Source organism: Magnolia sinica, chromosome 8 (assembly GCF_029962835.1).
Source record: "Magnolia sinica isolate HGM2019 chromosome 8, MsV1, whole genome shotgun sequence".
NCBI lineage: Eukaryota > Viridiplantae > Streptophyta > Magnoliopsida > Magnoliales > Magnoliaceae > Magnolia > Magnolia sinica.
The window spans coordinates 44,635,828-44,707,916 of NC_080580.1; the positions used below are offsets into that span (position 1 = coordinate 44,635,828).

General features: G+C 40.3%; 2 protein-coding genes and 1 long non-coding RNA gene across 3 annotated transcripts; 2 read left to right on the forward strand and 1 right to left on the reverse strand.

Moving 5' to 3' along the window:
- Window positions 1–16,282: 16,282 nt before the first annotated feature.
- LOC131253283 (general transcription and DNA repair factor IIH subunit TFB1-3-like) lies at window positions 16,283–26,840 on the reverse strand. The gene is made up of 3 exons (XM_058254232.1): window positions 26,479–26,840; window positions 16,827–16,883; window positions 16,283–16,651 (listed from the first exon to the last, which is right to left on the reverse strand). Exons 1-3 carry the CDS (start codon window positions 26,584–26,586, stop codon window positions 16,469–16,471), a joined length of 348 nt encoding a protein of 115 aa, XP_058110215.1. The 5' UTR covers window positions 26,587–26,840; the 3' UTR covers window positions 16,283–16,468.
- Window positions 21,007–25,461, forward strand: LOC131253284 (uncharacterized). The gene is made up of 9 exons (XR_009175074.1): window positions 21,007–21,554; window positions 21,679–21,753; window positions 22,073–22,162; window positions 23,161–23,240; window positions 23,362–23,442; window positions 23,700–23,760; window positions 23,866–23,939; window positions 24,670–25,134; window positions 25,244–25,461. It is a non-coding gene; the product is annotated as an uncharacterized LOC131253284 (long non-coding RNA).
- Window positions 26,841–66,085: 39,245 nt separating the features above from the next.
- LOC131253285 (vicilin-like seed storage protein At2g28490) lies at window positions 66,086–69,200 on the forward strand. The gene is made up of 5 exons (XM_058254234.1): window positions 66,086–66,435; window positions 67,668–67,849; window positions 67,963–68,043; window positions 68,115–68,513; window positions 68,702–69,200. The coding sequence occupies exons 1-5, from the start codon at window positions 66,129–66,131 to the stop codon at window positions 69,131–69,133; spliced, it is 1,401 nt and encodes a 466-aa protein (XP_058110217.1). The 5' UTR covers window positions 66,086–66,128; the 3' UTR covers window positions 69,134–69,200.
- The last annotated feature ends 2,889 nt before the right edge of the window (window positions 69,201–72,089 follow it).

The following is a 72,089-nucleotide window of genomic DNA, read 5'->3' on the forward strand; positions in this document are numbered from 1 at the left end:
AGGAGCTTTAAAGTTTAACTCATAGGTTTGTAAAGAACCATCTAACTCTTCTACCCTTATATTATCCGTATCACGAAGTTCCTGGATCATGGTCACCATTGAATTGAACCGTTCAGGCAGTGAACGCAGTATCTTTGCACAAACTTTACTTTCTAGGATTTTATCACCAAGACCCCATATAGAGTTAACAATGTCATTTAATCTAATATAAAAGTCCATGAATGTTTACTTTCCTCCATACGTATTTTCTCAAATTGGGTTGTGAGGATTTAGACTTTAGATTTCTTGACAATTGTTGTTCCCTCGTGTGTCATTTGTAAAATATCACAAGCTTGCTTTGCAATATCACATGATATAATTATTTTGAATTTATCTAGTGATAGTGTGCAAGTTATGACATTTAAAGCTTTTGCATTGACACTACTTTCATTTTTCTAAAGAGTGGTCCAAGAGAAGTAAGGTGTAACTCTCATAGATTTGGATCCATCGATACTAATTACTTCAGTGGTAGGAGAGGTCCATTTAGTCACTGTGGCTTGTCATACGCTCTCATCCATGGATTTTAGAAAAATCCTCATTTTAGCTTTCCAATAGGCATAATTGGAGCCATCAAATGGTGAAGGCCTAGTGACTGAAAAACTATCAAAATTTGACATCTTAAATGGCTTAGATCGATTAGCTCAGGAAATAAATCCAAATAGAATAATTAAAAACGAGCTATCAGGCTTTGATACCACTTAAAAAGGCTGAGTTATATGTCCTAGAGGGGGGGGGGTGAATAGGACAATGCCAAATAAAAAATTAACAACAGAATTAAACAATAAGATAGCAAAATGAATTGTAAATAATCAAAGGAAGCAACAACCTCAAAATTTTAGTATTGAGAGGTTGATACAAATGTTGTTCTAAGGACAACCTTACACCATAAAAACTAAGGGTTTATGGCAGGACAACCTTATTAGAATGATTTGTATATCAAAAACTCAAATTGAAGAGGAATAAAAAGGAAATAGTATGAAAGGAAATCTAAACTATTACAACATTCCCCACAATGCTGAAATGTAAAGATTACAACATTTACATCCACAAATACATTCCATAATCTTGAACCAAAAAGAATAAAGAAAGGAAACCACAATACACAAAGAATTATAGTGGTTCGCCTGTGTGTACACCAATTGTTAAACAACAGCCACACAACTACTCCACTCCTAATATCCTCAAATAATAGATATTGGCATTCACTATGAAAATAGATTTTTCCAGGTTCACCTAAAACCTTCACAATTACGTCTTTCAAGTGGGCTTACACCAAAAAAGAAAAAAAAAACTCACACTCTAAGTTTTTTGAATCACCTCAGATAACCAAAACTGAGAGATTTTTTTGGCTTAATCTCAAAGAAATCAAAACATAGAAAATTACAAAACTGTAAAATACCTGGATATTCTCTTTGATGCAGCTCGGCAGAACCAAATCGGAGTAGAAGTTCAATGTCCAATACTCACATATGAAATGGTTCTAGGTTCTAAATTGATTTTAGATTTAAAGTAACTTGGGCTAACTTGATTTGATTTTCATTCCAAGAAATGGGAATACCTCGATCCCTCTTTCAAATAAAATTAGAATGCAGAAATTCAAATACAAAGAAAGCTAATAAAAGAGAATATTGAATGAGCACAATATAGCTTAAAATAATGACTAACTTATCTCTCAGAGTATCGTATTAATTTAGCTTGAATTGAATGAAAAACTCTGAAATTTGTCATCTATTTATAAGTGAAGAAATCACGTTCATACTGGTCCTGTGGATACTACGACTGGTCATAGGAGTAATTGATTTTTGAAATTTTGAGTGCGATCGAATAAAGTCATTCCATGACTGGTTATAGGACCTTCACGACTGGTCGTGAGACCTCCATGACTGGTCGTGACCTGTTCACGACTAGTCATGTGGAACCAGAAACAGTTGCTGGACTTTGAGTCATAGCTGCAGGACTGGTCGTGAACGAGTCGTGCACTGTTCACACGATTGGTCGACTGGTCTCCAGGACTGGTCGTGGCTTAACCAAAAATTTTGAAAATCTGCAACAAACTTAGGACTTGTCGTGGAATTTCTTGGACTAGTCATCGAGAAATAGACCATTCACTTATAAAATGATATAATTGAATTATGTATTCAAAATGACCTACCCTAAGGTCAATCTAAGGTCATTCATACCTTTAGTCAAGAAGTATGAACATTGAAACTTCTTTTCTTCAGATGATAGACGTTCTTTGAAGTTCACGAAGCTTGAGATCTTGTCAAAGGATAAAGCTTGAACTTGAGACTCTTGAAGCTTGAGAACGACTAATAATAAAGCTTGAGTATCTTGAACTTTCAAAGTCTAGGAACATTGTCTTGACTTGTATGAAGCTTTGACGTTCTTGAATCCTTCTTGAAAGCTTTTAAATTCACAATTGATGTTGCACACGAATATGAACAAGTACACTTGCCCTTGAAGTTCTTGTACAAAAGACCCTTGTTCTGAAGAGATGCACAGACTTCATTATGAGCTGGATAAGATATAGATTCCAAGAGAGATTTTGGCACTACAAACTGAGAGGTTTTGACACTCCAAAATTTGACAATAATCGGAGCTAGAAAATCATAGCACTTATAGATACATCTTCGTGGAGCCCGGGTGAATAGTAAGTCTCGATCGGTGTGCCTCAGTCATCAGATCATGACGCAAATCTGGTACGTCCTGGACACACAATCGGCCTCTTAAGCGTAATCCACCATTAGAACCAATCTGTCAGTCCGACTGCTGCCCGAATGCGGCGTCTGCTCGGTACTCCTGAAGTAACTCGTCTTTCTGCTGAGCCTTAATCACCCTAGCCACCAAAGAGGGTTGAATCAATAAGCTCGAAAGCTGAACAATGAAAGACTGTAGACCGAACTTAAAGTCAAACTCTAAAACATCTTCGAGCATCTGGCACTCACACACCATCATTTGTGCCACTAGGCCTTGTGGCTGATGGCTGAGTGCATCCGCCACCACTTTTGCCTTGCCCGGGTGGTACTCAAGGTCGAAACCATAGTCTTTCAACAGCACCATCCATCACCTCTGCCACAGGTTCAACTCGAACTGTAAAAATAAATACTTCAAGCTCTTATGATCCAAGAAGGGCTCGAACCTAACCCCATATAGATAATGCCCCCACACCTTTAGTGCGAAGACAACCGCTACAAGCTCCAAGTCATGGGTGGGGTAGTTCAACTTATGGAACTTGAGCTGGCACGAGGCATACGCCACTGGCTTCCCGTGCTGCATCAGGACAGCACCCAAGCCAACTTTGGAGGCATCGGTGAAAACAACAAAACCCTCTCTCCCATCAGGAAGAGTGAGAATAGGAGCGAACTTGAGACGGTCCTTCAACTCTGTAAATGCCTCCTCGCAGGTGTCACTCCAGATGAACTCGACACCCTTCCATGTCAACCGGGTCAGTAGTGCAGCAATACGGGAGAAACCCTCGATAAACCAACGATAATACCCCACTAGACCAAGGAAGCTACGGATCTCAGACGCATTTGTGGGCTAGCCCCACTGACATACTACATCAACCTTTAAGGGGTCCACAGTGACACCCTCCCTCATCACCATGTGACCAAGGAACTTCACCTCCTCCTCTCAAAACTTGCACTTCTCCAGCTTTGCATACAATTGGTGGGCACGGAGGGTCTCCAGTGCAATCTGCAAGTGCTCAACATGGTCCTCTCAGGTCCTCGAGTATATAAGAATATCATCAATGAATACCACCACAAACTGATCAAGGAACGGCCGGAAGACCCCGTTCATCAGCTGCATGAATATGGCGGGCGCATTGGTCAGTCCAAACGACATGACCAAGAACTCAAAGTGACCATAGCGTGTTCAAAAAGTCATCTTTGGAATGTCCTCTCAGACCTGAATCTGATGGTAACCGGAGCGCAAGTCTATCTTAGAAAAAAATACTGTGCACCCTGCAACTGGTCGAACATATCATTAATATGGGGAAGCGGGTATCAGTTCTTGATGGTGACTTTGTTGAACTCACGATAATTCACACAAAGCCTCAACGAGCCATCCTTCTTCTTCATAAACAATACCGGGGCTCCCCAAAGCGAATTGCTGAGATGAATGAAACCTAACTCACAGAGCTCATCTAACTACTCCTACAGTTCCCTCAACTCTAACGGTGCCATCCGGTAGGGGGCCTTCGAGATAGGTTCAGTATCGGGCACCAGATCAATCTAAAACTCCACCTGCCAATGCGGTGGCAAACCCGGGATCTCCTAAAACACATCCAGGTACTCGCAAACAACTGGCAGCTGCTTAATACACTCTACCACTGAATCCTCGTAGATAGATGCCAAGAAACTAGATAACGACTCTCCCCTGGGCTCGATGACAAACAGGAATACTGGCAAGCCTGGAATGTTGAACGTGACTGTCCTTACGGCACAGTCCAAGATGGCACGATACTCCGCAAGCTAGTCCATGCCCAGAATAACATCAAAGCCTATCAGCGGCATCATGAGTAGATCAGTGGGAAGAAACATCTCACTCAATAACACCAGCAAGAAGGGCAGCGACGGGTCAACACAACGGACTTCCCCATGGGAGTCGAGACTGCCAATTCCTCAGACACAAACTCCGATGGAATATCGGTTGATCGACAAAACTGCTCAGTCACAAAAGAAAAGGAGGCACCAGAATCAAATAAAACATGAGCAACGTAAGCAGAAACAAGAAGAATACCCTCGACGACTCCACCGATCGAAGAGTGCGGGTCCTGCCCTAGTGCTTGCTGCGCAGAATAAAAGCGGCCTTGAGCTAGTAAGGGAAGTAAACCGGATGACTGGGGGTCCTAAGTTTGTGCCTGTTGAGCTGTGATACACACTCGACCTAGGGATTGAACGTATGGGTATCCCCTCTGCTGGTGCTGGTGCTGGTGCTGTTACTGTCTCTACTGAGGAGGTCTGCCTGGCTGCCTCTGCTGCTGAGGAGGAGCCCTAAGAGCAGGGGCTGGAAGCTACACTCTCTACTGCTGCTGCTGTTGAGGAGGACGAGGAGGAGGTAATTGTGGTGGCCTTTCCTACCATATAGGGAGAGGGCACTCACACCTTCGATGCCCGGCCTGTTTACAACCAAAGCAAACACCAAAAAAGGGGCCGAAAGATGAAGCGGCCGGTGATGCTGATGATGATGATGAAGTTATTGTCTGAGTTGCGAGCTACCGAAACTCTGATCTACCCCTCTGTCTCTGCTAACGGTGCTGCCTGGAACTGCCGGCTGGAGGTCTCTTCTTCCATCCTCCATCGAAACTCTGCTCTCTCGATCTCTGGGTCATAGCCCATTCCTCCTCATAAACCAGTGCTCGATGAATGACCTGGTCGAACAATTCCAAATAATGCCCTACCACGTGGCTACAAAGGGCAGGACACAAGCCAGTCACAAAATGACGAGCCCTCATTTTCTCATCACCGGTGAGATGAGGAGTAAATCTAAACAAGGCCAAGAAACGGGCCTCATACTGAGATACTGACAAATCTCCTTGAACCAGGGTCTCAAACTCGATCGCCTTCTGTATATGAACATGCTCAGGGAAGAATTTCTGGTCGAAACGGACCACGAACTCCTCCCACGTCTAAACAAAATCTAGCCCGGTCATCCTGGATACAGACGACCACCAATGATGGGCCTCACCCTGAAGAAGATAGGTCATAAGGGATACCCTCTAATTGGCTGGACACTGCATAGTGTCAAAAATCCTTGCAATCTTAGTGCTCCATGCCTCCGGCAGAAGGGTAAGGCTCATCACTAAACCTCGACGGATCATGCTGTCGGAAGTCTCGAGATATCGCGCTCACACACGGTAAGTCAGACTACTCAAAAACCTCGACGGTAGCAGGCTAAAGGGTCTGCAATGCAGTGGCAACAAGCTGCATCAGCTGCTGAAAATGCTCGGCTCCTATAGGCACTGTCGGAAAAGCAGGAGTGACACTCACCTCAGGCGGAGGTACGGGTGTGGCTGGTGGAGCAAGAGCCTCTGTAACTGGAATAACAGACTGAGGAGGGGGAACCGGCGGGGGAACTAGAGCAACTCGAGGAATAGGTGCTACAGGAGGAATAGGCTGGATCGGGACCTTAGGAATCAAATCCTCAACAAAGAGATCAGGATGTGCTCGAGTAAAGTAGGTATCTTGGGCGCCTCGTCCACAGGCACCACGACCACGGGTGCCATGTCTAGGTGGCATCGTTTATAAAATAACGATGACGCAAGGAATTAAGACAATTACAGGATCAATACGGAGAGAAAGGAAGGGTCTCGAGGCACTACTTGTCCTATGCTCTTAGCTGGCATGCGATGTTATCCCGAGTTACTCCAGAATTACTTGCTATACTCTGATACCAACTCCTATCACGCCCCAGACTCGGTAATCGGACTCACAAGGAACCTGATGGCCGGTTCTAGCCGCAATAGTCTCAGTAGTACCTCATTCTCCGCTCCTAAGTTAGGTTCCGATCCTATGATCCTACAAGGAGGATTTTCATAACAATATAATTATTTTCGATATGAACATACCTAAGATCATAGCGTATATTTGAGAATAACAAGGCACACATCACAAAATCCACTAAGAATTTGAACTTTTATAGGCTTTCATAAGGTCCAAACGGACATACAAAGGAGAGAAAATTTTACAACACCGGGGTCCTCAAGCTCAACTCTACTCCAAGCTTTGCCGCTATGACGCCTGCTTAGAATCTCCTGCATGCATTAATCGTGCATAAGCTTATAGAAGCTTAGAGGGTGGTGACAGTGTTTGACAATGGTGTATTGAAGAATAGCAGGAGGTACAGGAAGGGAAACATGCTCCATGACAATATCACTAGCCTTACCAAGGCTTATCATGAATAAGATGCAATAAGTACTGGGCGCCTTACCAAGGCAATGCATGAAGGGGCTTATACAGCCGATGCGAATGTGATGTGAAATAATGTCAGTGCTCACAACCAATCTACATATCAAGTATGTTTCCAATTATAAGGAAATCACCGGGGTCCATTACTCTGCTAGATGACTACCGCTCTACAGACCTCGCACAGTTAAACGAGTGTAAGAGAGCTCACTACCTGCCGGGGACAACCAATCACCAGCAAGGCCTAATAGTAGTGGATCCATTTCACGAGCTGGTCAGACTCAGCCTAGTAATGCCCTCTTACATCAGGTGAGTAAGGTCACACCCCTATCCAACCGACTACACGACAGTGGGTGTCGTGGCCTAACGGTATAAGGCCCTCGTGTGCTCATATATTCCAATCGATCACGGTGCTGAAGAAGATCCTTGGTACCATGGAAGTTCTGAGAATTTCACCCATGAGCATCCTATGGACCCGGTATACTCAACTAATATTTTCAGTGTCCACACAGATGGCCATCCACAAATTTCCCTATGGAGGCAAGGCCCTGATGAAGCAAGGGCGGTATAATCATGAAATACGATATCAATGCATGAGTCACACATACAGATCATGCATAAGCCTTAAGCACTGAATGTGCACAAGGGGAGAAACTCCATCCCTCTATAACCACCACACAATGCAATCAATTCACACAGATGATGCATATGGTTCACAATGACGTAAGCGCGCTACCTATAGAATAATATATTCCTTCTTCCCAAGAGGGGACAAGGTCTAGGTACATAGACAAATACTCTAAGGAGAAGGGAAGTCTTCTAGTGGGGGCCCAGTACTTTGGGATGACCCACAAGTTAAGAGAGTCATAATCCCAATGAGGAGACGGTCCTAATCAAGGGCCCAAGGTGGACCTTCAACCACCTATAGGAGCCCTATGGGCCTACCTTAGGGCCACCAAGGAGGACATCCAACCTCAACTGGGTCCCAAAAGGTAGCCCGCTATTCATATAAAGTAAAATCCAAAGCCCAAGCAATCTATGGTCTAGTGGGCCATATACTAAGCCCAATACATGGGCAACATAATGGGCCCTTAAACAAGGTTTGGGCCCAACTATAAGGGTCATGAATCCACTCATTGTAGTGGGCCTAATGGGCAGCCCATTATTTCAAACATATGGGTAATCCTTACATTTAAAACAAGTAAGTTGGGCCTCACATCTCGGCCCAAACATGGATTCATTTTAGATGGGCAAGTAAGAGCCCAACTACTTGAATATTTGGCCCATAAAACCCATCACAATGGGATGATAATATAGGCCTCAAAGGTCCAATGGGCCTATCAAAAAATTTCAAGACAATGGGCCTAGGAAAAACCAACAAATAACTAAGAAGACTAGTCCAATAAAACCCAATTGGAATGGGCCTTAAATATGCACTAATTAAGCCCAAAATATAACTAAAAATAGGGCAAAATATGTGTAATAATATCTCCAAATTTAGTGAACCATGCTGCCCCAAAACGTCCATTTATACGCAACAACCATGGGCTTATTGCTGAAATTCCAGCCCTCCCACAATCTGGCATTACTGAAAATTCAAAGATTAATTAGATTATATGTTTATTTTTGTTCCTGGTGGCCCATACATGTCACAAGGGGGGTCCACCAGATGAAGGGAGTGGATTTAACAAATAAATCAGATGGGCCATGCTATTGGACTGGACGTCCACCATCAGCCCAATGGGCCGGGTGTCCCATGTGCAGGCAATTCTATGGGCCTGGATATTTGGCCCAGAAACTCATTTAATGGGCTCTAATAGGAATTTAATGAAGGAGAGGATGATCAAGTCCCCTATGTACCCCACATGGATGAATGGTTGGATAAAAAGTACATCGAGGTGGGCCCACAAAGTGGCCTGAACAGCCAGCCAAGGCAGGACGCCCTAGCCTAGGGGACCACTCCAGGACATACCACGGATAGTACAGGGTCCCGTTGGCCCTAAAATTTTGTAGGTTAGTAATTCCATAGGTGGGACATAACTCCACAAAACTTCATGATTTTTGGATACTCTTTGATTTATTTAAAGAAAACAATCTATCTAGAAAAAATCTGGTTGTCCTGGACTTCCCAACGTAGTGGGACGGTGCAGCCCTTTCCACGGTGTGTACAGGGTCCATTGGCCCCAATAATTTGTAGGTGGATCGTAACAAGGGTAGGAGACCTCCTTGTAAAGGTTCATAATTTTTAGATACCCATAAGTATTTAAATTAAATTCGGAATTATAGTCTGTCTTGGGTGAAATGTTGTTGGAATTATAACTGTCCCTATGTTTGGGACCACATGGAGTGGGCCTAGACTTGTCCAAACCCTTAAAAAATTGGTGGGAAGGGTGGTCTTACTCATTGAAAGAAAGTGGGGTCCACTGGGGTGGCCCACTTATTCCATAAACTCAGGTAAAAATGCTCATTTCCAACTTACAGTGTTGCTGAACTATCCAGAAATTTCTAGACAGTTGTCCCACTTTGGCCCATCCCATGGGTCTCAATCATGGGAGAAATGGTGTGGGCCCCATTCCACATCAAAATGGGGTCCATGCACTACAAAATTTCCAAAGAAATTTGGAAGAAAATGGCATGCAAACAGATCCAAACATTAACTCAAAAGTCATGCTCAAACTGGGCCTGAAATCTGGACAGCAACACATGCTGTCCATATTTCAGCCCATATAAATTAATCCAAGGGCTTATTGCCCTCATTCATCAAGTGGGTTCCACCTTCATAGTTTGGAAAATTTTCATATCTATTAGTGCATTAAAATCTCCATGAAAAATTAAGTTTGTAGGCCACCTAACCCATGCATGCAGGGCGGGCTTGAACATCCAACAAGGTGGGCTTGGACGTCCCATCTCCCTGATGGATCTGAGATGTTACTGACCTTCTTGGTGGGCCACACATCATCAGAAATAAATAGAAGAAAAAGGAGAGAAAGGGAGAGAGAAGGAGAGTGATCCGGCCATTGGTGGAAGATTCGGCCATTGAATGTTACATGCAAGCTACTGTACATCAAGAAAAGTTATTGGAGGGTGAGGACACATTTCCCCACTATACATGCAAAGGCCTAAATGGCTTAGGAGATTTTAGAATGAAGAGAAAGTACATCATGGTGGGTCCATGGAGAATGGTCCACCATGGAAGAAAAGAGTAAGATCTAGGCCCATAGCCTTCATCCTAGGAGCCATGTAGGACCTTGTAACGCCCTGAAATTCGGGGGTCGAGCATAACTCAGCTCCCGAGTTCCAAAACATCACTTATGCAACATAATTAATGAATGATGTATGTTGACTGTATTAGCACATAAACATGGGATAGATTAAGCCAAAATGCAGATATGATTCAGGGATAAGTGAATAAAGCAAGCGGAAGACTTATAGTAAAATATGTGTACAAGTGTAAGTCCCTGAATTACATATACAACCAGATCGTGTAAAAGTGTTATTTATCAAAATTATAAGTACAAGTTACATCATTTCAGTCCCCAAAATAGTAATCCCATAGATCCCGCGCAACAGACCGAGGCTCGCTAGAACCCGTCTGAAAACTGCATATACGAGAAGGCAGCCTGGTCGTCATCCAGCTCCCGCTCTGCCTCAGACGTCGCATCCACATCTGCAACATCAGGGCCTAAGACAGAGTCTGGTGGGTGTGTAACACCGCCTCAGAAACGTGGGAGTGAGTGATCAACTCAGTGGAACAATAAGGCACTGGTTAACATGTTATCAGTTCAATCAAACAGTAATGATAAAGTAGGACAATTAAATAAATCCTAAGTACTCTTGTTAATGCAAGTATGAATGCAATATGATGCGTGCCCTCACGCGTACACCCTCAGCGTCTTCATCTTACGTTACGCATGACATCGCCTCAAAGTGCGCCACATCTACAAAGCACATGCAAATGCGGTGCATGGATATGATTACCAAGTTGTTATTAGTCCGTTTCACACAACAGGATTGGGAAGCTAAGATACCTTCCTCATATCACCATCCAAACAGTGATCCATACTAGGGTCGTCAATCCTAGATATCTCATACGATCATATAGTTGAGGTCGTAGCAAAGGGCTCGTCACCAATCAATGCACGCCTTTCATGCCTTTACTACCACAGATCAGCTCGTCACCTCCTTGCGGTATCCAGGTATGCTCGAGGTCACTACAAAGGGCTCGTCACCAATCAATGTAGGCCGACAGTGTGAATATAGTGTCCCATACCACCATAATCGGCTCACGAGTGCTCACTGGTCACTACGGGGAGGCTCGTCACCCCAGCGTAGGCCGACGGCTCGACCACGGTGTCCCATACCACCATGTCCGGCTCATGAGTCTTAGCGGATCAGTACCATAGTTAATAGGATTTCACTGGTAAGTTCGGTACCCTAGATTCAAGCGTAGCGTCCATACATGGTTAACATACACCGGACAATCGGGTTAGTTGACGAACTCGACTAGCACGAGCGCACGTTGAATTGAACGACATGGAGTGCGCAAACACTCGCGTGGTCGAACCACTGCCGACAACTCTAATACGACTCGGGTTCGTCTAATGCGTCTCACGTGGCGAAAGCAATCTCAACCACGACCATAGGGTCAATTACCGATTTCCTGGACTAAGGCATAGTCCCAAATACATTACACTACTACAGATATTCATATGGAATGTAAAACAGTAATGGAACAACCACTCAATTCATGGTGCATACACATCTGAAGAATATCAACTTAACATAAATGTAAGCATAGGAATGCTTGAATTTAAATAACTTGGAATGTAAATGCATAAAGGAAATCATGCGCATCCATAGAAGTATTGAGAACCACTTCTCAACGCCTGCATTTAGTGTAATCAGTTACACGTAGATCATTCATGCATTTCTACAAACACTTAGCATTCATGGAACAACATACATGACGTATGTTGAAACACATGCACTTAGACATTTCCTTTTCCCAAGGAGTTGTCATACATGCATCCAGCATACATACATGACAATTAATCATGGCAAACATAAGTGCATATTCTATACGTATACGGTACTTTATAAATACACATAGAATACACAAATCTCAACATATCACATGCATATCAGGAAAGCAACGTAAGCTCAACATTTGGCATGTGAAATCTCATCCATAACAAGAATAAATCACTAACTGGGATTGAAAGCCTTGAAAACCATAACCTATACACTTAAAGTCCTCACCTTAAGCGAAGAAAGAACCGCCGAACTGATTTAGACGAGTTGTCTTCGTCAACGGCGCAAGAATACCCTAAAATAAGGATAGAAATGAGATACAACAACACCAAGTCTAATCTAAGCTCTAACACAGATTAGGGTTAGTTTAACTTACCCCAAAAGAACTCAGAATCGCCAAAGGAACGATTCAAAGTGAAGATTCAAAGGTGAAGAAGAACAAGGAAGAATCAAGATGATTCACCAACCAATCTCTCTCACTAACTCTCTCTTTTCCACTCTCTCTCTAAGCTAGGGTTAGAGAAAATTCGTATGGAAATGAGAGCTAGGGTTTAAGGACTATATATAGACCTTAAAATGATGGAAATAACCCCAGGGTCAAGGTATACTTAGGTTATAACCAAAGTACGCCTTTCTCGATCCAACGAAGCACTTCTGGTGGGCCTATAACCACGAAAGGTAGGACTTAAGCTCATTGACCATGGATCTAGGTCAGGCTGAGTTTTCGTACCGACCGGCTCTTCAGATCAGCAGTGGCGGACCACACTCAATTCAACGGTCATGGAATCTCGACCAGGTCCACAAGCACTAGGATATGCCTGGGCCAACCATCCTAATCAGAGGGTGAAATTGGGTCAGAATCCAACGGTCAGATAGCTTAAAATTGTCGCGCAAGCAACACGACTCAGATTTCATAAAAAGCTTATTAAATTCCAACCGTTCTCACACTCTTCACTCCGAACTCAACCAAATCGACCCAGAACATCAGATCGACTTGATTTTTGAGGTGAAGATCAAGCCCAACTCGGTGACCGCAACAGCCTAAGATCATCGCCATCGGACTTTCGACGCGCGGTCTAGGTCCGATCCAGATCTTCCAAAAATTCCCCAGAACAACTGGATTTAGCGATGGATCCCAGATTTCAGAGTAACGTAGCGCTCACTAATCTGCACGTTTAGAGCCATGCAGATACAATTTAAAGTGATTGATGCGAATTTCACAAGCAATCAAGTAAAGCGCTAATTACCCCAAAAACAACTACTTAAGGAAAGATTAGCACAAAAATTCCAAGGTCGTTACAATCTACCCCCCTTAAAGAAAATTTCGTCCTCGAAATTCATACCTTCGTATAATCCTCAAGGATCAGAGGGTAGGTCTTCCTGACCTCAGCTTCAGATTCCCAAGTAGCCTCTTCCACACCATGATGCGTCCATAGCACCTTCACGAGAGGGATAACCTTGCTACGCAATACCTACTCCTTTCTATCCAGAATACGCGTCGGTTGCAGTACATAAGTGGCATCCTCACTTAACTGCACTTGCTCCCAACTGATAATATGCGAAGGATCAGGAACGTACTTCTTCAGCATAGAGATATGAAATACGTTATGCACGCCCGCAAGAGGTGTGGGCAAAGCAAGGCGGTAAGCTACCGCTCCCACTCGATCCAGAACTTGAAATGGACCAATAAATCTCGGCGTCAGCTTCCCCTTCTTACCGAACCGCAGAACTCCCTTCATAGGAGAGACCTTCAGAAAAACATGATCTCCCACTACGAACTCAAGCAGTCGACGCCTCGTATCAGCATAACTCTTCTGCCTGCTCTGCGCTGCTAGAAGTCGACGTCGAATGATGTCAACCTTCTCTGAAGTCACCTGCACCAACTCTGGGCCAAGCAAACTACGCTCACCAATTTCTGCCCAACAATGTGGTGCTCTGCACGGGCGACCATACAACGCCTCGAAGGGAGCCATACCGATACTCGCCTGGAAACTATTATTATACGCGAACTCTGCGTAAGGGAGATCATCCCAACTGTCTTTGAAAACCAAAACACAAGCTCGCAAAATATCTTCCAGGGCTTGATTCACGCGCTCCGTCTCGCCCATCGGTTTGCGGATGAAACGCGGTCTTGAACTTCGATTTCACACCCATTGCTTCCTGGATATGAGTCCAGAAGATAGATGTAAAACGCGTGTCTCTATCAGACACAATCTCCAGGGGAACTCCATGCAGACGCACTATCTCCTTGATATACAACCTAGCCAACTCGTCTGCAGAGTAAGTGACTCTGATCGGTAAGAAATGCGCCGACTTCGTTAATCGATCGACGATCACCTAAATAGAGTCAAATCCCTTTCTCGTCCTCGGCAACCCAGAAATAAAATCCATAGAGATGAAATCCCACTTCCATCCAGCTATGGGCATGGGCTGCAACAGCCCAGGAGGTCGGCGATGCTCTGCCTTGACCTGCTGGCACGTGAGACAATGAGAAACAAATTCAGCAATCTGGACCTTCATATTGTCCCACCAATAAGACCTCTTCATATCCTGATACATCTTCGTGCTACCTGGATGCATCGCAAGCTTAGAACTATGGGCTAACTCGAGAACCTCACGTCTCAAGTCAGGGATGTCAGGAACGCATAACCGGCCACGAAAACGTAGGCCCCCATCAGAACTAACACTCCAGTCGGAGTTCCCATCTGTACCAACCCGCTGCCTCATCTTCATCAAAAGCTCATCATCACAAAACACTCCTGGGTTTGAAGAGAGAGAGAGAGAGAGAGAGAGAGAGAGAGAGAGAGAGAGATGTGAGACAGGAGAGACGGGAGATTGAAGAAAAGGGGAAGCAAATACACTCCTGGGTTTTGAAAAATGAGCCTAAACTTGAAAACGGTTTAGAACCATGTGCACTTAGAAACGGTTTAAAATTGTACCTGAACCAAAGCACCAGCCGTTCCTGATAAATGATTTTAGTGTAGTGAAATAAACCCCTATACATGTAGTGCGGCTATTATATGAAATTCACATGTATTTCACGCTTACCATTTTCTGAAATTGTTTGGTGTCAGAAGATTGTGAGTTTGGGCATATGAAAACCCCAAAGTAACCCTTGTTGATAAGAAATATTTACTGGTCAAAAATTAAATCAAGTACTGAAACAAACAACCAATGTCAAAATCCACATAAAAAAAAGAAGACTGCACCATAATCCTTTTTATACTTGAAAATGGATTAATTGCTTTAGAGTTTCAAGTCAACTCTAAGGCCTCATTGAGTTCAATTCGAGTTTTAAGTTTTTAAATTGAAACATGGCCAATGAACTCTGTTGATTCCTTAAAGTAGATGATGGAGCTAATAATTCAAATTAAGTTTAAAGCCAAGGGTTAAATGCCTGAAAGTAAATGATCAAGCACATAATACATTTGTAAGTCCATCGCTGCATCACTGAGTTCTGAAACTATTGGTGGAAAATTTGTTACCTAACATGGAAAGTTAGGGAAACTCTCTAGGAGTGAGATGAGCAAGAGCAAATACCGCAGCACTTACAAGCACAAAAGCTGGTGTTGGAAACCTGCAGGAAGAAAACGAAAAGAAATAGGAAACACATGAACATGTACGTAATGATCACAAATGATCCACAAGTAATTAGCCTTAAACAAAAGTAATTTAAGCTAGAATACAACCATTTCAACCCTGAAAGTTAAACAACTAGCTTGGACCATCATAATTAAGCTACAGAACTAGCATTGTAATAGAAAGAGACTCTAATTAATGCCATTGTCCATGGGAAGTGGCTATTCTTACTGAGGTGTCAGATTTGTACGCATCTCTTCTGGTGTCTTTTTTGCACTAACACGAGGCTAATTAATTGGCCAAGGTAGGCGCTTCAAGAGATTCTATTGCTATTACAGAAAGCTTCTAACAATTTTATTATTTTTTATTATTATTTTATTTTTTTATGGTTAGAGTTTGTTTTTTCTCTGGCTTTAAGCCAGTTTATTAATCAGGTCAGGCTTGGGTTGCATCTAATAGCCCATCAGCCCCACCCATTTAATTGGGTATGTCAAATGACCAGCCTACATCTTGAACAAAAGAGGGTGGCAGGGCTCTGGCCTAGGACAGACTTAGACCCACACCATTTATAATCACCATAGGAAAGGCTCAGACATGTTTGTTTTGGCCCATCACTAACCTGGGTCTGCATTTTACTTTTGTAGGCCAAACTTGGACATACCTCAACCCTGCCCGTTGACAGCCGTAGATATAACTCCATTTTGCCTCAAGCTCCTTCACACCTATGAAAAAATGTGAGAAAGTGAACTGATTCTCTATCTTATCCCATTATGTAAAGAAGTATATATGCCAAAATATGATCATACATTTAGACAATAGACTATCAGCTTCATATTTATCAGATCACCTTGCTTGCACCAAGAAATGAGAAACTGCAGTAGAGATTTCTTTTCTTTTTAGTTATTAAGCCATCACGGCTGAATATCCTTTATTACGAGAAAGAGCACCTTGCGACGAGCTTCACTGGCCAAAATATCATCATGCTTTAAGAAAACAACAAGCTCCTCATCTTTGGCTACTTCTACTACAGCTGCCACAGTTTCTTGTCCTGTGGAGGTACTCTGCTCTACAATATTTTTTCCAGAAATCTTTTTCTATCATTTGACAGCCACAAGAGGTCACAATAGACCAGATCATTTAAATAAGCAAGAAATAATAAGTTAAGAAAATATACATCCACTGAATAAGTTGATTTTCCCACATATTTAAAGTAAAATGGTTGAAGATGGAAGTTAACTACATGGTAGAACTTCCACATACCGTTCTTACCTTGCTAGGAACAAAGTTCAGAAATGCCTGATGCATGGCTGGTTTTTCTGTAAAAATCTGAAATGAAATTTCACCATCACAAAACAAGAACACTTAAAGAAAAATCTTCCGTGGTAGAGAACATCCTAAAACCACTGAGGAAGAAAGCAAGCTAATGACTGTAACTAGTTAGGAATAAAATACTTCACTGGTATCAAGAATTAATTTTATTTTATTTTATTATTATTATTATTTTTTAAAAAGTTAATTCAGAACCATTAATGTTCATTGCACAAGGTATCACATATATAACTAAAGATTACACAATATAGCAGAAACCCAATTCGGCTTATGTCCTTTGTGTCTAATATTCGTCACTGAAAAGCATGCAAACAGAATCGTATCAGTGACTTCAGGACTTAGGTTGCCAACAAAGATATTGGCCTGAAGTCAAGGACTCAGATTGTTCATTCGACTTGATTGGATTCCAGCAAGGAGTCAAATTTTACACTGGATTCTAACAAGTTTGCTTTACTCATCAAGTAAACTCAATTCGTTCCACTTCTTTTTGTCAAATAATAGTTCAGTTTGTTGTCTGCAAATAGAAGGTTGAGATGAAAAATACATAAATGGACTACATTTAACTGAGAGAAGTCCCAAGATTGGTGGCTAGGGTCTTTCCTTCTGGAAGGGGCAAGCTCCATCCTTATTGGGCACAAACTGCACATTAACCAGTGGTGTAGATTTAACAAACCATCAACCCACTAGTCAGAGCTGAAAATGTGAGTACACTATGCAAAGCCTTTGGTTGAGTATCCTATATAGTTCTTCTTAGATTAAACAAATTGACAGTGAAATGTTTCTTGAGTAATTGCATATGGAGAAGTCACTCTCTAACCTTAAATTCCATGTGTTTGTTGGCTTGGAGAAGTCACTCTCTATTGAAAAAACAATGAGAGCTGAGAGCTATCATTGTTTTTACAATAGATCGTTTATATGGATTCTAGGTAATATATAGTTAGATACACTACACCAAAATCGTCGAACTGGTACGGTTGAAATTTTGGTTCAGAAACGGCTTTAAGCCATTTCTGATTTGAAACGGTAGTCAACCGTACTAGAGTCATTGTGTTATATGTTGTTCTTTCCATGGTTTTGTTGGTGTGTCCCAATTGAGTGTTGGATCTTCGTATTTTTTCTTTTTATGTTTTATTGTTTTATTTTAAAACAGATGGACAGAATGAATTCGATTAAAAACCTCTGAGTGGACCCCACAAGTCCCAAAAGGCACATTGCTCAATCTGCCGCAGACTACCTATGGGTTTTTAACCCTTTTCTTCCGCCAGAAGCCCTAAAATCCCTCTATTCGTCTCCGTCTCCCTCTCCCTCTCCCTCTCTCAATCTCCCTCTCTTTCGATCTTCTGATCTCAACCCTCTCTCTCGATCTCCCTCTCACTCTCCCTCCCTCTCTCTCGATCTCCCTCTCCCTCGATCTCCCTCTCCCGATCTGAACCCTCTCTCTCGATCTCCCTCTCCTGATCTCAACCCTCTCTTTCGTTCTCCCTCTCCCGATCTCAACCTTTCAATCAGATTCAGTAGTCCATTTTGCTAAACAAATTTGTAATAAAATCTTAGGCTGTATTTGAAATTACTACATCAGCATTGAGTGGAATGGTCATTGGTCCATTGGCCATTGTCTTATTTCTTCTATTTGAAGAAATGAGACCACTTTCAATCAAGACCTGGTTTGATCAGTGCTCTCCATCGTGCTCAATGAAGAATGGGGTTTCTAGACTTTCCAAACGAAGCACCCTTTTAAATTAAAAGTGGCCGCAGATGCCTTTTGCACCCTCTAGCAAACTGTTTATTAATTATCATTGCATTTGTTTTCCTAAAACCATAAGTATGCCATGAGATCATTTTAGTTATTAAGCTATATTTGTGTGTTGGTTTTGTAGGCAAGGTTGGTACACCCTAATAAAAATCCTGGAGATCCCAAGGCTGCTCATAATTTTCAGGCATTATATTTACTTTAATTTACTTGAGCATCGCTAGCGAGAATCTTAGTGTATCCAAGGAATGCGAATTTTTATTCTGTGGGTTCTCAAATAGTCTTATTGTAGGAAATGTTCAGTGTTTGTAATACACCATCAGTTAGATTAGATTCCAAGCCTCATGTAGATGATCAAGATGCCATTTAGGGGTGAAATTTGAAAGCAGGCCAGCTGACCTAGCATGGGCCCATGTCCTGTCAGTTGTGAGCTGCGCTGGGACTGTGGATAACGGCTGTTAGTTATCAGGTGAGGCCTGCTTTTAGATATGTGTAAGTCCTGACATGACAACCTCGTCTGGTCTGACTTGTTTAACATCATTAGAATGGATACTTGGCAAGTGGGTTGGGTGGGGACCTAGATGCTTATCTGCTATTTTCATTCATGTGGCTACAATAATTGTTTGATCTAATTTTTTGGCCTCTAGTGTCTAGATCAGAATTCTAGCTTCTAGATTAAACATTCCATTTACTCTTGCTAGGAGAGGGTCCAATGATGTTGCTGTAGCTTTGGCCTCTAGTGTCTAGATCAGAATTCTAGCTTCTAGATTAAACATTCCATTTACTCTTGCTAGGAGAGGGTCCAATGATGTTGCTGTAGCTGTGGTGATCAAAGGTTCTAGCCATTCAACCTTGGCATAATGGTTAATAAGTTCTTTAAAAAAAAAAAAATCTGCTCTGTATTTGATTTTCCAGATCTGCTATTACCATCTGCTTGTTTTGCTTCGATCCATCTCGTTTCATTTAGAAAAAATAGATTTTTTCCATTATTTTAATTGATTCATGTTAATTTCACTTCCGTTAATTTTCACCATACAACCTTTTTACTATTGATGCATTTTCTGATTTGGTGTTTCGTTTTGTTTTTTTTTTTTTTTTTTGTGGCCTTAAAAGAATTTCGCTTCCGTTAATTTTCACCATACAACCTTTTGTGAGAAGAACAAGTAATTCTTTTATTAGACATGGGTACCAACGAGTCACTGAGCGATTCATTCGATGGGGCCTGCTTGGGGTAAGTGTGTCATCCAAAGAGCCATTGGCTAGTGACTAATGGTAATTTAATATTATTTTTATTGGAAAAAGGTGTCAGTGCCAACACAGCCAATTCAGTCATCACTTTTTTCTTTGCATAGAATGGATTGATAGAAGTCACTTTTTCTTATTAGTTACTTAGATATCTATTTTTTACAAAGATAATGTCACTGCTAATGTCAGAACATTCTCACCTTTTCTTCATCATATAGATATCTTTCTCAGGTTGCTGAATCATTTTACTTCTATAAACATGACCTTGCATGTAGCAGGGTCTAAAATCCCAGACTCACTTGGTCACTGGTCAGTCATAGTCATATTGCAGAAACTGGTATGATTCAGGCAAGCCACACTAAATCTGTTCAAAACTTTGGTTTGAATGATCCATGTTTGGCTTCTTTAACATGGACCAGTTGCCTGTATGACTTTGCTGATATGCATGAGTCCTTGGTACATGCCTGAATTGGCCATGGATTCGTCGCTTCTAGGGCCAGTACTGATTACAACTAGGCAAGTCTACTCGATATTGCATGATATTTAAGCTATTCATCTCATCTACTTATTTGCATAGCTGTTGATACAGAATGTACATGTTTCATGTATTAATTTTCCCTTTAGACCTTGATAGAGATGTTTTTGCTGCTGATCTTCTTTTATCTGGTATACTCGTGTTGTGAATTACTTGGAGTGGTGCATATGCAGTATTCTATCAAGTTCTGTTGACATATTTGCATTCCGTTTTTAATTGTGATCCAATCTAGCTAACATATGCTCATTTGAATTCTTTATCTGCCATTTTTGCAGGATTAAGAAACACATCATTTCAGGTTAGTTCTCATTACACAAATTGTATATGAAAGGTAGTAAATTTTGTTAACTTGACATGTTTGACAAAATGCTAGTCTTCTACTAGTTGTAATAAATAAAGGAAGCTTGATTGTGAACATTGTATAGTTATTCGTCTATAGACATGAACACATAGTTATATAAAGTTTGCTACTAGTATGCTTATCTATGTCCTTTTTTCTTTTTTCTTTTTTCCTTCCACAAACAGGCACACAAATACAACACTGGTATAGTTTGGATTCATGCCGACTTTTAGCAGCTGTTATTTTTCTTTTTTAAATCAAGTTTTTCACAGTTGCATGTACTACAGAATTCAAAACTATTAGTGATCCTTCAAAGTATGATAGTTGAGGAGTAACTTCTATTTCCTGATTTGATATACATGAATGCTAAATGCACTGTAGGAGATCTGGATGGTCTTGACTGATATACATGAATGCTAAATGCACCATTTAAGAAACAGTGGATAGCATATGTACAACTATGCTATTTTGAAGGATAGCAAAAGTCACATCCTTTATTTATTTTTTTATTTGAATTCAATAGTTGTGATTTTTTACATTCACTTGATTGAATCTGAAATGGATTTTTGTCTTTTTCAGTCTTGATGCACATGGTGTTTCAAAAGGTTGTGCTGTTAACAATTACAATCAATTTACTTATTTTCATTTCCTTGTTTCATAGATTGTTGTTCACAAGAGTAGCCGAAGAGGGACACACTTTCGTCGTGCCAGGCCTCGCCAAAAGGTGTTGTTTATCCCAACATGCATGCAGTTGGAAACCCTGAAACATCATATAAACGTTACTCACTTCGCCAAAAGGTGTATTTTGAGTCAGATGAAGTGCATGCATGTATCGTAACATGTGGTGGGGAGGCACAATGTTATACCCAATGGGTATAACATATTATTCATATTTATCTCACTGTACAGTTGTATCCTGTAGCTTCGCTCAATTTCACTCTCATTGGATGCGCTCCTAGATTATAATGACAAGGATATTGAGGAACCAACATTTGAGGTTTGCATTTTTCTTTTTATTTTATTTATTTTTTATTTTTTATAAAGAAAAAAAGGAAAATAAAAAACAAAAAACAAAGTTATGGATGAAAAAGCTGTGCAGTGCTTGGTTTCTGGCAAAGCCAAGTAATTCAGCTTCGAACTGAGTCAATGAAGTGTAGGTTTTGTTATGGATGAAAAAGCTATGCAGTGTAGGTTTTGTTTGGTGATCTTTTACGACGGAAGAGGTCTAACATTGTGCTCATTTCCATGCTATTAGAAGTTTATTTAGATTGTCAATGGTCAATGTCCAGTGCTGATGATAAGCTTACATTATGCAGGTCGAAACATCACTTTTTGCAATGAGTATGAGGAGACCTCCTGCTTCCCTATTACCCGAACTTGATACCTCCTCTTGCAAATTAGATCTAGTAATTTTCAACATGTTAAAACATGATTATCTATTCCTATTAGTTCTCAGTGTCTTGAGGATGACGAAATCCCTGCAATAATACTCTGTTGAAATCAAATACACTTCGTATTCGTTGGCAGACAATAAAATCATTAGTATTCATCATGCATAAGAATGTGCTTGATTTTCTATTATGGTTTGGAGGAACTTAAATTTTTGCGAGGGATATGTGCTTCAGATAGCATCTTATGCTAATACTGTGACTATGGCCGCAACTTGGGTTTGGGTTGACCTGAATTGGGTCGGTTGGTCAATTTGTCAAGGTCCTTGGGTCGGGTTGGGAATAATCACATGCATTTAGTTTAGGTTGGGAATAAATAATCACATGTATTTGGTTCAGGTTGGGTTGGGTCATGTCAGGTTACTAGTTTGGGAGTTATCACAAGAATTCTGGCTATATTCCAGCCAGCATGATCAGTGATAATGAAGCACAAAAGCAACCTGTTTAAAATGGGTAACCACCATGATGAATTTTGATATGCCCCTGTTTTTGAGATTTATTTATTTATTTTTGTGAAATTCTTCATCATTAATGCAAGAAACTAGACGAGTCATCCTTGTATTTTGTCAAGACTGAAAAGAGTTCAAAATTTGTAAAAAAAAAAAACAAACCCTTAGCAGATGAAACTAAAAGAAGTAAAAAAGTTGCAAAGAAAAGCAACTTAAGTGCAGAGGGAACAACATGTATGTAAAATATAATCTTTTCTACCTACCAATGAAACTACCATGTAGATCTGTATTGTTCATCCAGTGGTTTGTGCCGTAACCCAAGTTTGTTCTCATTCTGTGATGGTCCATCATCAATTCATCTCTATAAACCACTTGCACTAAAGGCGTGTTTGGTTTTCCAATTTCCAGTGTAATTTAATGTAAATGGCCCACCATTATCATTTCAGGGTTCAAATATAAAGTAAACAGGTAAATGAAATTGTAATCATTCCATTTTCATTTTCATAGGTAAATGAAATTGTAAACAGGTCCTCGCCCCATGCCTCCACATGATGCCAAGGCAGAAAGCTAGTCCTGATAATATGAAGGTGAGAAAGCATCTGAAGAAAATCATTTCTCCTTCTTAGCCCGTTACTTTTTCTTTGCAAATTATTGTATGCTAGGTGGATAGTTCTTATTGACATGAACAGTTTCTTTGTTGATTTGCAGAAAAATGAAGGGAGGGTAACTACTAATGTATGGGTTCCAGGGAATACCAGGAATCCTGAAACATATGTTTTAAAAGACCAGGTACATAAAATATCTGTTTCTGTTCTGAAGGTGCTCCTTCACAAATCTGATTACTAAACTTGTTTATTGGGAATGAATTTTGCATGAGCAATTCTAAATAAACAATTCCAGACAAGTGTTTAATGGAATCATTTTTTCCATTGCTAGAAGCAACACCAAACAGGACCTATGCTTGTACATTTTGGTGGAGCAAAACAGAAGACATGTTCAGTGTTTCTACTGATAATGGTGGATTGAGACATTATCGTGACTTGCAGGAGTCGCTACAACGTGTTTGTCGATTTACTGGATGTCTTTCTACTGTAGCTATTCTCCCAAGTGAGACCCTTTTTTTTCTGCTGTTTGTCGATTTACTGCACCTACCAAGTCAGTTTGCTTTGCCCCCAAACTTTGTAATGCCATTTTGTTAGATCTATCTTATAGGTGAAACTACGAAAAAGATTGTGCTGAGGCTACAATGCCAGAGCTGCAAACATGTCTCCCAACACCCAATTTAGGTTGGTTTCTCAAATATATATATATATATATATATATATATATATATATACATATATATTGTTTCATGCAAGCATTCAACATTCCATGCTAGGTGTCACTTTAGGTGGTCCCCACATTGTAAAGATTTTATTAGACTTGTGGCATGCAACTGGATGATTAAAAAGGATTTAATCTCTTCATGGTATTTCATTAGCTCACAATTCTTGGTTGATACCCATGCTCAAAAAGGTTTGAAAAATGGAATGCTTAACTAGGCCGAGCCAACTTTGAACTCTGCAAGTCAATTAATTTAATTTTTAAATTTCCAAGAAGAATATAAGCGATAGGAAGTGTAGAAAAAAAATAATAAAAAGAAGTAAAAAATAAAAAGAATATGTGCTTAGCTTCTACAAGTTGAGTTCTTCGACTCACCTAAGTTTTAAGACTCCATTCAGTTACCATGAACCTGAGAAAGTTTCTCATTGAACCCACAACTTCATGAACCTGGTTGAATTGGCTGAGTTTTTATTTATTTATGTATTTTTTTCTTGAGACAACTTTTCTTGAAAAATCCACTTATTTTAATGCTGTTCTTGTTGTTGATATTTTTCTCTTGGGTGTCTTGTTCTTTTATGTATGATGCTTCCAATGATACATTTTTATTTTCCTGTGGGTTGCTCCCATTTCTATTTTGTTTTCATTGCTTTCTATTTTGCTTATAATAAGGCTATTTGGTTTTATTTATATCAGGCATAGGTGGACTGGTAGATATGAAGCCCATGTGTGGGACAACAGCTGCAAGAAGGAAGGCCAAACTCGAAAAGGAAAGCAAGGTCAGTAAAACAATAGGGGGATAACCATTTTCAGCATTGTTGGTTTTTCCCTTTCGCTTTTCCCTTCTTTTTTTTTCTTTTGGTCGAGTTTTTTGAATTGTTGGCCTGACTGCTAAGATACGTGGTTTGTCTGGTTTTTTACATCTACAATTGCAATCCAATCGAATGCCTAGCAGTTTATTTGGGTGAGCCTTCTCTTTCATTCCTTCCCAAGTTTTTGAAATTTTCTTTAATCATCCAATACAACATCCTGTTTATTTATTGTACCTTTTATTGCCATTTGTGGATTTTAGGAGGGTATGATAATGAAGAGAAAGCTGCAAGAGCTTACGACTTAGCGGTGCTCAAGTATTGGGGACCTTCAACTCATATCAACTTCTCGGTATATGATTCATAGCAAGCGAAATGGATTAATCTTGTCAATCTCTCTCTTTACCGAAACTGTGGTTCTCATGCTTTCTGATGTTGGCCACAAAATGGATTCTTTGCAGTTAGATAACTACCATGGAGAACTTGAAGAAATGAAGAACATGAGCAAGGAATTGTTGGATTATAGAAGCCTGGAAATGAAATGTTGTATTGAAATTGAAATTAAAATTGAAATGTATACTAGAAAAGAAGGAAAAGATTATTGTGTGAATCATTCTATTATCTTTTTCTTCTATTTGTGTAATTAATTATTTGGCATATAATACAAGTAGATTACATACCCCACTTTCTCTCTCATACAATGAACAAAGGGGTTTAAAATTGTTTATAAAATTCTGTGCTAGAATCTGATGGTTGGCAACATTAATAAGCATTCAAAACTGTTTTTAAAGTAGTGCCTAAAATGTGACCGATGGCACCAGAACGGTTTAAAACCGTTCCTAAAATAAAAATTGAAATGGTACCCAAAATGGTTCTAAACCGTTCTTGTTTTTCTGCGATGCCTCATTTAGGAACAGTTTGAAACCGTTCCTGAAGAAGAATTTAGGAACGGTTTTAAACCGTTCCTGAATGACGATTTTGGTGTAGTGATAGTATTAAAGGATCTCTTGACGGAGTCATGAAAGCCCAATAAAATATGAAATGAGTGAGTTATGACCATGCTTTTATCAATATATTGCTTGTTTGACCAGTAAATTCTTTTTGAGGAAAACTTTGATACCTATGGAGATTGTGATGGATGATACACAAGAATTAATAAAGCTTACATGTGGAATAAAAGTAGTTCAAATTGAACTGTCCAAATTATGGGTCCTAGTTTAGATACATCTTAAATAAAAAATTTGCTAATTTAATTATCTATAGGATCAGTGGACATTTATGAAACGGTTGAAATGAAAAATATCCAATTGTTCTATTTCAACAGATAAGTATCCACAGAGGTTAGGGTTGTAGAACCAATCTGATTTTGGATTGTGGTTTGGTTACAATGGGTTCTGTAAGATGCAGAATTTTCAGGTCTATCCAAAAACACACTAAAAACTTATGCAGAAAAGAAATATGGAACTAAGGCAATCGAGCTGACTGACATCTAGCCCTAGGTTGCAATCGCCAATGTTTGACGAGGGCAAATGGACCCAAATATGTTTAAGACCGCCTCATGGGTATAGAGTATTAGTGGATTCAAGCTTACTACAACGCAACTGAGAAAATGTATGAAATAGATTGACCATAATATATATATATATATATAGAGAGAGAGAGAGAGTTACATTGCACTTTCAAAGCCGCTACCCACCTGCATTTGCAGCCATTCTAGTGTTAGTCCCTGGCCATACTCCCTTGTTGATTGTGAGGTGAGTGCCATGCCAGCAGTATCGAACATCTGCATCCCAAACTGAAACATTGAAAAAAAAAATCATTACTCGTCAAGTAGCATACAAATAGATGGTTAGGAAGGCAAGTACAACAACAGTTCATATTCAACCAAAAAAGCTAAATATTTTATAGAAAATATGGGGGACTCTCACTACATAGGCCATCCACGGTGAGACCCATCATATCAAATTCCTCTTAGGAATTTCATCAAGCACCCCATATGTACACCCAATCACTTTGCATTTTTCATATAAATTCAAAGGCCCAATCTGCACAAATGGGGCTCAAGAGATTATACAGCAACATGTTCTGTAACGGCCAACTTTCTGTCCTGGCATAGGAATCCGATTCCTCATCAGATCCATCAATTCCTAAGGGGAATGAAAAAAAAAGAAAGAAAAATCAATTTCAAACACCTGTACATGTGAAATCATCATTTCACAAGATTTTCTATATCAAGAAAGGAGGAGCTGGGTGCGAATGTTGATGGGGTTTTAACAGGGAAGGGTTTGAGGTTTTGGAAGGAGATGGGAGGGAGATTAGGATTTTGATAGGGGTTGGGTGGGAGGCGTGCTTGGTGAGTTCGCCAGGGAGGACGAGACGAATGGACGTTTATATCTCCCTCGACGTGATGGTGGTTTCTTGTTGTAGCAGGCCAGCCTCGAAGATTCTCCGGTCAATCCTCCTTCCTTTGAAGCCTCTTCTCTGCTTTTGGCCACTTTTCTGTAGGAGCTTTCTCCGCCTTTTTCTCTTCCATCGGCTTCTCTGTGGCGAGCTTCTTCTCCCCTAGCTCCATTGGGGGAGAAAATTAAGATCGTGAGTGTAACGTCTCAAAAAAATCCGTACAAAGACCCAAGTACCACCTTAGGCAGAAATCCCTAAGGGCCATATTCTGTAGAAATTAGACGAAGATTAATTAAGTACTAAACCAAATTAATTGGTGGATTTATCTTTAACCATCATTTACACAGATGGCAAGACCCAAAACCATTAATATCACTGACTCAACACTATATAAAAACCTAAGAGCAACCCCAAGAGCCTGTCGCTCTCGGGAGCACATTGAAACTCCGTATCGGACTTGGACCGCACGTCGAAATTTCGATGACCACGAAACTATAGGGCTATATCCGCCTTACTAGGCTTGACAACCATTACAGAAATCGAGCCTAGATGGTGTCTAGAAACTTTTAATTTGAATGCTGAGTGAAGTATGTGAGAAATGAGAATATCCTTAGAAAAGGTGTTGAAACTTAAGTGAATTGGGCCATTCGTTCACATGTGAAATTGAGGATTTCGGACCATCAGTTTCTGACCGAACTTCACCCATAGATCAAGGAAATTTTCCTGCACAAATCCGTTTACTTATGGCTCCGATCGAATGACTACGACCGTTGATCTGACATAGGTCCTTCACGATCGATCCACTTATCCGATCACACCAAAAACACATCCTGGCATAGATCCATTGTCGAGGAACTTACCCTACGTCATAAGTGGGTAGTGGACCTCCAGATTAGCCCAGTCTACCCAAAATAGATGCCCTTTGGATACAAACTAGGTATACCATGGCCCAAAGGCCATTTGCATCAGTTCTGGGCCTATATAAAGCCCTTAAACCACCTCATTCCCATTCCATACGAATTTCTCTAACCCTAGGAGAGAGAAGAGAGAAAAGAAGAGAAAATATTGAGGAGAGAAGTGAGGGATGGAGTCTATGCAGCTGAATTGGACTTCATAAATAAGGAGGAGGAATTCTCCCATGTTCAGCTATTAGGCGGGTTTACGTAGACCTTGTTCTGATTCGATGGGATTACAGGGACACACGGATTACTTGGACACCCTGCATTTTGACATTTTGTATATTTTGAAACAACCCTTGTATATATCAAACCCTGTTACATCATCATACTCTGGAGGTTGTAAAACATTTACCGTTCTGTTATATATGTGTTTTCAGTCTTTCGCTTGCTAAATTTAATTATATCTGGAGTATGATATGCTATTTTAGTATAATCCCACTCATGTTTAATACATTGATATGGACAACATTTAAACATCATTATCCATGTTGCATAAGTGATGTGCTGGATCTTAGGAGTTGAGCTTTGCTCGACCCTCGAAATCCGGGGCATTACAGTGAGTTTGAAGAAGGGTTTGGGAGAGTAGAGATGAGCGATTGGAATGAGAAGAAAAGGGAGAGATAATAGGGTCACGTGGACTTAAAGGAGTAGCCAGTCCATAATTCCTTCTACGATCTTCTGCAGCTACAGAGATCAAGATGGACAGAGATCGGGAGTAAGGGAGCGGGAGAGAGAGAGAGAGAGAGAGAGAGAGAGAGAGAGAGAGAGAGAAAGGGAGAGATCGAGAGGGAGGGAGTGAGGGAGAGAGGGATCAGGAGAGAGAGGGAGAGAGATCGAGAGGGATGGAGTGAGGGAACGGAGAGAGAGAGAGAGAGGGATTGAAGGAGTGAGGGAGCGGGAGAGAGAGATTGGGTGCAGTTGCGGTGGAAATGAGGTTTTTTCCTGTTTTGAAATGGCTTAAAAGTTTAGAACCGTTCTGGAACCAAAATACAATGTTGTTCCTAAATGGTATTTTTGGTGCAGTGTGTATGAACGGTGAACTTCCGAATTCAATTTGGATTGCACACTTCAATATCATTGAAACACCTGGCTGATGATATCGACAATGCATGAATTGCATAAATTTGAGGCGATTTCCAAAGTTGGCTGAACAAGGCCTATATATTTAGGTTCTACAAGGAGTTATAGACATGAATTAGGGTTCAAGGAGCAGAGCCAAGAGTGGAGTTGCTGCCAAGGAGTTTCTTCTTCTTCCTTAGTTTTTTATGTTTTTCTTTGAGAGTTTTAGTTTAATCATGTCAATGGTTAACTAATATCTTAGCTAGAGCTATATTTTGATGTTTATTTTACTTTGATTCAAATTCATGTTAAACTTTCATTGATTTCTAGTTTGAATGAAGGAATATTTCTAGTTTTCTATGATTTACTGTGACCTAAATTCAGAAGATGCTCAGAAATCTCTTGATATCTTTGTCTATATTTTTGTGATCAAGCGATCTATAAAATTCGTGATCCACCATTGTCCATAGGCATGGTTGATGCATGATTCTTTATGATCATGAGATCGGTGCTTCATGTGTGAACTAGTTCATTGAAGTTCAGCAACACTATGATTTAACTATTTCATCTTCCAACTAGTAGAACATAACTTTGATTCTAGTTGTGTTTTTATTGAATCAAATAAAGTAGCATAATTATAGCCACAAGTGGATCCTTAGCGCTTTAGTTTCTCTTACTTTGATTACTTCAATTTACATAAATTATTCTCAATTATTCTAGATTTTAGATCACTAGAACTAATTCTTGCTATTTTCAGAATATGTACAGGTTAAGTCCCTGTGGATACGATCTCGGTCTCACCGAGTTATTACTACAGCTCAGCCCTACACTTGGGGTTGTGAACAAGGGTCAGCTCAGACGAGAACCAGGGTTTGAGCTTCATGAGCTGGACTGATAGGAGGGCTTAAGTCGACAATCCTTGCGGGAGCATGAGAAGATTGGAGGGCTGTAGATTGTTGGGGAACAAGTCCTTTATCCATAAAAATTGTGTTCCAGTTTATGAGATGTTTCAATCGCTAGATTTATTGTTATTCTTGTTATTTTGGTCGATTTATCTCTGGACCTTCTTTTTTAAAAAGGAAAGGCGAAGCCTAGAATAATTTATCTCTTGACTTAGTTGTTTGTCGGCCAAAAGTTACGACCGATTGGGGTGCAATTCTTCTATTTCCTTGTTAGTCCATCGAGGAGTAAAGATGAGCAGTGATAAGCTCGACTGAAGTAGAGACCAATTGTTTATAATGTCCCCCTTCCCTGTGAAAAGGCTGAGCTCTAAGTCCTAGAGGGGAGGTGAATAGGACTATGCCAAATAAAAAATAAATGCGGAATACAAAGATAGATAGCACAAATAAATAACAACCTCAAATGCACTAGTCTTGAGAGGTTAATACAAACTAAGTTCTAAGGACAACCTTTCACCAAAAACTAAGGTTTATGGTAGGACAACCTGATGTCTAGAACTTTTGTAAGTATCAAAAACTCAAACTGAGAATGAGGCGAAGAAAATAAACTAAATTATTACAACATTCACCACAAGTGCATAAAGAAAATTACAACATTCATCATCACACATACATCACAATCATCATCCAAACTTCGAGAATTATAGTGGTTCGTGTGTGTACACTAACTGTTCGCAAACAGCCACACAGCTACTCCACTCCCAATATCCACACTCATGGGATATTGGCTTTCACTAAGAAATAAGGTTTTCCAAGGTTTACCTTAAAACCTTCACAATTGTGTCTTTCAATTGGGCTTACACAATTAAAAAAAACCCCACAATGAGTTTTTCCTGGCTGAATCTCACAAACTAAAAATGCAGAAAATTGAAACACTTATCTGAAGATTCCGATGTAGCCCGGTAGAACCTATTCGATGTAGACGTAGATACTCAATGTCCAATCTCACAAATGAAAGGGTTCTAATCTAAATGATTTTTAAATTAAATTAACTTGGGGCTAGCTTGATTTGATTTTGATCTCAAAAGGGTAAATCATAATTTTCATTTTTAATACAATAGAGTTGAATAAAGAGATCACAAAATCAAATACAAAAAGCTATAAAAAGAATCTAAAATGAATAAGTAATAGCTTCACAATTACAGAGACTTATCTCTTTAAGTGATGGCTTGATTAAGCTTAGAATTGATGAAAAACTTTGAGATTCGTCCTCTCTTTATAGGTTAAAATTCTGTTCCCTCGACTGGTCTAAGGGTCGGTCCGACTGATCGAAGCGCCAACCAATTTTCAAAATTTCTAGCGCGATAAGATAAACCTATTACTCGACTAGTCAAGTGGCTTGCTCAACTGGTCGAGTGGCCTGCTTGACTGGTCGAGTGAATAAAAATTAAGTGTAACGCCTCGAAAATTGGGGGTTGAGCGAAGCTCAACTCTCGAGTTCTAACGCATCACTTATGCAATATAGATAATGATGTTTAAATGTTGTTCATATTAGTGCATTAAACATGAGTGGGATTACACTAAATCAGCATATCATACTTGAGAGTTAATGTAAATAAGCAAGCGGAAGATTGAACTAAATATATAAAGTATATACGTGTTTCATAACCTCCAGAGTATGAATGTGCTACCAGGCTAAATATATACATAATTTGTTTCAAATTATACAAAATGAAAAAATGTGAATGTTCCACTAATCCAATATCCCTGTAATCCCGACAACGCTGCTCTCGGTCTACACAGACCTGCCTGAGAGCTGAACGTAGGAGAACTCCTCCTCCTTGTCAAAGAAGTCCGGCTCCATCACGTAAGCCTCATCGCAACCTGCATCTAAATCAGAGTCTGGTTGGTGTTTTAAAACACCGTCCCAGAGTGGGAGTGAGTGATCAACTCAGTGGTACTATAAGGCAAAGGTTAACATGTTATCAATTCAGTCAAGCAATAATGATAAATCAGTACAACAATCATATCTTAAGTACTCTTATTAATGCAGAGATGGTATGCTGTAATGATGCATGCCCTCGCCTGCACTCCCTCAGCGACTTCATCTAATGATCGCGCATGGCAAACTCCCTAAAGTGCACTTCCTCGCCAAAGCACATGCAATACGGTGTATGGTCGTGTTAGCCAAGTAATGTATTAGGCTTATTCATACAACATATTTGGGAAGCTAAGGTACCTCCCTTTTTATCATTTACCCAAGAAAGGATCCATCTAGGGTTGTCAATCCTAATTAATCATATACGATAGGCAAGTTGTAGGGCATCACCCTTGATGAAAATAGTGGATAGGCAAGTTCAAGAGTTTACACTCGAGGTCGCTACGGGGAGGCTCGTCACCTCAGCATAGGCCTAATTTATACTCAAGGTCACTATGGGAGGCTCATCAGCTGAATGTAGGCCGACAGCTCGAATATAGTGTCCCATATACCACCATATTAGGCTCACAAGTTTGGGTTGCTCACTAGTCACTCTGAGGAGGCTCATCACCCCAGTGTATGCCGACAGCTCGATCACAATGTCCCATACACCACCATGTCCGGCTCATGAGTCTTAGTGGATCTTGGTACCATGGTTAAACAGGCTTTACACTGGTAGGTGGTATCTTATATTCAAGCAGTAGTGTCCATACATGGTAAACACACAATAGGCTAATCGGGTTATTTGACAAGTGCGATTGGTAGGAGCGCACATCGAATTGATCGACATAGAGCGCGTAAGCACTCTGCATGGCCTAACCACTAACGACAGTCACCGTACGGCTCGGATTCATTGAACGTATCTAATGTGGCGAAACTAGTTTGGCCACTCAATCGGGAACCGTTACCAATTGCCTGGACTGTGTAGTAGTCCCAATCATATTTAAATGCAAGAGGTAATCACATATGTTAATCATAATAGTATTTAATGAACAATCCAAGCATAATTTCCATTTGAGCATTTTATCAAACACATTGGACAAGTTATTATATATATGCATTCATCCATAAATCACATAGTAGCAATTTATATTATATGAAGGAAACTACAAATATGGATAAGGTAGTTGAGACTCCCATCTCAACACCCTTGTTGGAAGTGATTTATCAAACAATTTCTCATTCGGACATTTTATCAAACACTTAGGTTACATAATACTATATACATAAATTAAATTAGTTATAGCATATATCATGGCAGGTCCTTTCATAAAGGAGTTGTCACACATACAACAAACATGTATTCTAGATTAATAGTTATGGCAAGCATAAATCATAATTTCACCTTTATTCAAACATTTCAACAAACACATGAAATGCATTTTATATTCACATAGTTCACACACAAGTATAGTTTATCGAATACATCGTAACTAAGATCATATGGCAGCAATCAAGTCAGACATAAATCATTGTTGACATTGAAAGCCTTGAAAACCATAACCTAAATGTTTATAGTCTACACCTTCCGTCGGATTCCTCGTTTCGAACTTGGTTTGAATCCTATGTCCTCGTATACAGAACAACAGTACCAAAACATTAGCTATTTCACTGATTCCTCTATTTGGATTTCTAAAACAAGATTAGGGTTAGGATTTCTTACCCAAATCGGAGTTAGAATCGATGGTGCAGCGATGGTGGGGTGGTGATTCAGTACGTGGTGTAGTGGGAGTGATTCCCAGTAACGATATGCTGATCTCTCTCTTCTCCTCACTCTTTTCTCCTTTTTTCTCTCTTCTCTTTCCTAGGGTTAGACAAATTCGTATGGAATGAGAGAGGGGTGGTTTAAGGTCTTTAAATAGGCCCAAAAGTGATGTCAATGGCCCCATGGCCATGATATACTTAGGTTATAGCTAAAGGGTGCCTGTTTTTGACAAATAGGGCCCTTAGAAAGGTCCATTTCTCACCTAAGTCATGGAATAGTTCCCTGACAATGGATCTATGCCAGGACTACGTTTATGGTGTGATCTGACAAACTGATCGGCCGTGAAGGACCTACATCAGATCAGCGGTCGTCGTTATTCGATCAGGGCCACAAGTATACTAATAGGTGCAGGAAAATTTCCCTGATCCATGGGTGTGGTTGGGTCAGAAACTGATGGTTTGAAGTCTTCAATTTCACTCGCAAGTGAATGGCCCAAATCACTTTAGTTTCATGTCAATTTCTAAAAATATTCGCATTTCTCACACACACCGCTCAAGGCTCAAGTTGTGCTTTTCTAGATATTATATGGGCTCGATTCCCATGATGGTTGTCAAGCCCAGTAAGGCAACAATAACCTTATAGTTTCGCGATAATCGGACTTTCAACACGTAGTCCAGGTCTGATACAGAGTTTCAATGTGCTCCCGAGAGCAATTGGGTTTTGGGATTTCTCGTAGGGTTTTAAGTAATGTTGAGTTAGTGATTTTAATGGTTTTGGGTCTTACAGTTCGTATAGATAGTGGTTCGAGCTAATCCACTGATTAGTTTAGTTTAATACTTAATTAATTTTCGTCTAATTTTCACAGTATACGGTCTTTAAGGATTTTTGTCTGAGGTGGTACTTGGGTCTTTGTATGAATTTTTCTGAGACGTTACATTAAGTCGCTGGAGTTCTAGTCAAGCATTGTTCGACTGGTCGAGACTGTACACTCGACTGGTCGAGCAATGTGCATGATTGTAAGACCTGTATCCTAGCTCGTACTGTTCCTTAGGCTTCCGCGGTCATCCCGGTCGAATTCCGGTGAACCACGATCGGTCATCGGTGTTTGCACGTGACCCTGAGATGTGTCCCGTATATCTGAGTCAGCTCGACCCGAGACTTATACCAGTGCGACCGTGCTGTCGCCGTAGTTCTGATGCCGCATCTTGTACGCCGATGCGGTACCCTGGCCAGGAGATGTGGACCCGTGTTCAGTTCGAGGAAAAAGCTACATGTTGCAAATCCCGAGAGAATCCATCACATCAATCACCTCACTTGTCAAAAGTACACCCATCACTCAACCTATTACTCTCCTCATTTCCAAGTACAAAAGCAATCTTAAAAGTCAACTTTTCCATCACCTTACCATCCTCTCTCCCATCACTTCTCTTACACCTCTCTCTCATTTTTCAAACTCCATCTCTCTCCAAGCAACCCACGTCCATGGCTTCCAAGGGGAGAAGCTAGTGTGGCCCACCTTCCTAACTCTCATCTCCACCATCCATGATCCATGTCAACCGTTGAAGTCCATCCATTGGGGTTCTAGCATGCATTGGCGGAAGAAGGGAAGATCTAATGGTGGGTGTATTTTTTTTCTAAGGTTTGAGTTGTGTGATTATGATGGTTTAAGGGCCCACTTATGGTGGGACCCATCTTGATGCATGCATTGTATAGGGAGGGCCCATAATGGCGGGGTCCCTCCCTCTACCTCACCGATCTCTCTCTCTCTCTCTCTCTCTCTCTCTCTCTCTCTCTATCCCTATATCTCTCTTCCATAGTTGTAGCCCATCATGATGGATGTATTTTATCCACAGTCCAGATGGTGGGACCCACTTAGATGGATGTATACTCACCGTCCATTTGCTTGGACAGTGGGAACACCACCCATACATGGTGGGACCCACTTAGATGGATGTATACTCACCGTCCATTTCCTTGGACAGTGGGAACACCACCCATGCATGGAGCCTACCCTGATGAGAAGAGGACTGGCGGGTGTACCTCACACCAGCTATAACTGACACAGTGACGTTAGCAAATTCCATGGGACCCATCAGATGTGTGGGATTCATCCACGCTAACCGCCCCTCCTGATGGTGTAAGTCCACACCGTCCATTAGTATGTGGGCCACGCGTGTGGCCCCCATCATGATGCATATGTTATATCTATACTATCCATCCATTTTTGGCAGTCGTGGGACCCACTCCACACGTGCTGAACGTGTGGAGGTGGGGCCCATATTGATGTACGCATTTTGTGTCTACGTTGACCGTTGGAGGGACAATGGACCTAGCAGCATTACTGTTGTCCTAAAGACAGTTCTGTGGGTCCCACCTGTTGACGTTAGTAAAGAACTTTACGGGGCTCGCGTTGATGTATGGGTCTCATCCACACCGTCTAGATGGCTGGACGGTGGGGCCCAAGCCTTGATGTATTTGTTTTATTTATGCATTCCATCTGGACAGTTGGTATGGGACCCACCATGATGTAATTGTTCTATACCCACTCCGTCCTTGTCCAAGATGGTGGACCCCTCGATGATGTATGTGTCTTATGCATTCCGTCCATCTGTTGGGAGGCCACCCACACATGTGACACGTGTGGGGTGGGTCCCACCTTATGGCATGTATAGTATAACTATTCCCTCCATCTATCCAGATGGCGTGGACCCCACTACAATGTATGTGCTTCACGTCCAGCACATCCCAGCCATCCGTCTATTGGTGGAAACCACCATGATGATGTGAGTGTTTTATTTTCACCATTCATCTGACGGTATACTTCATCAAGACCGTCCATCACGTGGGACCCACTAGATGTGCCATCAGATTGCCCAGATCAGGCATCCACGATGATGTATATTTGGTACTTCCATGTCCAAACGCTGGACGTGTGGGGACCACCGTGTGTGTGTGTATATATATATATATATATATATATATATATATATATATATATATATATATATATATATATTCTATATATCTGGTGGGCCATGTACGTGGGACCCACCAGATGAAGCGGATTGGCTGGTTCTCCACACACCAGCTATATGGCTGAGTGATCAGCAAATCTATGTGGGGCCCATATATGAGTATGTGTTGTATCCTTAACGTCCATCCAGTTAGGGACGTGGACCCCACCTAGATGTATTTATTCTATATCCATTTTATCCATTTGGCCAGGGTGGTGTGGGGCCACGTTGATGTATGTATTTTACGTCCACACCACCTATTTGCCAGGCCACAATATGATGTATGTGTTTTATTTATACCGTCTATAGGGCAGTGGCCCCTACTATGGCGTATGTATTTTATCGGCACCGTCCAATTGGGACGGGACCCACTTGAAGTATGTTTTGTATGCATGTCATCCATGGGCTGCGGTTCGCCATGGTATATATGTTTTATCCTTGCCATTCATTAGCTTTCGGGCCTATGGTATATGACTCATTGCGATGTTTGAGGCCCATGTGATGGGGCCCACCTGATGTGTATTTGATCCATGTGATGGGGCCCACCTGTTGTGTTTGGGTGGCCTATTGTGATATATATATGGCCCATATGATGTGGCCCATTGTGATATATTTGAGGCCCATGGGACGTAGCCCATTGTGATGTATCTCTGACGCATACGATTAGGCTCATTGTGATGTATTCCAGCCCATATGATGCAGTCTACGTAATGTACATTGGCCCATTAGTGCGGTCCATATGACACGACCCACTTGATGTATATTGACCCATTGGTGTGGACCAGGTGATGCGGCCCATATAGTGAGGCCCATTTGATGTATATGAGATCCATGTATTGTGGCTCATTGTGATATATGTGAGGCCCATATGACGAGGCTTGATGTGATACAATCATGGCCCATGTGCTGAGGCCCACTGTGATGAGTATTTGGCCCATGAGTGAGACCTATAATGATGTGTATTAGATCCTTGTATGAGGCCATGGGCCTACGATACGTTTGATTTATGTGGGCCACTCCTTGGGAGCAATGATGGTTAAATGTCCACATTGATGGGCAATGATGGTTGGATGTCCACATTGTGACCTTCCCTTAGGCCTTATTAGGCCACTCTCATTAATGCTGGTTGCCGATTTCGATTGTCGATTACCGATTTTGATTATCGAGGTCAAGGCCGATTCCGATTGCCGATTACCGATTTCGATATTGGGGTCGAGGCCAATTCCGATTGCCGATTACCAATTTTGATATCGGGGTTGTAGCCGATTCCGACTACGGATTATCGATTTTGATTATCGAGGTCGAGGCCAATTCTGACTGCCGATTACCGATTTTGATTATCGAGGTCGAGGCCGATTCCGACTGCTGATTACCGATTTTGATTATTGAGGTCGAGGCTAATTACGATTGCCGATTACCGATTCGATATTGGGGTCGAGGCCAATTCCGACTGCCAATTATCAATTTCGATATCGGGGTCAAGGCCGATTTCGACTGTTGATTATCGATTTTGATTATCGAGGTCGAGGCCAATTTCGAATGCCGATTACCGATATCGGGATCGAGGCTGATTCCGACTGTCGATTATCGATTTCGATATCGGGGTCGAGGTCGATTCTGATTACCAATTACCAATTTCGATTATCGGGGTTGAGGTCAATTTCCATTGCCGATTACCGATTACTGATTCCGATTATCGAAGGTTGAGGCCGATTCTGATTGTTGAGGCCAATCTTTGAGGCCAATTTTGATTACCGATTACTGATTTCGATTATCGAGGCCCAATGTGATATATATGAGGCCCATATTTGAGGCGCATTGTGATGTACATTCGGCCTGTGTTTGAGGCACAATGTGATATATATGCGGCCCATATGTGAGGCCTGTTATGATATGTATTTTACCCATGTTTAAGGCCCAGTGTGATGTATTTGAGGCATATGTGATGAGGCCCATTGTGATGCATTTGAGGGCCAGGCGCTGGAGCCCATTGGGATGTATGTTAGGCCCATGTGATAGGCCCATCATGACGTATATTAAACTCTTAAGTGAGGCCCATGGTGTTGTATATTTGGCCCTTGTGTGAGGTCATGGGTCCACTATATGTTAGGATCCATGAGGGCGATTCCTTGGGGGCAATGTTGGTTAAATGTCCACATTGTCGAGGTCAATTGTTGATGCCGATTGTTAATACCAATTATGAGTATGTGACAGCATAGCATCACGATACATGCCCGTACGAATCATCTGCATGTTTGCTATGAGATGTGGTTGATCATTGCATATGTCATTGAGCATGTTGTTAAGAGACTCCCTGATAGGCAAAGTTTATCTCACATGAGCGTACGGTATGCGCAGGATTGATGCATGACTGGATTGTATGACTCATGCATCTTGTATTATGATTACTGTACGCCCTAACTACATCATGGTTGTAGCCTCCACATGCATATCTTGGATGGCCATATGGGACACCGAAAATTTTTCTAGCATCGGGCTACCACAGATGGCCCTGGGTGAAAATCCTTAAACCTTCTTGGTACCAGAGGACATCCCAACGTCGAGACCGAGTGGATACATGAGCGTCCGAGTGCTGAATACTAGGAGGTCGCTTCTCCCACTGTGTTGTGGTCGGTTGGGAGGGGGTGTGGCCTTACCTGCCCGAGCGTAGGGGACAATACTAGGTTGAGTTTGACCATCTCATGAATGGGTCCACTATCGACGTGTCGGATAGGTATTGGCAGACTATTGGGCAGGTGGATAGTGAGGTTTCTTACGCTCACTTAGACTGTATGGCTGGGAGAGCGGCGGTGCCATTTGGAGTGTACTAAACCCTAGTGATGATCCCAGAGATGGATTCTACTGATATGTGGACTTATTGAGCAAGAGTTGCATACTCATTCATTCATACATACATTCACTATCCACTCGGGTTGGTGGTGCACAACTATTTGTTACGTGTACCTTCGTAATGGCTAGGATTTCGGTTGGGGCGCGCGACTAACCTGAGATCAAGAGTTTACCATATTGAGTCTGACTATCCAAATTAGGTATGAGACTAGTTTGGATAGAAGTCCCTTGTGATGGACCTCATTGCTTGCGATACTATGTACTATCATCCCGACTTTACACTCCAACATGGTCATTCCATTCGCACCGCATATTGCATTACATTCACGGCATATGGCATTTTAGGTTACCTGTGTTTCTGCATTTATATGGTTTAGATACGGCATATGATATTTAACTCTTTATGACTCCTCATTTGTATAGTTGATCTGTATCGCGTATTATGATATTGTTCCTCATTTATATAGTTAATCTGTCTTGTGTATTCTAATAACTGTTTGACTCATGGACTTGTCAGTATTTTCACTTACTCTGATAACATATGATTCATAACCTTGCGCCTATTTCAACATTGTATGATTATGACATTGCGTTGAATACTTGGCACCTACCTTGTGCACACACTTACACCACCCTATAAGCTTTCTATGAGCTTATGCATGATAGATGCATGCAGGTAATGTTAGGTTGTAGTTGTGTTGAGCTTGGAGCGTGCAGCGGCCTTCTGGAGCTTGATTTTCCATTTATGTATTTTCCTTTCAGCATTATACTCTAATGATTATTAGTGGATATGTGATGATGATGATGTTGCCTTTGTGAATTGAGTAATCATGTGGTTATGCTTATTAAGAGTTAAATGTAAAATAATAATAATAATAATCCTCCTTGTAGGATCCCAAGATCGGAATCTGACGTATGGATCCGAGAATAGGGTACTACAGAGGCTGTCGGCACTAGATTCGGCAATTGGGATTCCTGTGAATCTGATTTTCGGATTTGGGGCGTGATAATGACCGGTCGAGCCATAACAAAAAATTCTCAAAATTTCTCAGCAAATCTTGGACTGGTCGAGCCAGTGCCGGGACTAGTCGAATAATAACTAGGACTGGTCGAAGAAAAGCCTATAAACTTATACATTGACCCAAATTTAATATGTAATTAATGTGACCTAACCTATGGTTAATCTAGGGTCATTCATACCTTTAATGTAAGTATGAAACATTGGAACATCGATCGCTTCAGTAGATCGTTTATATTGAAGCCCATGAAGCTTGACCTCGCAGTCTTGAACTTGAGTTTGAGCTAGAGCTTGTGTTCATGAGACTTTAGGCTTGAGTTAGTAATCTTGTAATATGAGCTTAAGTACTTAAAACTTGAGCTAGAGGTAATGAACTTGAAATTAAGCTTTGAGCTTGAGAGAGACGTTATGTTCTTGTACTTAAGCTTGTGTTCAATCTTTGGCAATGATCTTCAACTTGAAAATGTAGAAGTGTTGACGATGACTTGAAGGTAAACTTTTCATCTTATCATAACAAGATATTGGCTCCAAGTGGTTTGACATAACAAAATTTGACAATACCAGGTGCTCAAATTATAACATAGCACTTACAATCTCCCCCTTTGTCAAATTTGTGACAAAACTGACTAAAGAATCATGCACCGGTTCACAAGACAATGTTACTACTACTCCCCCTCAATCTAGGCAAGGTGATTTGTAGAGTACCTGTATTAAACAAATACATATCCAAAGAAAAAATATGCACTTCTATATTTCTCTACAACCACATACAAATCCAGTAATCATCATACCATTCAAATCATACCACATTTCTCCCCCTTTTTGTCACAAAATGACAAAGGAAAAATGATATAAACAGATGATTGTGGTAACATAACAATGTAAGAGAATAATATGAGAAAGAGAGTTAACAAGAAATGATACCATCATGTTCAAGCATCAATAAGCATAGACCAACAATCATAAACATGTCCATAGATGCCCTACTTAAAAACATGTCCAAGTATCACCCAAGGAAAAGTAAAGATTAAGATTTAGTACATGCCCAATATAACTAAAAAGACTAATCAGAACCAGAAGACGGAGCAGGAATAGATGGGTCAATTTGATATAATCCCTTGTGAATGCGACGAAGGTATTTGCGCATATATTTGAAATGCGTTTCATGGGATATAAGGAGACCATTCACCTTCTCTTCTAAGGTTCTAAGTCTCTCATCAAAATCAGAAGGCTGAAAATTAGAATCAGCCTCGGAATCAGATTCTAACTCATTAAATAGATCATTCACATCCACGTCGTCAGTAGGTAGAGCTTCTTCCTCTCCAACTTCTTCACTAGCTCCTCTAGCATCCCTATCAACTTGACCAAGAGCCAACTTCAAATTCATCCTGTTAATATTTGAGTTGTTGAAGGGAAGATGAGAAATAGGCACCTCTCCATTTGGCATGACCACAAGATAATGAGTAGTAAGGGTGGTCATCAAATAAGCGAAAGGATTATCTCTGTGCCCCGGATGGGGACGAAATTGGATTATAATATAGCAAATTATAAAGGAAGACACACTTGAATACCAGAAACAATAGAATGAAGAATACACACCATGAAAGAGGTTAATTCAGACTTGTTACTAGATCTAGGGTATACATTGGAAATGAAGATACGATGAAGTACTCTGTATCTGGGTAACATATGATTGGCATGGAGCACAATCCTGAAATTCCATTCCGAGTTCATGTTGCACAAATCTCTAGTTAAAGACGTTTTTCAGATTCATTCAATTTTGCAACCAATGTGGATATTGGAATCCCTTCATCATTAACTGGAATATACATCAAGTTAAAAATTACGTGACGATCTACTGGAAATGTACCTTCTCTAAACATCACAGTGAAGTTAAATTTTCAATAGAAAAATCACTGATACATGCATACATGTCTTGTGCAATGGACTGATATGTGGGTCCGCTCCAATTCAGTATGCTATCCCATCTTATAGCCACAAGGAGGGGAATGATGTTGAAAGGAACCAGATGGTTTGAATTAACGGTTCGTTCAACAATGACCTTGCGGAGACGAATATCCCTCACATATTCCGGGTCCTCTTCAAGTGGACAAATCAAGCAAATAGAGATGCAAGGAACTTAAATCCGAAAGAAAAATGAAAAATAAAAATGAAAACCACAGTGTTGACTCAAAAATCCTCAATTTTATTAATTTTTAAAATTTAAAATTTTGTAAAAATAAAAATAAACAAAATATAGTACAAGTAGACACAGTAATCTCAGATCAAATTACACATACCAATATCCAGTTTTAATTTAGAGAACTTGTTTTTGTCAATTGGTTTGGTGAAAATGTCTGGAAGTGGATTTTCAATTTGAATATAATCCAATGAAATAATTTTATCTTCCACTAATTCACGAATGTAATGATATCTAATGTCAATATGCTTAGTTTGTGAATGCTGGATGGGATTTTTAGAGATGTTGGCGCTAGAGTTATCATAATAAAGACCTATAGTATCTTATGCAAATCCATAGTCATTTAACATCCTTTTCATCCACACAAGTTGAGTACATGCATTTCCAGCTGTAATATATTCAGCCTCAGCTACGGATAGCGAAATAAAACTTTATTTCTTGCTATGCCATGAAACTAAACAGTTCCCGAAATAAAAACATCCGCCGCTGGTAGATTTTCGGTCATCTATATTCCCAGCCCAGTCAGTATCCGTATAACCAGCTAACTAAACATTAGTATCATATGGATACCAAAGGCCAAGATTGGCCGAACTTGTGACATATCTCATAATTCGCTTGACAGCAATCAGGTGAGATTCTTTAGGATCTGATTGATATCTAGCATAGATACCTACACTGAATGCTATATCAGGTCGGCTCGCAGTTAAATATAATAAGCTACTAATCACACTATGATATAACCTAGGATTTACACTTTTACCTGTTGCATCCTTAAAGAGCTTAAGAGTTGTACTCATAGGAGTATCGAAGTTTTTGCCACTCTCAAAACCAAACTTCTTCACCAAGTTTAGAGCATACTTGGTTTGAGAAATAAAAATCCCGTCTTTAAGTTGTTTCACTTGCAGAGCTCATTTCAAACTTAGACTTCATCAATTTTGCAAACTCAGTAGACAGGTTAGAACATGTAGAACCATAAATAATATCATCAACATATATTTGTACTATGAGTACGTGATCATTTGTTTCTTTACAAATAGTGTCTTATCAACACTCCTCATTATAAAGTTATGACTTAATAAAAACTTAGTCAACTTCTTATACCATGCCCTGGGAGTGTGTTTTAAACCATAGAGTGCCTTTTTCAGGTGATAAAAATGATCAGTGTATTTAGGGTCTTCAAAACCCTTAGGTTGTTCTACATATACTTCCTCATGTAAATCACCATTCAAGAAAGCACTCTTGACATTCATTTGATAGATTTTGAACTTTTTGAAACAAGCAATGGATATAAATAATCTAATAGATTTAAGACGAGTTACTGAGGTAAAGGTTTCATCATAATCGATGCCTTCTATCTGAGTGTACCCTGTACAACCAGTCTTGCCTTATTTCTTATAATATTTCCTAATTCATCAGATTTATTTTTAAAGATCCACTTAGATCCAATTATATGTTTATCATAGGTCTAAGAACCAAATGCTACACATCATTTCTTACAAATTGATTTAGTTCATCTTACATGGCTACTATCTGGTTTTCATCAGTAAGCTCTTCTTTTACATTGGTCGGCTCAATTTGGGAAGTGAAGCACACATAATTACATATGGTTTCTAATTCTCTTTGAGTGCACACACCAATTAGAGGGTTCCCAAGAATTTGATCAGTTAGATGGTCTTTAACTGACTGTAGTTTAGTGTTGACTTGACTGGATGAAGAGTCTAGTTTATCAAATAAAGAGACTTCATCATCTTCTGAACTAGAGATAGGCTTATTTAGGTGATCATCTATAACCACATTAATGTACTCTTGAATAAGACCGGTTCTCTTGTTGAGAACTCGATACGCTCGACTATTTAGATCATACCCTAGAAAAATCCCTTCGTCACGTTTAGTGTCAAACTTTCCTAAATTTTCATGGTCACGCAAAATATAGACTTGCTACCAAAAACTTGAAAGTACTTGACTGTGGGTTTCTTATTGAACCATAGTTCATATGCAGTCTTATCATTTGATTTTTTTAATATAAACACGATTTATTATATAGCATGCAGTGTTCACAGCTTCAAGCCATAGATTTTTAGGTAATTTTATGCTATTTAACATAACATTGGCTATTTCTTGAAGCACACGGTTTTTCCTTTCAACAACCCCATTTTTTTGAGGTGTCTTAGGTGTAGAAAATTCATGCGATATCCCTTGATCACTACAAAACTTCTCAAAATTGCTATTATTAAATTTCTATCCATGATCACTTCTGATTTTTGAAACATTTGATTCCTTCTCAATTTGGATACGCTTGAGTATCATTTTCACTTCATCGAGAGTTTCAGACTTCTCTCTCATGAAAGCTACCTATGTATATCTGGTAAAGTCATCCACAATTACCAGAAAATATTTCTTTTCACCTCACTCTCCGTTCTGGTAGGTCTAACGAGATCCATGTGGAGGAGTTCAAGGGGTTTAGATGTGGCACTGGAGTTCACTTTCTTGTGACTACTCCTAGTTTATTTTTCGATTTGACAATCACCACAAAATTTATCCATTTTCTTTAATTTGGGTAGACCTCTTATTAACTCACTTTTGCTCAGTCTATATAGATTTCGGTAGTGTACATGTCCAAGATGTTTATGCCATAATTTAATCTCATTGGTTTGGACCATGTAGCACGATACTTTAGACAAGCTAAAGTCATTAACTATATAGAAAATCTCAGATGTTCTGCAACTAGTCAATATCATAGAACCCTTCTCATTAGAAATCTCACATCCTTTATTAGTAAATTTTACACTACGTTTATTATCGCATATTTGAGAAATGCTTAAGAGATTATGTTTAAGACCTTCTAAAAATAAAACATTCTCAAAAGGAGGAAGATTAAAGAGTTGAACCGTACCTTGGCCAATTATTCTGCAGTTGCTACCACCACCAAATGTTACTGAACCATCAGTCATATCTTTGAAATTGGTGAACAAATCTTTGTCACCTGTCATGTGTCTAGAACAACCATTGTCTAGGTACCACTTTGATTGACTCGAAGCCTTGAAAGCAGTGTGGGCAACCAAATAAATAACTTAGGGACCCATTTCATTACCATTTTGGGTTTTGGAACACTATTGGTTTTACTACGCGTGTAGTTGTTATAAGTTCTACCATTCGAGCACGTGTTGTTATAAGTTCTACCATTCGAGTTGGATTTCAAAAGCTCCTTGAGTAAGTCCACAATCTTCTCGGCTAAGGGATTATAATTCTGATTTCTAAAATTGATATGGTTTTTTTTTTAGATTTTGTAGCTTGAAAAGTTTTATCATTTTTAAAACCATTTTGATTCAAACTTTTCCCTTTTCATAGCCTAGACCAGATCTATCTCCACATTTCCTTGATTCGGTTAGCAATTTTTCTAGTTTAAGATCACCCTGGGCATACCTCCAAGTATCCTTTGAAATCAAGAAAGAAGAGACTTCTAATTTTAGTTTTTCATTTTTTGATTTTAGATTTTCAACTTGGAACGTTTTGAAATCTAAATCACATTTAGTCTTTTCAAAACAATCAGAAATATGTGATTTTTCTAAAAATAGGTTTTCAAAATTTTCTTTTAACTTTAAAAACTTTTCTTTTTGAAGTTTAAGTTTTATAGCTATCTTACAACTTTCCTTGTATAGGGCATTATAGGCATCTTGTAAATCTACATCATTTTCAGGGTCACTCCTTAGATTTTCATCATAAGTTAAATCACAACTCTCTGAGGAAGTAACTCTGGCTAGAGTAATTAACGCCTTGACCTCATTAGAAGATTCGAGTTCAAAATAATCTGACTCAGAAGAAGCTTCAGAGTAAGACGATTCATCCCATTTGGCCAACATGCCTTTTCTCTTTGGCTCATCCCTTTTTGGACACTTATTTGTAAAATGCCAGTATTCATGGTAGTTGAAACATTGACTGTCATTAAGTGATTTCCAATTTTTAGATCTACCCTTTTTCTTCTTAAAGGGTTTTTGAAAATCAACTCTCTTTTTATTTTTGAAAATTTTATAAAACTTCTTGGCTAATAGTGTCATATCATCCTCTGAATTTTCACAATTAGAATTACTAGAATTATTTTGAGAAATACATTTCAATGACTTAAGGGCTATGGACTTACCTTTAGGAGCCTTGAAATTTAACTCGTAGGTTTGTAAAGAACTAACAAGCTCTTCAACCCTCATATTATCCATGTCACGAAATTCTTGAATGGCAGTCACCTTAGAATTGAACCTTTCAGGCAATGAGTGCAGTATCTTTGCACAAAATTTACTTTCTGGGATTCTATCTCTAAGACCCCACATTGAGTTGATTATGTCATTCAATTTAGTATAAAAGTCCATGAATGTTTCACTTTCTTCCATACAAATTTTCCCAAACCTAATGGTAAGGATTTGAAGTTTTGACTTTTTAACGATAGTCATACCCTTGTGTGTCATTTTTAAGATATCCTAGGCTTGTTTTGCAGTATCACAAGATATAGTTCTTTTAAATTCATTTGGTGATAGTGTGCAACTGATTGCATTTAAAGCTTTGGCATTGACACTACTCTCATTTTTCTAAAGAGTGGTCCATGAATAATAAGGTGTAACTTTAACAAATTTAGTTCCATCAGTGCCTAGAACTTCAAATGTGGGCGGGTTCCATCTAGTCACTGCGGCTTGCCATACGCTCGCATCGATAGACCTCAAAAAGATCCTCATTCTGGCTTTCCAATAAGCATAATTGGAGCCATCAAAAGGTGGAGGCCTAGTAATAGAGAGGCTATCAAAATTTGACATATTAAAAGCTCGAGATCGCTTAGCTCAGGAAATAAATCCAAATGAATGAGCTATTAGGCTCTGATACCACTTGAAAAAGCCGAGCTCTAAGTCCTAAGGGGGGGGGGGGGGTGAATAGGAGTATGCCAGATAAAAAATAAATGTGGAATACAAAGATAGATAGCACAAATAAACAACAACCTCAAATGCACTAGTCTTGAGAGGTTGATACAAACCGAGTTCTAAGGACAACCTTTCACCAAATACTAAGGTTTATGGTAGGACAGCCTGATGTCTAGAAATTTTGTAAGTATCAAAAACTCAAACTGAGAATGAGACGAAGGAAATAAACTAAATTATTACAACATTCACCACAAGTGCATAAAGAAAATTACAACATTCATCATCACACATACATCACAATCATAATCAAAACTCTGAGAATTATAGTGGTTCATGTGTGTACACCAGCTGTTCGCAAACAGCCACATAGCTACTCCACTCCCAATATCCACACCTAAGGGATATTGGCTTTCACTAAGAAATAAGGTTTTCTAAGGTTCACCTTAAAACCTTCACAATTGTATCTTTCAAATGGGCTTACACGATTACAAAAACCCCACAATGAGTTTTTCCTGGCTGAATCTAACAAACTAAAAATGAAAAAACTTGAAATACTTATCTGAAGATTCTGATGTAGCCCGGTAGAACCAATTCGATGTAGACATAGATATTCAATGTCCAATCTCACAACTGAAAGGGTTCTAAGTCTAAATGATTTTTAAATTAAATTAACTTGGGGCTACCTTGATTTGATTTTGATCTCAAAAGGGTAAATCACAATTTCCCTTTTTAATACAATAGATTTGAATAAAGAGATCACAAAATCAAATACAAAAGGTTATAAAAAGAATCTAAAATAAGTAATAGCTTTACAATTGTAGGGACTTATCTCTCAGAGTGATGGCTTGATTAGGCTTGGAATTGATGAAAAACTCTGAGATTTGTTCTTTATTTATAGGCTAAAATTTTGTTCCCTTGACTGGTCTAAGGGTCGGTTTGACTGGTCGAAGCATCAACCAATTTTTAAAATTTCTGGCGCGAGATGATAAACCCGTTACGCGACTGGTCGAGTGGCCTACTCGATTGGTCGAGCATTGCACTTGACTAGTCGAGTGAATAAAAATTAAGCCGTTGGATTTCTTGTCGAGCACTGTTCGACTAGTTGAGACTATACACTCGACTGGTCAAGCAGTGTGCACAACTGGTCCAGCCATAACAAAAAATTCTTGAAATTTCTCAACAAATCTTAGACTGGTCGAGCTAGTGCCTGGACTAGTCGAACAATAACTAGGAGTGGTCGAAAAAATGCCTATAAACTTATACATTGACCCAAATTCAATATGCAATTAATGTGACCTAACCTATGGTCAATCTAGGGTCATTCATACCTTAAATGTGAGTATGAAACATTGGAACATCGATCGTTTCGGTAGATCATTTATATTGAAGCCCATGAAGCTTGACCTCACAGTCTTAAACTTGAGTTTAAACTAGAGCTTGTGTTCATGAGACTTTAAGCTTAAGGTAGTAATCTTGTAATATGGGCTCGAGTACTTAAAACTTGAGCTAGAGGTAATGAACTTGAACTTGAACTTGAGCTTTGAGCTTAAGATAGACTTTGTGTTCTTGTACTTGAGCTTGTGTTCGATCTGACAATATTCTTCAACTTGAAAATGTAGAAGTGTTGACGCTAACTTGAAGGTGAACTTTCCATCTTATCATAACAAGATACTGACCCCAAGTGGTTTGACACAATGAAATTTGATAATACTGGGTGCTCAAATTACAACATAGCACTTACACCCCACCACTATTCTAAAAAGGTGTCCATCACTAGGGGATGATTTAAAATTTTGGGTAGTTCAAAAGTCATACTGGCTAATTAGAAAGTAAAATGAATGAAGTGGTAAACTTCGACCTAATCAACGATTGATCGAGAGTTAGGAGGTTTATTGCAAGCCTTTTGGGTGAAGGGATAAGGAATACATTGGACCATGCTGAATTGTTAAGTAACCAAATTCAGACAATACTGATTGATTCTAGCATTGGTGTTCTTTCCAATTTCCGTTGTGCTGCTATAGGAGAGGTCTCGACTAATGAGGTAACTCTGAAGCTTAAGCATCAGAGAAATCGATTTCTCTTCAGTTTCTTCAAAATTGCCTATGAACCAGGCTGGGCCAAACTCTTTCAGTGAAAAAGGGGGTAAAAGTCTGGTTATGCTTGCCAATGTTGAGAGGGAAAAAAGAGTGTCCATATAGGTGGAAAAGTACAGACCTCTTAAGGAAAATGAATATTACGATGACCGTAAGAAGTGTAAAATATATATTCAGGGGAAGGAGAAGATATAAGATAAGAATGAAAATACTCATACAACCACATTCGGAGAAGCCATAACGATCGTCCACAGTGAAAAAGATCCTTAGTGGTTAGCTCGTATATGCCTATGTACAAGTGGTCGAGCATAAAGGGTGTTAGCGATAGTTTCTGCCTTGTGCGAGTGCCTCGACCAGTTAAACATATTCATTAGTGATTTAGAATGCATTCACACTTAGTAGATGTCAATAGATCCATAGTAACAAGAAGGCCATGTGTTCTTCCTACTCGACTGGGCCTTTATGTTTTTGATAGGCAAGCATGAAATGTGAATAGGCTTTGTCGGCTTTATTGCTGAAATATCTCTTTTCATTGTGAGCGAAACTTAAAAAAAAAAAACTATTCCGCCAAAAGGAAGAAGCTATGTGAGAGCACAAAGTCCAAGATTGTTGGACTCACAAGGTCACAACCAAAGAAGAAGATATTGGTGGATGAGTTTCAGAAGGTGGATGCTACAGTGAGACGAGGAGGATCTGATGTGTAATCATGCAACGATAACTTGATGTACTCATAGATGTCGGATTCTCTCCAAGAAGTTTCATGCTATGTAGTTTCACACTTAAACTAGTTATGCCATCCTAGCAAAGGTTTCGCCCAAATTTGTGGAGTGTTCATGGCATTGGAATGATTGAGGATTGACTAAGATTAAATCAGCATGTTCTTACCTTGGCAGATTGGGAAGAAACGATCCACGGAGTGGGTTTCATCATCCTCAATTTTAGGAGAGAAAGCAGGGCCGATGCAGAAATAATCACCAAGTGGTGTTTTGAACATTATCTCGTTGGTGAATTTCTTGGAAAGACCTTGTAGTACATATATCTAGTCATCTTGTTTGAAGGTTGGAGAAACAAAGGATGATGAAACAACTATTGCTAATATAAGAAGGCGTTAGGGTTTCGAGAGTAAAGAAACAGGGAAGAAAGCTCGAGGGACAGGGAAACGTGTTAAAATGCGATATATATCGACCGAAATCGAGTGCAGTAATGAGTATGTAATCATGATCTTGTATGGTACGATACTCATATATCCGTCGCCGCGAGAATAACTATCTATCTAAAAAAGTAAAGCACGACCGTCAGTTGAAAATGTCCTGGTCATGCATGGTAACCGAGGCATCGCCATGTGCCTTACAAAACAACTGCATTTATGAGAGGTCACACATCGCTTTAACCTTTTTTCAAAGACGAAGCGATGTAGGGGGCAATGTTGTACCCTATTTCTGTCCGTTCCTACGAGAGCCAATTAAAGAGAGACATGTGTAATATTACATGAGATGCGTAGTGTATCTAAAATCTGTTGAGATACCTAGATAGGATTTTTCAGGTATATAACTGGTGTCTATCAAGCGATGCCATGTCATCCATAAAGCACTAGTAACCAATCAAAATGTGGTCGAGTCATCATGGAGGCTTAGAGCGGTTATCTATATAGGTGGAAAGTTAAGAAGCAAAAGGTTTTAGGGAGGTAGTGATGGGGACATCTCGCGCAGATGCACACCCCCCCCCCCCCCCCCACACACAGGTACGCAAGAAGACGGAGGGCCCCACCATCGATCTGGATCGATGATGATGTTTAGGTAGGGCCTCCTAGTTAGAAGATTGAGTTTTGACTTGTTGGAGTGGGCTCAGTAGTCAAGTAAAGCCCATCATGGGATCTCATGATCATGGCCCACTAGTCTGATTAATCTCATATTTTGGATTTTTCTTATTAATGTTATTTAGAATATCATGGATGTTTTAGAAATCTTTGATTAGTTTTTATTTTGGTTTACTTCATCGCCAAGTAATAGGTTGCGCACATGGCGCGAGTTTTGGGATACAGGGTTTTCTTATAAATAGGCACCCCTTGCAGTTTTTTTATTCAATGAAGATTAATAAAAATTGTTGCATTTTTCTGCTCCTTTCCGAGTTATAAAAAAACTAATTGGGTGCGAAGCCCTCCCTTCTTTGAATGGCTAACTACCGTGGTGCGAAGCCACATTTATCCCGATTCACTCCCATCTTCTACCATCCACCCTTCTCATCTCCTACAATCATCTGCGCTACAAATCCATCCTTTATTGCATCGATTTTCCTCTCTTCAACAGGATTCCAAAATCTGGCCCTGCAGTAGGGCTGAAACTTTGGCGGAGCACTACACACAGCTCGTAGCTTAGATCGACTTGAAACTTAGGGGTTTTGGAGTCCACCCCTGGCCGACCAGACTCAAGGAATCGGTTTCCAGGTGTGGGACTCTCTCGCACGTGCGATAGGCCTGGCCCGCTGTCAGCATGCGGGGATTATTTCCAGGTTCAGATTTCTCGTCTATTTTACCCTTCTTACACCTCTTTCCCCTAACCCTAACTCTAGATTTCAATACTTCCAGTTTATTTGCCCCTTTTCTAATCCTTGGGTTTTCTGAATTGAAATCGATGAATCCCTTGGATTAGGGACTGATTGCTACACATATATGGATGATTTTCACTTTCCTTTGAATTTCGTTTGGTTAATAATTTTTATTGATTCAGCCCTAACATGTGTAGGCCCGGACCCACATAGATTCTCCTTGTTTGAATGTTTGAACTTTCTTGTGGGATGTGGAAATCTTATGTGCATGTTTTTGAATTAGTTTGATTTAAAGCCTAAAATTTTGCATGTCATATTTCATTTTCATGTCCTGCATCAAATTTGGTATCAAAGCTTAGGGTTCTTATAGGGGAATGTGTTATATGTTTAGGGTTTAGTTGTTTATGTCCATTACGCATCAATTCTCATCATATATGGCTGTTTAAAGGTCGATAAACCCTGACGTAAGTTGCTAAAATTTCTGTTATCCCCTTATTTGAATTATTTTAGAAATTAGCTTTCTATTTCTCAGTTTAGAAACTTTCTTTTTATGTTTTTAGAAACCAATTTTTTAGAAACTTTCTTAATCTGTTTTTAGCAACTAATTTCCTTTCCTTTTTATTTTTTAGAAACTAGTTTAGTTTCCTTTTTCTTTTCTAGAAACTAACTTACTTTCTATTTTTAGAAAGTTTTCCTTTTTCTTCTTTTTTTAGAAACCAGGTTTTTTTTTTTAGAAACTTTCCTAATTTGTTTTTTTTTTTTTTTAGAAACTTTCCTAATTTATTTATAGAAACTTTCTTTTTTCGTTTTTAGAAACTAAGCTATTTTTTCTTTTTTATATAGAAACTTTCCTAATTTGTTTTTAGAAACTTTCTTTTTTTGTTTTTAGAAACTAGGTTGTTTCTTTTTTTAAAAAAAAAAAAAAAAACCTTCTTATATTTTGGCAACCATATTCCTGAATTTTGGTAACACTGCGTAGTTCCCTCATATAGAGTCTCATCGGATCATTTAGTCCCATTTAGTTGCATATAGTTGTAGTAGAAAGTCCTTAGGTGGACTTAGCAGTTGTATGCCCACACGTATGGGTCGTGGTTTTGGTTTTCACCCTACACTAAACATGGTACAATTGTAAGAGTCACTAAACAAGTTGTCTTAGCAGTTTGAGTCTTTGGGTAAGTACTAGGAACAACATATAGACTAATGCTTTGAACAACTTGATGTGCGCATTACCCAACTATAGACCTCTGCCAGGACAAACCCCACCATTGGGGAAGATGCCCAATCTCAAGCAGGTAGCCAAGAGGATATACTAATGAATGGAGGTGGCCAAGGAATCAGTTATTGGCATGCACCCGTACACCTACCCCATGAGGGACATCAAGACCACTATTTTGAGTTGTACAACATGTACGACCTTGTGGCTAGAAAGAGTGCACCAGAGGCTAGTGTAGAGTTACCCACTGAGGTTATTCTGGTAGTGGATGAGTTTCGTGATATCTTTCCTGATGATTTACCAGATAAGTTTCCCCCAATGAGGGATATAGGGCACACCAGAACAGGAGACACCATACTACCTATAGCCAAGTTTGCATTTAATAGTTCTGTCGGTAGGTCCACAGGTCTAAGTTCTTGTGAAGTCGTTACTGGTTATAAACCTAAGAAACCTATTAATCTTGTCGCTATCTCATAGGTCATCAGAGTTTGCAGAGTCTTTTGCATATCACATTCATTCAAGGCATCAAGAAATCAAGCAAAAGATCATGACTAGTAATGAATATTACACACTTTCTGTAGACCAATATAAATACTTCAAGGAATTCAACGTAAGGGACTCTGTGATGGTCTGCATCAGGCCAAAGCAGTACCCTCAGGGAACCATTCATAAATTATACGCACGTAAAAATGGACCATTCAAAATTATAAAATGAAATAGTCTCAATGGATATGTGGTAGATCTTTCACTTTTCATGGAAATTAGTTCCACATTCAATGTGGAAGATCTAGTTGCATTTCAGGGGACCACTGATACATTGAATAGCCTATCACCTAACCATCCTGATTCCCCAGACCTTTCCCTTGATCCATGCCCCCCTCCCGATCCATTTTCTCAGCTTCTACCTCTCATACCTACCCGTCCTGACCCATCTTCTCAGCCTCTACCTCCCACACCTACCTGTCCCGACCCATCTTCCCAGCCTCTATGTCATGCCCCAAACTCGGAAACCGGGCTCACAAAAATCTCGATCGCTGAATCTGGTGCCGACAGCCTCCGTAGTACCCCATTCTCGGCTCCTAGCGTCCATACGCCAGATTCCGATCTTAGGATTCTACAAGGAAGACTTTTCAATGTACATTTAACTCGTAATAAGCATAACCACAAGTTTACCCAAATTACAAAGGCAACATCATTATCACATATCCACTAATATAAAAATTTGAATACAATGCTGAAAGGAAAATATATATGACAAAAATCAATGCCCCAGAAGACCGCTGCACGCTTCAAGCTCAATGCTGCTGCAACCTAACATCACCTGTACGCATCTATCTTGCATAAGCTTATAGAAAGCTTAGAGGGTGGTCTAAGTGTATGCACAAGATAAGTGTCAAGTATTTAATGCAATGCCATAATCATACAATGTCAGAAATATTGGCAAGATCATGAATCATATGATAACAGAGTAAGTGGAAATATGACAAGTCCATGAGTCATATAATATCAGAGTACGCAATACAGATCAGCTTATGCAAATGAGGAGTCATAGAGAGCCAAATATTAGATGTCGAGGGTACAATACAATATGTAAATCCTGTTAAGTCTGTCTAGGCCATACAAGTACAGAAAACATAACAACCTAAAATGTCATATGCAAGTGGATGTAATATGCGATGCGAATGAAATGACCAAGCTGGAGTGTGAGGTCGGGATGATAGTACATAATATCATAGGCTACGGGGTCCATCACAAGGGACTTATATCCAAAACAGTCCCATACCTAAATTTGGATAGTTAGACTCAATGTGGTAAACTCCCGATCTCAGGTTAATCGTGCACCCAACCGAAATCCTAGTCATGTGAAGGTACATGTAACAAATAGTTGCGCACCACTAGCCCAAGTGGATAGTGAATAAATGAATGAGTATGCAATTCCTGCTCAATAAGTCCACATATCAATACAGTTCCTCTCTAGGAAATCATCAGGGTCTATTACACTCCAAATTAGATTGCCACCCATCGCACGCAACAAGGTGAGTGAAAGAGTCCTCACTATCTGCCTACAAATATCGGGTTCTACTCATCGATAGCGGACCCATTCCTCGAGCTGGTCAGACTCAGCCTAGCATTGCCCCCTCCTCTCGGGCAGGTAAGGCAGTATCCCCTTCCAACCGACCATGACATAGTGGGAGACAATCTAATAGTATACGGCCCTCATGTGCTCATGCATCCACTCGGTCTAAACGTTGGAGCAACCTTTGGAACCAAGAGGGTTTTGGGACTTTCACCCATGGATATCTATAGCACCCTATATAGAACAAATTTCCAGTGTCCCATCTGGCCATCCACGATATGCTTGTGGAGGCTACGGTCCTAATGTCGCTAGGGCGTACAGTAATCACAGCACACAATGCAAGATGCATGAGTCATACAATCCAGTCATGCATCAATCCTGCGCATACCGTGCGCTTGTGTGAGATAATCCCCGCCTATCAGGGAGTCTCATAACAACAGACACTATGATATATGCAATGGCCAATCATATCTCATAACAAATATAAAGATGATGCATATGGGCATGTATCATGATGTTATGCTGCCACATACTCATAATCGGTATCAATAACTGGCATCGACAATTGACCTCGACAATGTGGACATTTAACCAACATTACCCCTAAGGAATGACCCACATAGAGCCTAACATATAGTGTACCCATGACCTCACATAAGGGCCAAATATACAACACCATGGGCCTCACTCCAGAGCTTAATACACATCACAATGGGCCTTTCACATGGGCTTAACATACATCACAATGGGCTCCATCGCCTGGCCCTCAAATGCATCACAATAGGCCTCATATACATCACATTGGGCCTTAAACACTGGCCGAATACGCATCACAACGGTCCTCAAATACGGGTCGCATATACATCACATTGGGCCTTAAACACGGGCTGAATGCACATCACAATGGGCCTCAAATACGGGTCACATATGCATCTCATTGGACCTCGACAATCAGAATCGACCTCGACAATCGGAATCGATATCGACAATCGAAATCGGCCTCGACAATCGGAATCGGAATTGACAATTGAAATCGGCTTCGATAATCAGCCTCGCAATCGGAATCAGAGTTGTCCTCGACAATCAGAATCGGAATCAACAATCGAAATCGACCTCGATAATTGGCCTCGGTATTGACAATCGGAATCAGCCTTAACAATCGGAATTAGAATCAGAATCGGCCTCGATAATCGGAATCGGAATCGGCCTCAACAATCGGCCTCGACAATCAGAATCGACCTCGATAATCGAACTCGACAATCGGAATCAGAATAGAAATCGACAATCGAAATCGGCTTCGACAATTAAAATCGGTATCGACAATTAAAATCGGCCTCGATAATCGGCCTCGACAATTAGAATCAGAATCGGCCTCAACAATCGGCCTTGACAATCGGAATCAGAATCGGCCTAACAAAAGGGCTTATGAGAAGGTCACAATGAGGACATTCAACCATCATTGCTCAACAATGTGGACGTTTAACCAGCATTGCTCCCAAGGAGTGGCCCACATAGTTCTAAACATAAAGTAGGCCCATGACCCCATACAGAGGCCTAATATACACCACAATAGGCCATAAATACATCACATTGGTCCTCACTCATGGGCCGCATATACATCACAATAGGCCTTGCCAAATGGACCAAAAAAAATTCATAATGGGCCTCATCATTTGGGCCAGAAATACATTGCAATGGGCCACGACATATGAACTGAAAATACATCTCAATGGGCCACGACCCATGGACCGTAGTACATCATAATGGGCCTCACCAAATGGGCCACATAAACATCACATTAGACTACACATATGGGCCATACAAATATCATATTGGGTCTCAGCATGCGGGTGTAAGTCTCAGAAAAATCTATATAAAGACCCGAGTACCACCTCAGGCAGAAATCCTTAAAGACCATATACTATGGAAATTAGACGAAAATTAATTAAGTACTAAACTAAACTAATCAGTGGATTAACTTGAACCACTATCTATACGAACTACAAGACCCAAAACCATTAAAATCACTAACTCAACATTACATAAAAACCTAGGAGATCCTAAAACCCAGTTGCTCTCGGGAGCACATTGAAACTCCGTATCGGACTTGGATTGTGTGTCAAAATTCTGATTACCGCGAAACTATAAGGTTATGACCACCTTACTGAGCTTGACAACCATCACGGGAATCGAGCCCAAATAGTATCCATAAACGCACAACTTGAGCCTTGAGCGAAGTGTGTGAGAAACGCGAATATCTTTAAGAAATGAACCAGAACTTAAGTGAATTGGACCATTCGCTTGTGGGTGAAATTAAAGACTTCAGACTATCAGATTCTAACCTAACTACACCCATGGATCAGGGAAATTTCCCTACTCTTATCGGTATACTTATGGCCCTAATTGAGTAACGACGACCGTTGATCTGATACAGGTCCTTCATGGCCGATTAGTTTATCAGGTCACACCATAAACACAGTCCTGGCATAGATCTATTGTCAGGGAAATTGCTCCATGACTTAGGTGAGAAATGGACCTTCCTAAGGGCCCCATTCGTCAAAAACAGGCACCCTTTGGCTATAACCTACATATACCATAGCCCTGGGGCCATTAACATCACTTTTGGGCCTATTTGAAGACCTTAAACCACCCCTCTCTCATTCCATACAAATTTCTCTAACCCTAAGAGAGAGAAGAGAGAAAAGAGGAGAAAAGAGTGAGGAGTAGAGAGTGAGATAGGGAGATCGTTGTTGGGATTCTTTCCCACGACTCCACGCCTCGATTTATCACCCCGCCTCGTTACACGTTCGTCTTCGACTACGATTTGGGGAAGAAATTCTAATCCTAATCTCGTTTTAGGAATCCAAATAGAAGAATTGATGAAATAACTAAACTATTTCCATGTTTAGGTACCGTTGTTCTGTATACGGGAACGTAGGATTCGAATTGAGTTCGAAACGAGGAATCCGATGGAAGATGCGGACTATAAACATTTAGGTTATGGTTTTCAAGGCTTTCAATATCAGCAATAATTTATGTCTGACTTGATTGTTGCTATATGATCTTAGTTACGATGTATTTGATAAACTATACATGTGTGTGAACTATCTGAATATAAAATGCATTTCATGTATTTGTTGAAATGTTTGAATAAAGATGAAATTATGATTTATGCTTGCCATGACTATTAATCTAGAATACATGTTTGTAGTCTGTATGACAATTCCTTTATGAAAGGACCTGTCATGATATATGCTATAACTAATTTAATTTATGTATATAGTATTATGTAACCTAAGTGTTTGATAAAATGTCTGAATGAGAAATTGTTTAATAAATCACTTCCAACAAGGGTGTTGAGATGGGAGTCTCAACTACCTTATCCATATTTGTAGTTTCCTTCATATAATATAAATTGCTGCTATGTGATTTATGGATGAAATGCATATGTATAATAACTTGTCCAATGTATTTGATAAAATGCTCGAATGGAAATTGTGCTTGGATTGTTTATTAAATGCTGTTATGATTAACATATGTGATTACCTCTTACATTTGAATATGATTGGGACTACTACGTAGTCCAAGCAATTAGTAACGGTTCCCGATTGAGTGGCCGAACTAGTTTCACCACATTAGATACATTCGATGAATCCGAGCCATATGGTGATTTTCGACAGTGGTTAGGCCATGTGGAGTGCTTACGCGCCCTGTGTCAATCAATTCAACGTATGCTCGTACTAATCATACTTATCAAATAACCCGATTGACCTATTGTATATTTACCATGTATAGACACTAGTACTTGAATCTAAGGTACCACCTAGCAATGTAAAGCCCGTTTAACCATGGTACTAAGATCCACTAAAACTTATGAGCTATGCATGGTAGTGTATGGGACACCGTGATCGAGTTGTCGGCCTATGCTGAGGTGACAAGTATCCCCGTGGTGACCAATGAGCAACCCAAACTCATGAGCCGGATATGGTGGTGTATGGGACACCATATTCAAGCTGTCGGCCTACGTTCAGGTGACGAGCCTCCTGTAGTGACCTCGAGTATAAATTAGGCCTACGCTGAGGTGAGGAGCCTCCCCGTAGCGACCTCGAGTGAAAACTCTTGAACTTGCCTATCCACTATTTTCATCATGGGTGATGCCCTACAATTTGCCTATCATATGTGATTAACTAGGATTGACGACCTTAGATAGATCCTTGCTTGGGTAAATGATAAAAAGGGAGGTATCTTAGCATCCTGAATCTGCTGAATGAATAAGCCTAATAAATTACTTGGCTAACACAATCATGCACCGCATTACATGTGCTTTGGCGATGAAGCGCATTTTTAGGGAGTTTGTCATGCGCGATCGTTAGATGAAGTCGCTGAGGGAGTGTAGGCGAGGGCATGAATCATTACATCATACCATCCCTACATTAATAAGAGTACTTAGGATATGATTGTTATACTGCTTTATTATTACTACTTGACTGAATTGATAACATGTTAACCTTTGCCTTATAGTACCACTGAGTTGATCACTCATTCACGCTCTGGGATGGTGTTTTAAAACACCAACCAGACTCTGATTTAGATGCAGGTTGCAATGAGGCTTACGTGATGGAGCCGGACTTCTTTAACGAGGAGAAGTTCTCCTACGTTCAGCTCTCAGGCAGGTCTATATAGACCGAGAGTTGCGTCATCGGGATTACAAGGATATTGGATTAGTGGAACATTCATATTTTGTCATTTTGTATAATTTGAAACAAATTATGTAAATATTCAGCCTGGTAGCATGTTCATACTCTGGAGGTTATGAAACACGTATATACTTTATATATTTAGTTCAATCTTCCGCTTGCTTATTTACATTAACTCTGGAGTATGATATGTTGATTTAGTATAATCTCGCTCATGTTTAATGCACTAATATGGACAGCATTTAAACATCATTATCTATGTTGCATAAGTGATGCATTGAAACTCGAGAGTTGAGCTTCACTCGACTCTTGATTTTCGGGGCGTTATAGCAGGCCTCATATATATCACATCGGGCCCCATACACAGGCCACATCAATGGCCGCACCAATGGGCCTCATATACAACGAGTGGGCCGCATTAATGGGCTGCACCATCTACACCATTCATCTATTTTAGAGATCACTATAGAGCATTTCCCAAAATGAATCATATCGAAAGATCATCTGAACGACACCCTAAATAGTGGCGGAGATGATGATTGAAAGATCAACGGGACCATACCACAAATAACAGTGGTGATAATGATTTTCACCATTAGAATTCTATAGGGGCCACCATGACGTTTATTTTTCATACAATCTGTTCATAAGGTCACAAAGACTTGAATAAGAGGAAAAATAATATCGTATAGATCCAAAACTTCTGTGGTCCTAAAAGGATTTCAATGGTAGGTGTTCATCTCTCCATTGTTTTTTGCAGTGTGGTCCACCTGATGGATCTGTCTCACTTTAGTCTCCGGCTAAAGACAAGCTTGTCAATTGGATGGAGGGTTTGGATAAAACACAAGCATCAACGAGACCCACAAAACTTGCTGACGACATTAAAGCAGTGGGTCCCACCAAACTCGCTGACGTCATCAACAACTATGGCTAGCGGGGAACCTAGATGGACGGTATAAATAAAATAGTTACATTATGGTGGGGTCCACCCTCAAATGAACGGTGTTGATACAACACTTGCATCATCGAGTAACCCACCGTCCAGCAATCTGGACAATGGAGATAAAGCACATATATCATAGTGTGGTCCATGGTCCAGATCATTGGATGGACAGCGTCAATGAAATCCACACATCAGGTGGTCCCACCGTCCTGACAGTGGACGATGAGGATGAAACACATACTACACGGTGGACCCTGATGTGGATGGATGGTGTGGATGTGATCTATACATCAGGTGGGTCCCACCGTCCATCCATCTAGACGGCGCGAATGCACACACACACACACCATACATCTGGTGTCAACGCACACCAGCCAATCCGATCCCATTCAAAGCAGGCCTCACGTGTGATTGGTTCCCACCGTCCAAGCAATGGACAGTGAAGGATATAACACATATCTCACGTGTGCCCCATTGTCCCATGCTGTCTGGACGGTGAGGATGTAGCACGTCCCACCGTCTTGTATGTCTGGATGGTGGAGATAAGATACATAAAACAGGGTGGGTCCACGTGCCCCAAAAATGGACAGTTGGATATGCACACGCGTCATGGTAGAGCCCCACATGATGGACGGCTAGATATATAACATGAATCAAGGTGGGTCTCACCATCCAATCCACTGGACGGTGAGGATGGGAAGATGAGATGCATACATCTGGTGGTCCCACGTGGGGCCCACCAGCTATCTATACATATGTATTATATATTATAATATGTATATTATATGCATACATCTGGTGGGTCCCACGTGGGGCCCAACAGCTATACACACACACATATATATATATTATGATATTATATCTTATAATATATATATTACTAACCAGTCCAAGCCCTCTGGACATTATTTATATTATTATTACATTGATTATCTCAAGTCCAGCATATGGACGTTATGATGATGGACGATTTAGATGGAATAAATACATCAAGGTGGGTCCCATGCTGGCAAACGGACGGACAATCTGGATATATCTAGTGAGTCCCACCATCCCATAATGTTGGACGGTGTGAACGCCACACGCCAGCAAGGTGCGTCTAGCACCTCAGCAAGGTGCGTCCAGCACCGTCTAGCACCATCTGGACGGCCGAGATTAATACACATCAGGTGGGCCATAAAAAAATCAAGATGAGGAGAGAGAGAGAGATAGAGAGAGACGAGAGTAGCGGAGGGACCCCGCCACTATAGGTCCCTCTTTGAACAATGCATACATCAAGATGGGTCCCACCATACGTGGGCCCTTAAATCACAAAATCACAACATAAAATCACCCACCTATTGGTCTCCTTCTAGGTCCGATGGAACACCGAACTCCTTGGCTTCAATCTTGTTGGAAGATGATGAAAAATGAAGGGTTGAGATGGGAGATGAGAGGGTAGGAAGTGGGCCACACTAAAGCTCCTCTCATGGAGCTCTCTTGCTTGGACATTGGATTGCTTGGGGTTTTCTTGAAAATGGAGAAAATGAGAGAGAGAGGATGGGATGTAAGAGAGAGAGCTATGGGTGTGATGGGTGAGTGAGTGATGGGTGATGTGTACTTTGACATGTAAGGGATGGGTTGCTTTGACGTTGGGGTTCCTTGGGGATGGAGTATTGTACTTGACATATGAGGTGATTGATGGGATTGATTAATGGGATGTGATGGGGAGATTCTCTTGGGATTACAAATATGCGACATTTTCTCGAACTGAACGCGGTCCCACATCTCCTGGCCTGAGTATTGCCTCCGCGCGCAAGACGCGACATCAGAATCGCGGAGACGGCGCGGTTACTAGGGTACAAGTCTCGGGTTGAGCCGATTCTGGAATATGAGATACGATTAAGGGTTGCGCGTAAATGCCGATAACAGATCGTGGGTTGCCGAAATTCGACCGGGAGGAATGCGGAAGCCTATGGAATGGTACGGGTTAGGATACGGGCCTTACAGCTCTCCCCTCCTAATAAAAATTTCATCATCGAAATTTAAACTACAACACAACCAATACAGAGCTCATCAAGGGAGGGAAATCCTATCCGAACACAACATGCCAACATAATCAAACACCTAAGAGATGGGGACAACGCCTGTGAATCTCAGCCTCCTGCTCCTAAAACACCTCATCAACACTACGATGATCCAACTGAACCTCGAATCCTAAACCAGAATCGATCGAAACTAGATCAGACAGTACATGGATCGTCGAGGAGGAGCTTCAGAGACTTGATCCTTACATCTCGGAGCGGTTTAAGAGTTTTATTTTGCCAGTGGCGAAACCTTCACAGCCGGGGAGAATTGATGGGGACATCTCGTGCAGATGCGCACCCACTACGCACGTACAAAAGAATATGGAGGGCCCCACCATTGATATGGATCGATGACGACGTCCACAGAGGACCTCCTAGTTAGAAGACTGAGTTTTGGTTCGTTGGAGTGGGCTCGGTAGTCAAGTAAAGCCCATCATGAGATCTTAGGATTATGACCCATTAGTCTGATTAATCTCATATTTTGAATTTTGCTAATTAATGTTATTTAAAATATCATAGACACTTTATATTTCTTTGATTAGTTTTATTTTAGTTTACTTCATCGCCAAGTAATAGATTGTGCACATGGCATAAGTTTTGGGGTATAGAGTTTTCTTATAAATAGACACCCCTTATAGTTTTTTTATTCAATGAAGATTAATAAAAATTGCTACATTTTCTTGCTCTTTTTCAAGTTATGAAAAACTAATTAGGTGCGAAACCCTCCCTTCTTCGAAGGACTAACTACTATGGTGCAAAGTCACATCTATCCCGTTTCACTCCCATCTTCTACCATCCACCCTTCTCATCTTCCACAATCATCTGCGCTACAAATCTATCCTTTATTGTATAAATTTTCCTCTCTTCAACAAGATTCCAGAATTTTGCCCTACAGGAGGGCTGAAACTTCCACACACAGCCCGTAGCTTGGGTCAACCAGAAACTTGGGAGTGTTGGAGTCTACCCCTGGCCGACTAGACTCAAAGAGTCAGTTTCTAGGTGTGGGACCCCCTCGCACGTGCAGTCAGGCCCCTACGCACGTGCATCAGGCATGGCTCGCTATCTGCACGTGGGAACTATTTTTAGGTTCAAATTTTCACCTATTTTACCCCTCTCATACCTCTTTCCCCTAACCCTAACTCTAGATTGCAATACTTCCAGTTTATTTGCCCATTTTCTAATAATAGGGTTTTATGAATTGAAATTGATGAATTCCTCGGATTAGGATCGATTGTTGTGCATGTGTGGATGATTTTGACTTTCCTTCGAATTTCATTTAGTTAATAATTTTTATTGATTCAGCCCTAACATGTGTAGGCCTGGACCCGCATAGATTTCCCTTGTTTAAATATTTGAACTTTCGTGTGGGATGTGGAAATCTTATGTGCATGTTTCTAAATTAGTCTGATATAAAGCTTGAAATCTTGCATATCATATTTCATTTTCATTTCCTGCATCAAGTAGTAGTGCTGAAATGGTTATAATAATCATCAAAACCTGAGAAGCATCTAAAATATCAATTCAAAGTTATAAATAACAATAAAGTTCAGCAAAGTAAATCGTCTCATATCAACGAAGTCAAACCAATTCTATCTTTCAATTACCATCAATTTACATTCCTTAGTATAACCTTTTACTTTTATTAGCCATTTACATTTCTTAGTGTAATATTTTACTTTTATTAGTAATTTACATTCCCTAGTTTAAACTGTAGTAGTAACGAAAGTAGTCATTAACTTTAGTTGTAATTCAAATATACGCTTATACGCTAGATTTACTTCGAATATCAAGTAAAGTTTTCTATCCAAAGAGGTGTTCTATGGTTATTCTTTGTAGCCGACTTTGGGAAATTTCTTTTTGTCTTATCTATATTTAAGAGAGAAAAAAAAAAAATCCTTTTTTTGTAAGGAAGACAGAGATATGACCAGTTTTAGATAACGAACCCCACCCTCTAACTATCGCCTGATCATCTTAAATAACATTGTGGAAGTAGCTAAATAAGTGACCAATATTATTAAAACTTGGTCATATACAGTTAATTTTTGATATATCTACATATCTTAGTATTTGGGTTTATAAGGTTCAGTTTGAATTGAGTCGTACACTCAATTCCACGCACCGGCACTGATCACATAATCAAGATTGAAATAACAGCAAAATAACCAGTCCACCGTCTACACTCTTGCCTAGCATGTGTGTGGTGCGCATAGCCGTGCATGGGTCCAACACGTGAGGATGAGTAACAACCATCTTGGTGCCGAACAATCATCCAACGTTAACTCAGTTCACCGGGAATCGTTACTGGCCACGGGGAATCTGCGTGGATGTGCGCTAGTAGGCATATTGATCTATTTGATCAGATAGGCTACCGTGGATCGTCCATCATACGCACTCTCCTAGCCGTTTATTTTTTACATTTGTGGATCAAGGTTGCGAGTGCACAAGCATGCCCGGGTAGGACGGTGCGCACGGTGCCACGTGGACACAAGAAGGCGAGAACTGTCAGCATATGGGACACGTTAGTCAGGAGCAGTATCGACGAGAGGAGCATATCTCTCTTCGAATCCCAACGGTGGCCACAGCTAATCCGGCAAGCAAAACACCCGCCCTCCCGCATGCTGGACACGCGTCTCAGTAGCAAGCTGCCAATCTCTCTCCCAACCCTTCTTAAGAGAAAAGCCACGGGCTGAGAAGGGCACACGGTCTTGGGGAAATCAGAAGAAGAAGAAGATGGCGATGAGGACGAGGACGTGGGAAGTGGTGATGTTGCTGGCGTTGCTTGTGCCATCTACACTGGGATGGGAATACGAAAAGGAAAGAGGAGAAGAACATGAAGAGGAGAAAGGAGGGATATTCCTGATGAGGAATTCGAAGCAGGTTATGAAGACAGAGGGAGGGGAGGTTAGGGTAATGAGAGGCGATGATATGAGGAAGGAGTCATCCGGCTCCATGCATATCGGTTTCATCACCATGGAACCCAACACTCTTTTCATTCCTCAGTATATTGATGCCAGTTTGATTCTCTTTGTACGCAGGGGTACGTCCCCTCCCATTCTCTTTTTGTATAGTTCCTTTTTTTTTTTTTTTTTTGCACACGCACACACACCCCCACAAACTCACGCCCTAGTGGGATTTCACCACCTATGGACGCTCGAACCCTTTACCGGGTGTTGAAACTCCTGATAGTCTACCACCCGAGCAAGAGTTTCCTTTCCTTCCATGCATGCCTACTTAAATCCTTTTTTGAGTTTTTCTAAGCAATGTCGCTAGTGATGATCTAATCCACACAGTTGGTTTACGACTCGATATATTCAAACGAATCTTGCTGATTGATGGAGGCTGTTTAGCATATGATCATCTCACAACCGGTTAGACCTGGACGATTCCAAGCTGTAGCTCCCTCTGTTGTTGATACCACAAAACAGAACATCATTCTATTTTAAGGGCAGTCTTGACTCCTCTTTTCACGGCTCCCATGCCTGACAATGGTTAGGAGGCCACCAATGATCTCGAATCCACATTAACATGGATGTCATTTTCGACTATGTTGGTGTAATCTAGTCAACCCATGCTTTCTTTCAACGGTCATAATCACCTCTGTTGGAATATTTTCCATGATGACATACATCCATGAAGGATTATTTTAATTATCAATGGAGATGCCCTAGGAATCTCCCAGATCTGGAAGATGCCCGAGGATTTACCAATATGGAAGTTCCCAAACAAGTAGAAGAGTGGAGCATGGTTTTAGGACTAAGGCGAGTCCAATTGAACTCGTCCGAGTTGTCTAGGATTCGGATGGAAAACCCTAAGTCTTCCCCGACTCCCACCACTTCAACAGATACTGAATGAGTCAATATTGAGTCTTGGAGTCATTTAACCATGGGCTGAAGGTAAAGAACTTGAAACTCCTGAATTGGAAGATATCCATATCCAAGTTTCCCTCTTATCAATGGAAGAGCGCCTACCTCCAATCAAATCCAGCCACTACATACATATAAGGACAGTTTGCATTCATAAACCACTGTGATAGAATTCAACCTTCCTGTTGGTACTAGGAGCCTATCACTTGTTGGCCCAGGAACAGCTGAGTTTGTGCACTAATCGATACTCTGGTTTTTTTTTTTTTCCTTCCATGGTGCATCTCCTTTTCTCTAGACCATGAGTAGCGTGACCATTTGAGAGTCTTTATGGTGAAGCTCATCTTTTTTTCTTTTTCTTTTTTTCTTTCTTTCTTTTTTTGTTTTTTTTTTTTGGATGTCTGTTTAGGAGAAATGAAGATAGGGTGGATCTACAAGGACGAAATGGTGGAGAAGAATTTGAAGATCGGGGACGTGTATAGAATTCCAGCTGGTTCAGCATTCTACATGGTGAACACGGGCCATGGACAGAGACTTCAGATAATCTGCAGCATTGATACATCGGAGAGTTTGGGAGATGACATTTTCCAGGTTGCTCCTTATTTCAAGTATCTGGGACGTTTTCATTATCATTTTCTATCTTTTTATATTCTATTAATCCTTCAATAGTTTCCTAATGGTCATTTTTGATACCTTTGTTGAAGTCGTTCTTCATTGGTGGAGGGACTTACCCAACTTCAGTTCTTGCTGGATTTGACATTAGGACACTGACCACCGCATTTAATGTAAGGAACGTTACAATACTGATTAGAAGCAAGGGCTATGCTGTTATGTTGAACTGTGATGGTTATGGCAGGTCACTGTAGATGAACTGAGATCAGTTATGGGGAGGCAGAAGGGCGGACCAATAGTATATTTAAAGGGTTCGGACCAACCAGGCAAAGGGGTGACTTCTTTGATGCAATTAAAACAGAGGATAAGATCATCAGAAGTGGAGTTTTGGGCAGAAGATGAGGAAGAAAAAGAAAATGAACCAAAACAAGCAACTGCATGGACATGGCGGAAACTCCTCAATTCTATCTTGGGGGAAAATAGGAAAAGGAAGGGTGCAGTTCGGTCCCCAGATTCTTATAACATATATGACAGGAAACCTGATTTCAGCAACAACTATGGTTGGAGTGTTGCACTTGACGAGAATGACTACATCCCTCTAAGACGCTCTGGCATTGGTGTATACCTTGTTAACCTTACTGCGGTAAAAATTTTCCAGCTCCCTCCTTTCCAGAATTGCTGAATTCTCAAGTGTTGGGTACTTACGGATGGTTGATCTGGACCATCCATACAGTCCCACGCACTGAAATAATCAATACCAACCAACGGTTTGGTTTGATTTTTTATTTTTATTTTTTTTTTAATGATTGATTGATTGATTTTGTCTGGCAGGGAGCGATGATGGCACCACATGTGAATCCAACGGCAACGGAATATGGCATCATCCTAAAAGGTACGGGAACAATTCAGGTTGTGTTCCCTAACGGAACAAGTGCAATGAATACTAAAGTGCGGGAAGGCGATGTATTCTGGGTGCCTAGATACTTCCCCTTCTGCCAAATAGCATCACGTAGTGGTCCAATGGAATTCTTTGGATTCACTACCTCTGCACGAAAGAATCGGCCTCAGTTCCTTGTGGGGGCCCGCTCGATTCTCCATAGTACGAGTGGACCAGAGCTGGCAGCAGCATTCGATGTTCCTGAAGAGAGGCTTAAGAAAGTCATTGACTCGCAGGGTGAAGGAGTTATCCTCCCTTCCTGGCCTGTTGTTGATTCGCCGTTCATCAAAACAGTTGACAGCGATATGGTTATGGGCTTTGATTAGGTTAAATGTTTCTGTTTCTGATGAGTTTCTTATTTTCACTAGTTTAGTTTTGGGGCAGAGTTTCTGCGCCGCCACTCCCCCCCCCCCCCCCCCCCCCCCTCGTTCTCAAATCTTCTGAGTTGTGAATAATAAACTTTCTTTTGGTTTTCACTTGTTTCCAGTGCATCTCTTCCTTCTACTATAGTAGCTAGGGGCATAATTTTCCTTTTCATCAGTATCCCCTGTATGTTACACCATTTTCATTTTCATTAGAGGTTTGCTCGATTATACATAGAAAACTCGCCTGACGACCCATAGTCATGTAAGCGTTACTATTTGTTGACGTGGACGGAAGACTATTTGTGTAGGGTAAACCTTGGTTGGTGTATGCCATCCAATCTACTCATCTGACACGTCATGCAAGGATGAATGTATTCCACTAAATCACAATATTCTAAATGTCACCTGTGATGCATTGGTGGTCAGTAAGATATTAGTCTCACCGAGCGTGTCAAAAGAGTTCAAATCCTAAATTGACGAGTCACTGGCATCGAAATAGACTGATTAAGACCGGATGTATTCTTCCTTCTCTATTTATCTGGCTTTGCAGCGAGAAAAATGTTTCATTGCTCAGCTAAGCTTCTTGTAAGGCGGCCGTCGTTGTGATTACCTATTCGTTGCACATGACCGTGTTCTGTGGCAAGACGATAGATGGTGTGTACAAATCTCTTTGACAATCCGTTCGTGCTTCGTGGCTAAATGGATGTTTGTTACCCTCACACGGTTGAGCTTCCTCGCGTGTGAGCTTCATAGGTGGGTTGATTGTGGTTAATCGATCAAACATTCATTACTGAACCACATATTTAATAGCAAAGTCTGTTGGGTGATAAATTGTTCGTCGCTTTGGGTCTTTATTTCATGGAATAGATAGTTATGTAACCGTTTATTACTTAGAACATCACTCTGTGGGCAAGGTTGTCATGATTTGACTCCTTGTTCATTGCTCAATTGGACTCCATGGCGAGGTAACTGTAGTTAAATGACAACTTATTATTTATTACTTTAATTGAACTTTGTGGAGATATTGTCGAAGGAATCTCTAGGCACATGGTAAGATTTTCGTGTTGGACATTCATTCGAGACCTAAAGATCTTACGTCAAATGATGTATTCATGGATAGGTAAGTTAACTATAAGCTAATTAATTCTAATTTAATTGATTTGGATTGGTTCATAGTATTGGTGCTGGCAAACAATGGAAGAGTTACATTGGATTATAATGATGATAAGTGTCCGTATAGACGAATGATGGACAATGTGGTGTTGAAAGAGTTGTGTTGTAAGGCCTTGAGATCCTCATTCTACGCTGAATTTATAAAAGTGTAAGGCGATTTGTTGGAGACTCGTATTAGAATTGACTAAAGCGATCTCAACCTCCTGGAGACTCGTATTGGAATTGACTAAAAGCAATCTCCTGTTGATTAATAGGCCAATTAGTAGACATAGTCAATTATACTTCTAACTCAAATGAATCTTTGAGATTTTTGTCACGCCTTGAGCCCAGCACATTGCCCTACTCAACCCTGATACTGCACCAAGGGAGGAAAGGCCATCATTCTAGAGATTTAAACATCACAGACTTTTAACATCTATTAAGAAAGAGGAAATCATCATTCCATTCCATCAAGTATATAACTTATTATCCAAACAATTCAATCATCCACACAATTTACAATAAATTTAATAATGATTTTATTACAATAAAAGTTTGAATAAATAAAGTTAGAAACTCGTCCATGCTTCACATCTTTAAATTCTAGCCCAATTTTGTAAAGTCATCAGCAATAGAATAATGTGAGCTAACAACTCAGTGATTAAACCTCTACTTAATTCGTTTAAAAAACAAGAGTAAATCTAATTACAGAAGATTTTAGAATTTATTTATTTTAGTATGGTAAGGTAATAAAACAATGCATAGATAAATGCTATATGATGCATAGAGAGTTTGCCACAATAATCAGTGTGCCCATTTTCATTGAACACCCAAGCCACTTTATAGCAGCTGGCCTAAACTCTCTAAAGCACCTCACTTGGCCCGCGCAGGTGGTGTGGTGCCCCCATATGTGCTTATTCACCCAACCTCGATCAATGAGGGGACTGATTTGTACGTCGGCTAGTCAGACTACTACCCCACTTGACCTGCATAGGCAGTCTATGGCATTCTCTAATGTGCTCACCCACCAGATTTTGATCAATGAAGGTTCCAAATGGTATCAATTGGGATTTAGGGGTTTTCTCAATTCATGCATCTCAATCACCACATTTTTTACGCTTTAGGGACTCAATCCAAGAGGCTCAATTGTTGTATCTTTCCGGTGTTCTAATTCGATTCACAATTAGGAATGATTTTAAAAAATAAAATAAAATTATCATCATCTAATTTCATAATTTTCACACCATTCTAAGTCATATAAGACCCCATAGCTTAAATGTAAACAAGTGCATAATAATTATTCAAACCAACCTTGTCCATCTTGTACCTCTTTCGGCCCCTGAATTTTCATGGACTTCTATAAAGGTCGGATGGGTATATCTTGGTCACAATTCTATGATTGATTTTAACCATTTCTTGGGTGAGATAGACTGGACTAACTTTTCCAATATCCGAGGCATTCAGACGATTACAATTTATTCACATTTGTATGGTTGTGGGTCTATTTTTGGACGTATTCAAAAGCCATCCAATGGTTCATATTTGGGAAAATTTATGGTCCATAAATATGGAGAGATTTATGGCCACTTTGCATTGTGTGACAAATTTATGGGAATTTGACTAATACTGGCCTCGATGTATGGTCAAATTCCCTAAAGAGATTCAACCTTCTAAATATTTTAAGAGTGGCATTCTGACAACTTTTAGAAAAAAATTCAGACGAAAATGCCCTTGTCCTTGGATCAGTAGTTGTATAGTTTAGAGT

What these genes read in the sequence shown, in the direction of transcription:
- LOC131253285 (XM_058254234.1), top strand. Translation starts at nt 66,129, where the DNA reads ATGGCGATGAGGACGAGGACGTGGGAAGTGGTGATGTTGCTGGCGTTG. An exon ending in CACTGACCACCGCATTTAAT is followed by an intron (nt 68,044 to 68,114) that starts GTAAGGAACGTT and finishes TGGTTATGGCAG; the next exon opens with GTCACTGTAGATGAACTGAG. An exon ending in ACCTTGTTAACCTTACTGCG is followed by an intron (nt 68,514 to 68,701) that starts GTAAAAATTTTC and finishes TTTGTCTGGCAG; the next exon opens with GGAGCGATGATGGCACCACA.
- LOC131253283 (XM_058254232.1), bottom strand. Translation starts at nt 26,586, where the DNA reads ATGTTTCAGTTTGGGATGCAGATGTTCGATACTGCTGGCATGGCACTC. An exon ending in TAGAATGGCTGCAAATGCAG is followed by an intron (nt 16,884 to 26,478) that starts GTGGGTAGCGGC and finishes ATTTCATTTCAG; the next exon opens with ATTTTTACAGAAAAACCAGC. An exon ending in TGAACTTTGTTCCTAGCAAG is followed by an intron (nt 16,652 to 16,826) that starts GTAAGAACGGTA and finishes GTCAAATGATAG; the next exon opens with AAAAAGATTTCTGGAAAAAA.